Source organism: Calliphora vicina, chromosome 2, assembly GCF_958450345.1.
Source record: "Calliphora vicina chromosome 2, idCalVici1.1, whole genome shotgun sequence".
Lineage (NCBI taxonomy): Eukaryota > Metazoa > Arthropoda > Insecta > Diptera > Calliphoridae > Calliphora > Calliphora vicina.
The window spans coordinates 143,162,838-143,223,785 of record NC_088781.1 but is presented as its reverse complement, the minus strand read 5'-3'; the positions used below and the strand labels follow the sequence as shown (position 1 = coordinate 143,223,785).

Below are 60,948 nucleotides of genomic sequence, written 5' to 3'. Positions count from 1 at the left end.
TGTAGGGTATAATTATAAAAAAAGAAACTGTTGCGGGGATCTTGATTTGTTCCAAATATTATTTTATTCGATAATAGATTTCGGCGAAACTGTAGCATCTTGTTCGTTATATCTGTTTTGGTTCCAAAAGATACAACATTAAAAATATTTACACAACCATTGTCTGACTGGCTGTCCATGTAAACCTTGAGCGCAACGTACATGTAACAATTTTGAAGACATTTCGATAGGATTTGGTGCATGCGTTTTTTCCTGTCTTAACCTATTCAGACTTGTTCTCCCGTAATAGGTATTTTTTTGTCTACAATATTTTATTTTAATTTTGTGCATCTTTTCCAACAATAAATTACCAATTCAGTTCTTAATTTTTTTCAGTTTTTTTTTTATTTATTTATATAATTTTTTTTTATCAAATTTTATAATTGATAAATTAAATTGCATTTAAAGAAAAAAAAAATACATTAATATTTTAGTAAAGTTAAAAACAAATAAAAAATTAAACAATTTGTATTTTGTTTATATATGTAGTATAAATTACAATATAACATTTGTAGTTATTTATTTTTTTGAAAAGATGGAGGGCGGGAAGAAAAACGATATTGTAGCATTTATTTATTACACAGTAAAGTTCTAAATGCGACAAATAAGAAACATTTACATCTCAAAAATATTCGTACATAGTTTATTTTTTTAAACTAAGGTCGTCAGTCGCCTGTCGTTATAAAAAAAATTAAATTAAAATGTGATCGAGATAAATTTGAAAAAGTTAAAAATTTTAAAAAAGTTTTTTCTTGAGCTGTCGATGTTTTTTAGGTGCTTTATTATAAAATCCTTCTTCTAGATCTATTACATATTGTTCGTCGTCTGGATCTTCTTGAGCGACTACGTGACCGTTGGGTGTAACAACACCAGCATTTGTTATAGTAGTTGCGCGTGTAGTACTGGTAGTAATTTCATTTTGATTAACATTGGATTTGCAAACCGAGTGATTGGCTCGTTTCTTTGTTATTTATTAAATATGATGATGATGGATTGATTTTATATTATTATTTTCGAATGATTTCAAGAATTGAGTTTTAATGAATATAGAAGAAAAAATAAAAATAAGTTACTTTTGAAATAAATTACTTTTTTACTAAAGTAACAAGGAAAAAAAAATATTGTGTAAAATATTAACTTAATTATTTCATAGCTTATAAATTGTCTCCTATACATGAAATAATAAAAATAATAATATAAAAGGGAAGCAAGGGGAATAGTTGGGGGTGTGGGGACAAAGTGTTACTGAATACGGTCTTAGACTTTGGGGGCCCAACTCCTTAATCAGTTGTACATTTCAAGTAATTAATTATGTTTATTTTCCTAAAATAAACTTTAAGTTTTACCATGATTTTTGTTGTTTTATAAAACTAAATGATATAAATTGTTGTTTTTGTTTAAACGTTATTGTTATTGTTTTCTGTTCTTGTTGTTGTAGTTGTTGTAAATGTTGTGTCAAATAGTATCGCCGTATTAACTAATTGTTAAAATCTGGATCTTACAAACACTGCACTGGAATCATGTTCACTGTAGCCCAATCGTTTGGTGTGTTTGAAAACTTCATTTGTTATTGCGGTAACGGGCATCGATTGATCTAAGTTTTCTGCCATACTCAGAACTAGACGTAGATCCTTCTGCATATGACTCAGTGGTTGCTGTGGATTGAAGTCTCCTTTTGCCATTTCTGCAAATACACAATTCAAAAATATATAAAAATTATATTTAAAAAAAAAATAATTTTATTTCATACCTCTTCCTTTTGCAAGTAATAGATCTGATTTCATTGACGTCAGTTGGAATATGTCCAATATATCTTTAAGGGAAATTGAAAAACGATCAGCTATAACGAATGAAAAAAAAAAAAACAAAAAAATACATGTTTAGTAATTTGAACTAGACCTGTTGTTGTGCGTAACAATATTTGTGGAACTTACCCAATGCTAAGGCCTCAGATAAACCAACTAAACTAACGCCCAAGATGGTCTGTAGAATCAAATTAACTTTGCACGCATTGCCAACATCTGCTAAAGTGGGAGACGCGGAGTAGTGAAAACAAAATATACAAAGGCGTAGAAGAAAAACAAAAAAATGCAAATTAAGCAAAAAAGAAAAACAAAAGCCAGTTATACAAAAACAAAATGCAATTTAAAAATAATAGAAGAATAGATGCAAGCAGACAGATACAGTTAAATAGAAACAGAAAGGGGAGAGAAGAGAGACAACAAAAAAAGACGTTAAAATAAAACTTTTTTCAATTAAACCGACGACTAAGCGTGGTCCATAAACAAAGGCTTATCCTATTATAATAACATATTGCGCATAGGAATTAACCTTTGTTTCAAACCGACATCCCTGTGGGAATAAACAATAAACTTACCTCCCAAAAAGAACGTATTTTTGGCAATTGTTTTAAAGCAGGAATGACATTCTTCGAAAACTGTACGATCACCACCAGCTAAGATTATTAGCATGCCATCTTCAGCTTCTTGGCGTGTGCCATGTATTTGTACCTCTAAGTATCTTCCATTACTTTGAGTTATACCCTCAGCAATGTCCTGCGAGGTTTCAGGATCTATTGTAGTCATTTCAACATAAGCTTTATTGCACAAGTCAGCCACGCGCAGTACACCGCAATTTCCAAAGACCAGCTAAATAAAATGTAATAAATAAATGAATGTCATTAGGCTAATTGAAATATTCAAATTGCCAAAACTTACGTCTTTTGAGGCTTTGGGGTCTGACACACAACAAAATATTATGTCCGAAGCATCAACTACATCCATTGGCGTATCTTTCACTACAGCTCCCGCCTCCCTGAATGGTTCACATTTAGACATTGTGCGGTTCCACACTACCACCTTGTGCCCCTTGCAAATGAGATCTTTGACGATAGTAGAACCCATTATGCCCAGTCCGAGGAATCCGAATGTTAAATCTGAAGGTGCTATATCGCGTTCAGCCAGTGTCTGAGAACGTGTATTCATGTCGATGGCCTGTTGTTCGGGCACTTTGACGGTTGGGCGTTCCAACAAAGCGATTGAATTGTTGTTGCGACGCGGGGGACTTGAATATCCACCTCCTATGTGAGCCAGAGCATCTGTATTAATTTTACGTCTGGGTGTTGTACTGTCATTAAGAAATTCACTATCTTTGCGTTTACGTTTTGAACTGGCTGCTGCAACTGTGGCTGGCGTCTGTGCAGATCCGCGGCGTTTTGTGGCTGATTTCGAAGTTGTCGATTTGGCTTTTGTACTTGCAGCAGCTGTACTTTTAGCTTTTGGTGTACGCTTATTAGGAGTCTTTGCAGCAACCCCTCCCTCTTCGTCTTCCAGAGCCGAGGCCTCACCATTCTTGTCTACATTATTGGCATTTGTGTCAATGGTGATTTCCTCCTCCAGAGAGAAGCCATCTCGTATTTTATCAAAATCAGCTTCAGTGGGCAGTGACCTAATGCCAGTACTTTTACTAATGATGCCATCTATTTCGGTAGGATCATCAATGTGATTTTTTATATCTTCCATAGCTTGACGAAATGCTGCAGGTTTATTTAACTTCGATAACTGATCTTTCCATGGACCCTCGTATGGTTTGATATTATTAAATTCTATCCATGCACTGGAATACAAAACAATAATACACAAATTCTCAATTATATACATACAATATTTCAAATACATATCAAATATGTGTACTTACAAATTTCTTGAACCAAAAAAGAATACACATTTTGAATTGTTTTTGTGTGTATTATTCAGCAACTCTAGGGGTGGCTCAACGATCTGTAAAAAAAAAAGAAATTTAAAATTAGAAATATAATAAAGTTTAGATATAGTCAGTTACATGATACAACCAGAAGGTAGAATCACTAGGGAGAGAGTTTAAAATGCTATGCCTTGTTACGTCAAATAATAGAAAAATAAAAAACAGAAATCCAAAAATACGAATAATAACAAATGAAAATTGAGAAATATTTTGTTTATATTTGAAATACAGTTCAATATAATCGGAGTCATTGAAATGATGCATGCAAATCCGTGAGTGTTTCTTCAGCTCAACACCGCAGGCTGCACTCCATTCTTTAATTTTATTTTCAGGACATTTTATAAATCTTACGACATTTTGTTTAAATAAACATTTAAATTGAATTTAAAATATTTTTCAATTTAGTTAATTTTTGATATTTTTTTTCAATTCTACTTTTATTTTTTATTTTATATTAGTCTGACAATTCAAGGCATGTAGAATTGAGAACATATTTTGTAGTGATTCTACCTTTTATTGTTATATTATGGTCAGTTATATGTTTTATTGTTTGGGTAACTGAGATCTTTTTCAAATTAAATTTTTTTTAATTAATTACAAATTTTTGGAAATGAAAGTGTCAGTGCTACGCTAATATCGCAAATATTTGAACAATGTGATTTTTTAGTTAAATTTTTGTTAAAAAGTTGAAATGGAAATTGAAAGTGCTTGTGCTTTGTCAAACTGAATTTATTTTGAAAAAATAATAAATCGCAGTCGTGGAACATATCTGAGTTGAGGAACAACTCGCGCGTCATCGTCATTATCTCTTAAGGACGGTCAGGCCGATTTTTTGTTGTTTGGCTTTCGAGAGTTCTGCGTCTCACCTCGCATTGGTATTGATCTTATGCGTCGCATAACTGTTTTCACAGTTTTGAGTCGTTTATTTTAATCCACATGCGTTCGTTTTGTTATAACCTTGATTTGAGGTTATGAGAAGACACAGTTGATATACATATTTTGTGAAGAGAGACCTGGTGGAGGACCATTCAAACAAAACTCATTGGAGGAGAACCATTTAAACTCAATTGAAGAAACTCTGGTGGAGGACCACATAAAATTAATTTTTGATGAAAATCTGGTAGAGGACCATACAAAACTCATTAGTGAAGAATAACCTGGTGGAGCACCATTATACTAAAAACTCGAAATTTCATAGTACCTGCTTCTTATACGAAGGTATAAGTCGAGACAGGAAAACTGTGGAATATCTTGGCATATAACTTTAATAGTTTGCCATTTAATCTTAAAGTCAAAAAAAAAATTTTATTTTCAAAGAAAAAAAATTTTAAATCAAAAAACATGAATGAAAATGTGAATAAAAAGATTTCATATAATGAAATTTGGATAAAGCACTATTAAACGTTGTTCTTTTTCAAAAATAATTTAAATTTAACGGCCGTTTTTTAGTTAATATGCAAAAATAAAATTTGTTTATTTATTATTTGACAAATTCAATTTTGACAAAACCTATGCTCTTGTCAGCAAGAAATATTGTGTTTGTTATATTTGTTGTCGAAACGCTCTCACCTTACTTATTACATCATGTCTATGTCTATACTATTTCTCTACAGACAATTGCACTAGTTAAAATGTCGACAAACTTTCCTTTAAGCGTCAGTAGAAATACATTAGAGACAACAGTTCTAGTGCATTTTTGGTGACATTGTCGACGATCGAGTCAATAGTTTGGTTTTGTTTTATTATGCTGTGTAGTCAATAGGTATAGAAAGTAACTACCTAGTCAATAGTGATACAGTCTACTGGTCACTGGTAAATGTCAATAGAAGATTTCATTGGCTGGGGTACATATGGTAGTAGTGCTACTGACAATGTCGCTAGTACATCACTACAAATTTACTATTGGCATTCCCTGCAGGGAAGTTTATTTTATTTTTATTTTATTTAATTATTTAATTATTATTTTCAACAACCTAGCTTATTGGCCATAATCGGTTATAAATTTCTACTTAATAAAAATTTTTTACAAAAAATTTAATTAATGAATTTAATTAATAAAAATATAAATTATAAATATAAATAAAGCTTAACACAAATTGTACGAATTAAACAAAACTCCACTCAACTTCTAAAAATAATCAACTATTTATAGTGTTTTGATAGATGACATCAGCACATGTAACATGATAAAAAAAATCGTTCACCAGTGTTACAAAAACAATAATCCGATAAGCATATAACAGATACAATCACCCAAGGTGCATAAGCGGCAGTGCAGCCATATGTATGTATGAGAATAACGAGAACAAAATAGTATACATAGGTGTTAATGGAAGGGTCAAAAAGTGTACATTAGTCAATCACCCTTATCGTGGTTGGCGTAAACGTCCACGCACACGACTGTTTCGTACTAGATTAAAGATAAAATGAAAACTGTTTCTTTAATCCAGTACGAAACTGTCGTAGGCGTATGACGTTTACGCCAACCACGATAAGGGTGAATGTCATTCACAGAGATGCGAAAAAAAAATAGATAGAACAGTCCTGCAAGGGAAATTCAAGTCATCAAGGTAGCAAATATCCAAACAACTAGCCAATACTCAAACACTAATATTACAAGCAAGCTTAACAATAACTATGGCAAGTACAACAAGTCTAAAAGAAAAAAAAAACATTTACAAAGAAGCAACCTCCTATTCCAAAACAATGCCCACACACTGTCCGCAAATTCTCTTCCACGCGAATATATAAAATGGTGCATCTACAGATGTCTTTATACAATACGACACTCCATCAGGTCCAAGTCTCCTAAAATGTCACAACAACTCACAGCACAACCCTACAAATATTAACGATCATAATGTTGCCAATATAGTATCTTAAAATCTATAGAATTAGAACAGAAATTGATTGACACGAAAAACCAACAGTGCAGAAAAACATTAAGTTTCCAAAAAGCTATCAGAAATATTTACATTAAAAAAACCCACAAAAAAAAAAAAAAAACAATAAACAACCCAAATGTTAGAGAATCAATGATCTTTAATCAAATATCGAAACCAATCATATATCTTAACTACAGTAAATATCAAGAATAATAAGACTGAAATTACTGAAGGCTACCCTATCAGATAAGCAAATATGTTAGACAAGATCAGAAGCAAAGAAAAGAGTACATGTACAATAAACAAAGAACAAGTGCAATATTAAGATCTGTATGTTAAAAATAAGCTTGGGATAGAAAAAAAAAAATAATGACAATATCAACAATGCTAGCTCTAATGACTAAAGCAATTACCTCCCCATAATCATCCTGAGGTATAAAAAAGCATTAAAGAAATTAACATATAACAAATAATGGAACCTCCCTTAGTACAATAGATACATTATAAATGTTCAATGCCTTCATAAAAACAAAGAAAAAGCTTGTTGCATCGACAGCTCCACTCCCAACCCAATAACAGAGTCAATGCCAATAACGTGCAATTAACATTACATCCAATTAAAACAAATCCAACGGCAACCACTATTACATTACAATGGAAATTGTTACAGAATCATTCCAGTGAGAAAGAAAACTGTTAAAACAGTATCAACGATATTAAACCCACATCATATGCCCTTACCAAAACTATTAAACATCTTAGAAAGTTCGAACAGCAAAACAACCATGACAATGATACCCAAAGAATGTCATTCAACAATCCGATGAAATCAGACTACCATCTTAAAAGCAACTTAATCAACAGACACAAAAATGAAATAAAATTTCCAACAAAAGACAATATGTTAAATTATCACAGACTTTGAGAAAGTCATCAATAAAGTATAATCTCCTAATTTAGTAATAATGCTACATATAACAATTGGTCTTGACAAATCAGCGCACAAATTAATATATACCATCCAAACAGTAGAAAACACCATACATTAGCAATAGCCATTCTCCCAGTCACTCCGTGTTTAAAAATTTGGTCAACAGGAAACCACACAAAGATTCTAATTTTTACATGTAAACAAACGAACATTCAAAAGGCATTCAAGAAATATGCAATCACCAATCATTTAAAAATTATGAATAGTTATCATTAAGAATTGAAGCAAAAATTCCTAACGTTATGCAACATATAATTTCAATAACTGCTAGTTAAATTTAATAAAAAAGCGACACTGTATTCACAAACTTAATGCAGCAGGAGAAAAATATGCAGCTGCTACAATTTTCGTGGAAAAATTCAATGAATTCATATCAATGAAAAAACTCACCAATGAGATAATGGAGATTAAACAGTAATTTTTTGAAATTGTTTACCTGAGAGCAGTTTGCCTTAATGCTGAAAACGAATACAATAGAATTACTACATATGAATTCGATGAAAGCGGTAAAACTACAAAATTTGATTTCAAAATTTAAAATTTGTTCATTATATATTAATGCCCATAACGTAAACAATAAATAGAAAAAAATAAAATAAAAAAATAACACATTCTTATGTTAAAAACGATGTCAAATCTAAAAGACTAAATAAAATATGCGACATTCAAATAGAATCAATCAGTCTTAAAATGATTAAAAATAAAAAATCATCATAAGAATTCGTTGTTTTCTTAATATTTTGTTGCATATCAATTATTTCTAATAACAGCATCAAATCTTTTGGGGATTGAATTTAACAAACTTCCGCATGTAGATCGGGAAATTGCATACCATATTTCCTGAATTTTCTGCCAAAGTTCTTCCTTGTTTTTTAATTTTTCAGGTCCATAGGATTTAAGTCTGGTTATTGAGACGGCCATTCCATAACATGAATTTTGTTATATAAAAACAATTTTTGGGCAAGACCTGGACCAACGCAATACCAAGAAAAGCATCCCCATATAATAATATTCCCCCAACCATGTTTATACGTTTTTGGTTTTTGCCATTTTTTGGACGTAATACCCATGTCTTATCATCACTACCAATTAAATTAATGGTCGTTTCGTCCGTCCACATTTTGCCACTTTTTTATATTTTCTGGCCCACACCAATCCTAATGATTGCTCCTGGTTTTAAATGAAATATTGGTAGTGATTCTATTGTAATGTCCGTCACTGTATATATAGTCACCTAAAATGCAAAACAACTTATCCAAGATTAACGATTAACCAAGTTATAACCAAAATTGAAACTAAAGTATTATCAAGTACGTGATTTTCTTAAACAAAATAACGTATATACTTTGAGCAATTAATTAATAAATAGTTTTTACCTTATTTTAGGTCGTATCCTATTTTTTTAAATAAAAAAAACAAAAAATTTAAAAATGTATAATAAACTGCTTTTATCTATACATCTATCTATATATGTATATATAAATGAAATGGTCCATGTATGTAATGTCATCACGTGAGAACGGCTGGAGTGATTTGGCTGATTTTCTTTTATTCGATTCGAAATTTTCAGGAGATGGTTTGTAAAGAAAAAAAATTTAAAAATTCCGGGTAAAACTCGGAAATTCTTTTTTTTGTAACTCAGGTCAACTGTAATAAAAAAAGCTCCCTAAAGTATGCAGTACAAATTTCGATATTTTATTTGCAAATAAATAAGAACAGGCTGGTGTGAGTGGGTTGGAGAAACTTAAAGAATTAGTAAATGCTACCGGGCGAAGCCGGGGCGGTCAACTAGTATATATACATAGATGGGGGTAGTGCACTAATTTTGTTCATATTTGAGTTGAAAATTAGCAGCCTCACTAAACATTAGTGATAGTGAGTTAAACAATTTTGCACTCAAAATTAAATTAGTTGATTTAAAAAAATGCAATAATCAGTTTATTGCAACTTTTTTGTATGCACTAATTTGAGTGCAACTTCAAATTGTGCACTAAATTTTTAAGTTCAAAATGGTTTAAGGTTATTTCTGTGCACTAATTTAAAACTTAAGACTAATATTTCCTCCCACCCCAAAACGATCCACTAAGAGGGGATTTATGAAAAATCAAACGTGGGTAAATTCGGTAACCGTATATCTTCAAAACTAATAAAGATACTTAAAATTGCATGTTACACCATTTAAAAAATAAGCTGACAGGCGTGTTTCGTACTTTTTCGAAATTCGAAGTTTTTAGGGGAGAAAACGGTACTTTTTTTTCGGTAATTTTTTACCAAATTGGAGTATTTTTTTAAATTTCAAACTTGAGGTGTGTTCAAGAAGGAAAACGGAAGTATTGATCCGAGTGAGTGGGAATATACAAGAGGCAATTTTTTTGGTACTTTTTCTATATTCGAATAGTACTTTTTGAATTTTCTGGAATAATGGGCATAGAAATATGAAATTATGCTTATATGCTCCTAAGTGAATGAGAATTCAAGGTGATATTTCCTGTTACTTCTTCTTTATTCTAATGGTACTTTTTAGAATTTTCTATAATAATATAATTAGATATATGATATAAAGCATATCGATGGCTTAATATAAAAAAGGCGTAACTCGATTTTTTGTTACTTTACGAGAAGAAAAAAACTTAACAATATCCATACAATTTTAGATACAAAAAAAGTTTTAATGCAATTTTTAATAAGAAGAAACATCACTTTTATTTCTCATTTAAAATAAGTTTTTTTTTTTAATTTAATGAAGTTATTTATATAAACCTTTTTCATTGAAATTTTTGAAAAAAAAAAATTAGTTACGCCTTTTTTATATTAAGCCATCGATATATGGAACTGAGTGATTAAAAGTTTGAATTTTTTGGATGGTAGTTTTTTGTATTTTCACCAACGAACACAGAAACATGAAATAAATCTTATATTGACTCAATGGAGTGGAAATCCTGTGGGGCTTTATAGTACTTTTTCTTTATTCTAATAATCATTTTTGAATTTTTATAGCAATTGACCTAGAAACATGAAATTAAGCTTCATGGTCGTAGTGAGTGTAAATTCAAGGGGGACTTTTAAAATTAATAAAAATCAGATGGTATAGGACGATTAAATATTTTGAAAATTATGTACAAACGTTATTTACTAATCAAATAATTTAGTAATTTAAAATGTTTCATGCTACATAAGTAACACATTTTTTAATTGTATATTGATATACTTTTATTTTAATATCTAAATATATGCTAACGAAGTAGCGGGTAATATACTAGTAGAATATAAATACACCTAAATAAAGTCCTCTTTAGAATAAAGGCATCTTATTTTAACCGCAATTAGTTATTTCACTTATACTCATTCATATTGCTGAATTATGAATATAACATTTCTAAGGTATAATCTTGGAAAAAACATACATGTTATCGCTAGTAGAAATGTAAAATGAAAACAGCGAACAAATATTAAGTCTGTTTTGATATTTTTATTAAATTCAAATTTCCGATGCCTCCAAATAACTAACATATGTACATGATTGATACAGCAATATATCCGCTATAGTCCAACTTAGATTGCTATTTTATATCGAGAAAATCGGCCCACTACCGCGATTTTTTCATGTTTTTAAATTTTTTTTTCACAATTAAAATTTATTAAACAAATTTTTTCACCTGTTTCTATCTTTTTATGTTTAAAATATTCAATTAATAAATCGTCAGTATCAAAAATTATAAAAAATTTCTGAGAAATGTACGATAACAACTCAATATTGGGAGGAAGACATCGTAAAACTACTCCAAGACATGATAATTTAATAGTAAGAGTTTAAGAAATTCGAAATTAATTTTCAAAAAGTTAACACCAGGGCAAATGAGGCTCGGCTTTCTTGCTATTAATAAGCAAAAAAAATTTCTAAAAAAAATACTCCATTATGTTCGAATACAATGCCATTAGTTAAAGGTTTGATGTGTTGTATTGAAGAGAAGAAGAGTCTTCTAACGGATAAGTATAGAATATTATATGTCATTTAATTTCATTATAATTGTATTGATAACCGCAAATTATTTTTAATTGCTAAAAATATATGGAATAATCTACACGGAAATATCCAAGAATTTTTAAGAATAAAATTATTATAATAAAACATTGATAAATCATTATGATTCTTTTCGAGTTAGAGTAAAGAAGCAAAAACGATAAATATCTTTTTGTAAAAATTTCAATTATCTAAACAAAAAAATTATGCATTTTATTAAATGTACAATTTATGCAATAGTGATTCTTTCTACAGTTGCAACAGCTTATGGAAATGAAAACAATCATTTGTGTCTAGAACTCGTGAATGCTACAACAGAAGAAGTAAGTAGAGTGCAATGAACATTATTTCTTTGGATATTTTTGTTGCATCATGGAATTAATTGTATTCATTTCTATATCATAATAGGGACTTCCATACCAAATGAATATAACTTTCTGTTGTGAACAATATGTGCCAAATGAAAATGGAAAATGCATACCAGTATGTGAAACTCCTTGTAGATTCGGTTTCTGTAAAGCACCAAATGTTTGTGAGTGTAACAATGGCTACGAAATGAAAATGAATAAATGTGTGCCTATATGTAAAAATAAATGTATTAACGGCTACTGCAAGAGACCTGGCGTTTGCGGTTGTCCAACTAACTTTGAGTTGGATGCAAACAATTCTTCTTTGTGCATACCAATATGTGAGCCTAAATGTCCCAAATTTTCAAAATGTATAAAATCCATACCACCAAATCCAAATCGGTGCCAGTGCATAAGTGGATTTGCAAAGAATAAGAAATCGGAAACATGTGAACCAGTATGTACAAATAAATGTGTCAATGGATTCTGTAGTGCCCCGGAAACGTGTGGATGTAATAAAGGCTATGAATTGGACTACACAAATAAAACAAATTGTAAGCCAAAGTGTGAACCAATATGTTCTGCACATTCCTCCTGTGTAGCTCCTAATAAATGCAAATGCAACGCTGGCTACAGCCGTAATAAAATAACTGATAATTGCGACCCCATCTGCAGAGACAAAATTACAAACTCTAGATGTATTGCACCACCAAATACATGGACTTGCATTGACAAATATCAACATGATCGTAAGATTGACAAGTGTGTGTTGGAATCTTGCAATTGCAACAGTAATGGATATTGTTTGAATAACAAAGACGAATGCGAATGTTACGATGGATTTGAAAAAAATTCCACAGGACATTGTGAAGCGCACTGCAAACCGAATTGCAAAAATTCCATTTGCATAGCCAACAACGAATGTCAATGTTTGGACGGCTATCACAAAACGCCTGAAGCTCATATTTGCGAACCAAACGATTTATGTAATGGCAAACCGTGTGAAAATGGCGAATGTTTAATAACAGGAGATTGCAAATGCAAGTCAGGTTTCGTAAAATCGCTGTCTTACAATGGTCAACTACAGTGCGACAAAGTACAAACATTTATTGGAAAAGTAATGACTACGATATTAGGAGTACCACTGATATTAGCAACATGTATTCTAATTGTAGTATGTGTCATTGCTAAGAAAAAATCGTATAACGTGGAGGAGCAAGGTGAGAAAGCTACTACGGACAATAAAAACTGTCAGTATTTTTGATGTATATTTCATGATATATGTATACATATAATTATACCCTTCACCTTGATTGCAAAGGGTACATATTCCGTTTGTAATTTCTACATTTTTCATTTGAGACCCCATAAAGTATATACCTATATTCTGTAGTTGATATAGCCATGCTAGATTCCATTGCTATTTACACTGTATTTGATTATTGGTGACATACCATAACGCCATAGCCATAACCGTATATATATCGAGTATTGTAAAAAATGCTTATGTTATGGCTATGTTTACGGCTATGGCGATATGGTATGGCACGACTAATTGAACCTTAAAGTATACTTTGGTGAAGGGCATAAATAATTCAGCACAGACGAATATCGCACTCATATTTTTATTTTCTTCTTTTCAGAAATGATGTTAATTGGTAATCATTAAATACGAATCCAGTTTTATAAAAATAATATATTTTATTTTGAATAACTTTTATTTTATTTATTTATTATTTTTATACAAATTTCGAAATCATGTACTGAATATAATCGAAAAATAAAGTTAAAATGACAAATAATTTTGTTTTCTACACAACAAAATTGTTTTTATTCAATTTATAGTGAGTGGGTGTGTTTCACCAAAAGTTTTATGCACAAGTTTTTAACAGAAATGTGCCATAATGACATTTTTATAGATTTATAGAATTATTATTTTAATTACATGAATTAACAGATTTATTAAATCTGATCAACTTTAAATTCAAAATTGACTATCTTATGCAAACTTCTTTCTGCCCATCAAACAGAGCTTCAAATTTATTCATGTTCAGTTTAATTCACAAAAAACTTAATTCTGAATTAAAACCATTGCCAATAACCAATTTCTTTAGCTTCATTCAAGTGTTTTTATTTAAACAAAATTCATTCATTGTTGAATTAATTAATTCATAATAGTATTTCTTCAACCTTTGAATGATTAAATGTGTTAATTCAAATCTAATCCAAATTGATTGAAAATATTTAATTGATAAATATTTTCTAAAGCTAATTTGTAACAGATTTGAATTGAGGTAAGATTTATGAATCAATACAGCTATTTTATAAAGTTAATTGTAATGAATTAGAATTAAATACAAATTTAATAATGTAGCAAATTAAGTGATAAAGTAGATTTTTGATAGATACCTATGAGGTGAATCAAATTTTGCTAGCCTATAGGGGGCTACAGATATGACAACAGACTAGAAATATTTGAAAATCATAAACAAATAAATCAAGTTCGTTTTTTTTAATTCAATAAGGAATTAATTCTATAATCAATTCTTAATACTATGAATTCAATATGTTTGAGTATTAAGGAATGAACTAATTCGTAATGAATGCTTGTCCCGTGCATATGAAGCATATCAATTGTCTTTCAAATGCTTGGTTGTGTATCACATGTGATTCAGAAATTATATTGTTTAAGTCATGATACAATTATTGTAGAAGGTAGATTCACTAGGGAGAGTTTTCAATATTTACCCCTATAACGTCAAACTTTAATTTTGATTTTTTTCATATTTTTTAATATTTTCTTTTGTTTGACGTTACAAGAATTGTATAATTGAGAATATATTTTCTACTGAGTGTTATATTGTTGTGTCATTGTGTAAGTGAAATATTAAATTTTGGACGTACGGCATAAAAAAATGAGACTGGGTTAAGAATTAAATTTTTCGAAACATCGAAATACATTTTATGTAGTCCAACAAAAAAAAATAATTTTAAGTTTTTTTTTAGCTCAAACCGAATCTATACGTTCTTCTTATATCTTTTATATATTGATAAATACAATTTGTTACATAGATTTTACAAATTAAACTCATTCATTTATACCAAGTACCGTACGCAAAAGTACAGTCAATAATGAACCCAACAACAACAACGATATGTAGCGTGCGTGTGTTTGTGTGTATCGGAACGACACACGTCTACAACAACGCCACTATAACAATAATAATAATAGAAAAAAAAGCTAAACAATATTTTCAATAAAACTACTTACCATAGCAGGCCAAGGAGCAAAACCTTTCATTTTAGCCCTAGAATAAAGAAAGCAGATTGTTAAAAGTACTCTTCAATTTCATATAAATTACAAAATAATTAACAATTGTAGAGTAAAAACGCGCGGATTTTTTGTTCTTATTTGTAGATAGCAGCAGCGTCACTAGCGAAGCAAAGCAGAGGAAAACCAATTGTGAAAATACACAAAAGGAATTAGAAACATTTTGGTACAGATGTAAATCATCTGAACATAGTAAATATTTCGACAGTTATTTAGACATTTTAGTCAAAGATTAATTTTTCTTTTTGTTTAGATAAAACTTTAAATATTCACAAAAGTTCTGCCTCCAAATGTGAGGTTATGTTTAAGCGCCATTTTTTCTTCTTTATATTCTTCCAATAGCCACAAAAATCCGCTTGTTGTTTCTTGGTCAATATTCTTTGGTAGTCCCTTTATTATCTTTGATGAGGCTTACCATACTAAATCCTTTGGCTTGTAACATAGTATCTCCTGTGTTTCAGCGGCCGCAGTGGTACTTGTACCAGGCAGCGATTGTTTTTTAGCTTTCGACATTATGTTATCAATACGAAATTGGAATTTTATTTTGTTTGCCGTAATTTTTCCTCTTATTTGGTTAAACACTTTTAATTTTTTTAAGCACACTATACTATTTGGTTTTTAACGTCAATTTGTAAAAGTTGTGTTTAATTTAAACAATTTAATTTGTATTAAAAACGAAAAAATTAAAGAAAATTTTTCTTTGCTATATTCTGTAGTTTTTTTTTTCTTTTCTGATATTTTTCTGCTGCTGCCGTCAATGGTTTATAAGAAAAAACAAAAATGGCGTCTTGGGGGTAATAACGAGTATTTGTCAAATAATAACGAATAACGACATCACTACAACACAGAGTTGAATTTCAATTATAAACATAGTTGCAGTTTATAATGTATGGGATTGCCAGATAGAAATAAAGCAAAAAACCTAAATTTTATAAACAAAAAATAAAAAAAACAATGTTATATATGCTGTGTATTAATATAATTTATTGTATTTTTAGTTATAATTTATTAAGCTTGAGGCAGAATTTATAAAAGAAATTTATTTCCAATATTTATTTACAATTAGAATAAGCATGTTATGAAAAGCATAATAAATTTATTTAATTACAAAACAAATACATTTGCTCAATTTTTCTTGTAGGTTTGTAATTTCAACAAATACTCTGAATGCTTTAATAAATGATTTAATAATATATCCACAGTTAAATGATTCGTGCTTGGTCCACCATATTCAGCTGGTAGATATTCATAACCAACCATATTTCGCAGTTTATTAAAATTTTTTCCATCATGTGTAAAAATCTAAAATGAAATTTTTAAAAAAGTTTACTTTTTAAACTATTATAAAAATAATTTCAAATTCATGAAAGTACTGATTAGTTAAACTTGAATTAAATATCAACTCTGTTTATTTACGAATGAAATGGAAAAGAACCAAAAATAAATAAAAGAAAAAAACTTGTGGTGAAAAAAAAATTGCGGTAAAATAACGTTCTTTGATTAATAGGTAAAGTGTTTATAGTGTAAAAAGTAAAAGTTACAGTGTTGAAGTCATAAATTATTAAATTAATAACAAAAAGTGCCTTTAAGGACATGAAATAAAAGGAATTTTGTAAGTTTTTTTGATTGTTTTACAGTATACATATTGAACATACTGAAATAAAGCCTCTAACAAAGTTTAAATTTTCACGACTGTATCGCAATTTTTTTTAAATAACAAATAAAATTAATTTTATAGAAGTAATCTTCAAAAAGATATCCAATTCTACATATTAGCGAAATTTATATATGATAAAAAATCAGTATTTAAGTTCTCTTCTTAAAAATCTAAAGACTATCTGATTATTCCACATCTGACCTTTCTTCCATATATGTACATATAATCAAGATGACACGAAGCTTGATACCCTGGTGTTAAATTCTTTGTTCGACTTACGTGCTCTTTGAAATCTCGACTTAAAAATGGCATTATCATTGATGAGGCGGCATTCTTTAGAAACCCACTTTGAATGATATGAATGTATCTTTGAGAAAAGGGTAGAATTTTATTTTTCTCATTTATTAAACGGCCCAAACGTGGTGATAACATGGGTAAAAAATTCCGGGTAATTCTAAAAAAGTCAAAGTATTAAAAATTAAGAATAATTTATTACACCCTTATTCATAATCAATTTTTAAATATAAAAAAGCTTAATGAAATGAAAATTCAATTCAAAATTAGTTTTAAAAACCTTGCGATACCTACATGTTTGAAATGTTCTTACCCATTTATATCGAAAATAATTGTTATTCCATGTTCCTGCACTTGAGGTATCAACAGTAATGATTCAAAAACTAAATCATCCATTTCAATGAGATCCTGCATGTAGTTAGGATATTTGCTAAAGCAGTCAACTGTAAGGAAACTTATGTTTATTTAAAATGATGCTCATTGTAATTTCATTTAGTATCGGTATGTCCCATGATACAGTAATTGTAGAAAGTAGAATCACTAGGGAGTGTTTTCAATATTTATCCCTATAACATCAAACTTTTTTTTTTAGTATTTTCATATTTTTTCTTTTGTTTGACGTTACAAGAATTGTATAATTAAGAATTTATTTTCTACTGAGTGTACCTTATATTGTTGTGTAATGGGTATGTACTCCACTTTGATCATTAGTTAAGATTTTTCTGTATTATGGAAAACACACTCAAATCTGAACGTAACAAAGACTTTTCAATAAAATAAAAATCAAATAAAATAAAATAAATAAAATTTCTCACTTCCATTAATAAAAATTCGTCCTAACCTAACCAAAACTTTTAAATAAAATGTAAAATGTATTTCGCAGCAACTTTACATGACTGACTTTTATTGAATTCAATCTTGTATGTTAATCTAGAAAAGAACATTTTTTTGGGATGTAATTGGTTCCACTTTTAATAATGGCATAAATGCCTGTAGTTTTAAAAATATTTACATTTTAATAAAGGTTTTTGGTGAAATGTTATTTAACCTAATGGGTCTTCAAATTTTTTGACGGGGTCTTCAGACTTTTTTTTGGTACCATTTTAATTTTTTATAATTTTGAGAAATTTACGATTTTAGATTTTTTAAAAGTGACAAAATTAGACAAAGTATTAAGTATGTAGTCATATTTTGTGAAGCTGTAGAAATACATAAGCAAAAAGCCACACTACCTGGATTTTTTTTTACAAAAATTGTTTTCAATATTTTTGGCGAAAAATGAAATTATCTAAAATTTTAGTTATATTAACTAAGAAACTTTGTAAATGCCATTCTAACCTTGCGCTTAGTTAAATTTATACTAGGTATATTTTTAGAAAATATAACCTATGGATTTTTTTGTGTGTAAAAAGGGCTCGGTTATGTAAATCACCAATTTAACCAAAACAACCATGAACACAAAATTTTTTCGTCCGGCACTGGCTGGACTAATTAAATAATAATATTAGATATAAGATTTGAACCACTTATTGTTAGTTCATTAAATAATGAAGATACAATAAATAAATGATGAAAAAAAAATGTAAATGAAGAATTAAAAAAAGCTTTAAAAACCATCTAAAATTTCAAAATCTTTTAAAATTCGAAAAAAAAATTAATTTTAAAATCGCATAAAACGAGACCTGAGTGTATATCAATACCTTATTATGTATTCACTAGGGTATTCATTCGATTAATGATCGTTCGATTAATCGAATAATTTCTTACGAATAATTATTCGAACAATTTAAAAATGGCCATTTTCGAATAACGAATAATTCGAACAATTTTATGTAGAATAATCGAATAAAACGAATAAATGTTCATATATATATGAATTAATATTAATTAATAAATTTAAATATATATATTTAAATTTATTAAATTGCTTAAAATTTTTTATAATTTAAAATTTTAATAAATAATAATGACTCACAAGAATTGTATTGTTTCTGAAATTCGACAAATAACTAAAGACTTTGTCTTTACAGTGGGCTTTCGATCACTGTATATGAGTGTTCCGATAGCTCCTTCTATAAATATATAAATATTACTGCAAGAAGTTACAATTCTAAAAACAAATCTTTCAAAATTTTTAACTTAGGACTTGAACCAATGAAAATAAAAGGTACGGAATAAAATATTTGTTATTTAGCTGGCGAAATATTAGAAGAATCTCAATTAATAATCAAAATATTAACTTAGATTAAAGTGGAGTTGAATGTGATGGAGAATGTGATTTTGAAACGGCCGTCGAAAGTGGTATTGATGATGACATTTATAATGATTACATTGAAATAGATGAAGGCCATGATCTTAAAATATATTTATATAAGTGATGTTATTAACAGCGTACGTAAGTGTTGCAAAATCTATATAAATATATAAATGTCTTTGTAAGTTTGTTTGTTGGTTTGTTTATTTGTTTGAGCATCACGCCTAAACGGCTGAACCGATTTTATTGAAATAGAACGTAGATAGATCCTTACTGCGAAGCGTCAATAGGCTATATACTTTTTATTTTACTACGACAGGGGTAGCGAAGCGCACCGGGTCAAGCTAGTATTTAATAAATCTGATGATAAACAGAAATATTGCAAACAAACGTTTTGTTGCAAGAAAAGCATGGAGTTCGTCTTATACATGATTTTGAACATCGTTGAACATCTTTAAACATCTTTGTCTAACATGGTAATAAACTTTTTGCGTATTTGTAAATGCGTCAATCATGCACTGCCTGACTTCAAAATAACCAAGTTCTTAATACGTTTATATTGTATTTGAATTCAGGATCATGTGCAACTAGCTCAAATTTTGTAAAGTATAGCTCCAAACGGAAACTAAAGGGTTTGCTAGTCAATTGTTTTGTAGATTGTTCGGGAGTTAATCTGATCAGAATATTTTTGTTGAAAATTTAATAATGGACTTTGTTTTCGAATGTTTTTTACCATTATCAATACTTGAATTATTAACAACGTTATTTTTTGTTTTTCTTTAACAATAAAATATTAAAAACCGAAATCAAAACTTCGTTCTTTACTTTTTTTTAAAAAAATGAAATTATTCGATTAATTCGATTAATTTTAAACGTGTGATCGAATTATTCGAACAAGTTAAAATCTCTTATTCGAATTATTCGTTTTATTCGAACAAGAGAAAAATCGAATAATTCGAATACCCTAGTATTCACTTACCCGATTTAAAAATGACAATAGGTCTACCCATTTTATCAGGCAAGGGCATAAGAAATTTTGCTTTAATATCCAAAAATTCTTCACGAAAATATGCCACTGTGTGATGAGCCAACCATTTGGGATGGGCAGCCTTAAAATCATAATAACGTTTTACACTTGCATACGCCTTTTCAACATCCCAATTGCCATAGAATAAAAATTTTGACATGAAAATATCCTCATTTCCGACGCTCAAATCATTGCTGTCTTTTTAAAAAAATTAAAAGAAAAAATAATTAGCACATAATAATGACCTCACATCTCATCTTTTTAATACTTTCGATTTTTTCTCTTAAACATTGAATCTTCCGTTTTTGATCCAATGAGAATGTATATGTCATATCTAACATTGACATATTTTTATTTTTAGTTGGTTTGTGAGCGACTTGCTACTATAAATCCGTTAGTTTTTTTTTTAAAAGATACTCGTATTTATTCTTTAACGTTCTGGAATTAATATTGTCGCGTATAAGATTAACAAAATAAATAAAATGAACAAATAAATTAAAAATTTGCAACTGTCAGCCACCAAAGTTGTCATAACGTAGTTGTGTTTTTGTTTGCAGTGCTAAAATTGTTTATATGAATAAAGAATTTTAATGGCCTTTTTAACTGTGACAGGCCTATAGTAGTAACAATTATTGTATGTATTACAAATATACATACATATGTTAGATAGGTGCATTAGTGTAGTTCCAAATCTTATTTTATGCGCTACGTTTCGACATACTTAAAATTATGAAAGGGGACAAATGCAAAGCAATGTTTTACATGTTCAGACATTTTTAACCCTTTTATACCTATCTGGCAGACAGCAAAAATTTAACACTAAAAATTATTCAAAATGTTTGAGATTGTCATGAAATTTTATGATTTTTGTTTGTATTAAGTTTTTAATGCTTTATCGATATAAGACAATTTTTATATTTTTTTATTTAAACATGTGTTAATGAAACACATGGGTTAATTAATTTTTTTTTTAAATATAGTACCCTCTGAATGGAATATAAAGCCCAAATTATTTTTCAGAAACCTACTCTTATTTATGCAAAATCTATTCCATTCTATAGGCGTACAAATGTCATGGAATTGCACATATACGAAATGAATATCTAATGAAATTCATTACAAAGACCTTTCCAACGAAGCTAAAAAATTCGGAAAGGCAATGGGTCAAAATCGGCAACAATTTTTATCCAAAATTATTTTTCAACAAAAATAGTTTTTTTTGCATATAATTTGTTTTAGCTAAAAGGTTACGATTATATAAGATAATGGCCACCCTAATGTACAATTAACATACAAATGTAATTATTTTTTTAACTGCATTTTAATGAAAAATACTTGTTAAATTCGTTGGTGTCAATGTTGTTATTCCAACCTTTTATCACTAATGTCATAATATTTGTTTTCTTTGGATGAAACCATTATTAGTGTAAAAGGTTAAGTGCACATTAATTCGTTTTAGCCGAGATAATTAACAGATACCTATTATATTTAATTATAGTCACATACATACATACATATATGTATTGACAATATGTACTACTAAATTTGTGAACTCTTTAAAGTTTTTTTTTTTTTAATATTAGATTTTAGCAATGATTATAGATATTGGAAATATTTGAGAGTTAGAATTCTGATTTTGTTTTTCCAAAAGAATATTACTGTTAAATGTGAAATGTACTTGTATATTTAAAATACAGACATCTCGAATTTTTCATATCGTCACCTAAAATGCAAAATAACGTTACAACAAAAATGCCAAAATCAAATGTTTGATCGATAAAATAATAAAAAAAAGAAAATTATTAATTCGGAAATGTGTTTGTCATTATGTTTAAAGATAACCTACCTACCTTAAGTCTTTTGTTGTTGTAAGAGTAAGTAATTACATATCGTGTCTAAATTAACCTACGATTATAATAATAACATTTTAAATTTATACTTAAAATGTTGGAATTTTGTTGATAAATTCAATTTAAAATAATACCTGAAATCTTGATTGGTTTCAGTGCTTTTTTTGGTTGTAGAAATGTTCATTGCTAAGCCAAAATTATTTGCAAATAACTCTGTAGCAAAGAAGTATTTGTCAAAGAAAAAATATATTTTGCATTTTATTAAGCTTTACAACAGATTAAATAACTGGCACTTGCAATAGTTTATTCCTTAGCCGTTAGAATGTGCCTGCAACTGAATTGGTCGTCACTTTGGCTTTTAGCCATCGCGAAAGATTTGTAAATATTTTTAGTGATACACAAATTTGCTTAACAAAACGTAATTTTAATTACCCCAAGCCAACGAAGGTATTTAAATACCTGCCAATAATTTGAATAAAAGGTAAATCTAAAATGCGATATTGAATTTATGGCCTTTGAAATTGAAGCCAAACATTTTTTTAACATTTTTTTTTATAATTTCTATGAAATTTAATGTAAAATATTGATAAAATGTTGGCAACGAACAATGACATTTAAAACTTAATGAGTATTAGAGTGGTTAAACATAATTTTTTGGAGTCACATGAAGTTCGAACTATTTTCACGAAATTTTAACAATCTTCGAAATTTTAACATTAGAAATTGTTAAAAACTTAAAATTTTTGATGTCACATTATCAAAATGTACATTTTTGATATTGTCATAATGACTATATGAATACAGTTTTTTTTTTAATAATTCTTTTGCTATAATAGTTTGTAGTTTGATAATAAAATTTTGTAATATTTATCGCATTTGTTTTTGTTTCTTAAAATTTCATTAACTTTAATACATATTGTGTTCTTTTAATAAGTTTTTGTTTCTACACACGGAACCACCCCTTGATATAACAACTCTTTTAAACTTAATATTAAGTCACGTCTTTTTGTTTAATATCTTTCTTCCATAAAGTGTTTACAAAAGTTGAAATTGTGGGACACTTCATTTTCATTTCATCTAGTAATAGTACTATGTGTTTTTTTTAGTTGTTTTGTTTATTATTAGTTATGAAATTGTTTTTAGAGATACAAAGATCAAGCTATACAAGAATATAACTAAATAAATGAGAAAATTACCACTCATGAAGATTTAGTAGGTATTAATGATAGTTTAGAAATAAAAACCAACTAGATGTGATATTTTGGAAACTTACTAGAAAAGTTTTTACATAATTTGGTGAAAGAAATCAAACGTTAGTAAGACATAAATAATCATAAGATGTCAGTAGTATTTAGGGTATTCAATTATCAAACTACAAATCGATTAACCGTTAATCGGTTAACCGATTAATATTGGTTGGTGAACTGTTCCTTGTGTCGTTTATATCGATATATAGTTTTAAACACACAAATTTTATTTCTTAACTAGTGAACATTCTCATCTAGCAATAGTTTTTTGAAGTATATGTAGTTCGAAAACTGAAACTAAAAAAATTGGTAATGACTTTTTTCTAAACTGAAACTGAAGACATTACTGAAATGAGTCTTTTATCAGAACTTAACGAAACTGTTAAAGTATACAAAATCTAAAAAAAATCCAAAAAGGCTCCAATGGATGGAGGATTTTATATGATTGATTTATCATGCATTTTTTCAAGTCAAGTTTTATTAAAACTAAAACAAAAATTGTTTAAAATAAAAGCACTTAAATTACATACTTTTTTTATTTATTTCAGAAGATCTCCCTAAAAAACAAAAAAAACTCACATGTGCTCCTCTTGTCCTTTTTATTAATAAAATGCTTATATGTATAAGTATTAGGGTATTATTATTCGATTTTTCTCTTGTTGGAATAAAACGAATAATTCGATCACACTTTTAAAATTAATCGAATTATTCGAATAATTTAAATTTAATATTTTAAAAGTTTTTTTTAGTATTTTATTGTTACAGAAAAACAAGAAATAATGTTAAAGTTACCAATTCAAGTATTGGTAATGTTAAAAAACATTCGAAATTCATGTACAATATAAACGTATTAAAAACTTTTTTATGTCGTTCATTAATTCGGGGTTTAAAATGAGTAACTAATTCTTTAGTAAATGAATTATTCACTTTTTCTAAATTATTTATTAGAAATTATATTATGCCCTCAAGCATAGACAACTAGATAGGTGATAGGTAACTGAGAGCCAAAAACGTAAGTCTGTTGTCAAAAATCTAATTCATGAGAATGTATTGCATGTATTTTGTTATTGTATCAGCCATATGTGTGAAAAGAGAAAAATTTTTCCATATACATATATTACTCTCTCCTACCGTTCTAAGTGTTTATTCTATGCCCTCAAGCTCTATCAACGTATTAAGAACATTTTTATGTCGTTAATTGTTTAGTAAATGAATTATTCACTTTTTCTAAATTATTTATAACAAATTGTATTATACCTTCAAGCTCTATCAACGTTGCCGAATATTTGCTTAATCAAGTGATCTTAGGGAGCTACACAAATCTGTCCATAGTTTGAAATCATTGTCAGTGAACGTGGCTAATTTCTGTTTAGAAATCAATTCTAAAATCAGTAAGCCTTTTTTTTTTACTAAATAACAAATATTTTATTCCGTAGCTTTTATTTTTATTGGCTCAAGTCCTAAATTAAACATTTAAAAACAAAAGATTTGCAAATTTTTCCATACTTTATCTATTTTCATCGGGAACAATTTGTTATATTTTACATCAAGTGGCAGTGAGAGGCAGATAAGTGGATTTTTTTTTTGAAGTAAATAAACCTATTATTGATAGATGTGCAAAGTAGAACATAATCTTTTTTCTAAAGAAATATATATGGGCAATTCCATATCATCGTACGTGACATTTGTACTCCTATAGAGTGGAATAGATTTTGCAAAAATAAGAGTATCTGCAAAATAATTTGGTCTTTATGTTTCATTCAAAGGGGGGTACTATATTTGAAAATAATACAAAGTTCTTTCGAAACATTGTTGTCCAAAATATCGAGCGAAATAAGGGTATATCGTACTTGACATAAAACGTAAAGCATTTTGAAGTACATGCAGAAATATGCGAACATTTTCGATTCGTGAAAGCAATTATGTTTTCTTTTAATTTCTTACACTAAACAAAATATTTTTCCTTTACAATCCGTTATATTTCAATAAAAACAATCTTTGGATGATTTTATAATAAATAAAATTTAATATCGTACGTGACATACCGTACGTGACAGATTTTTCTCTTATAATAAAACAATATATATTCTGTAAATATATGTATACAAAAACTAAACAAATTAATGGAATATATGGAATATAATAACAAATAAACAGAGTCAAATTCGTTTCACACTATATGCTAATTGGCAGCTTAGTTTTAACCGAAATTTTAGCCTAAAACACGCCAATTAAATTAAAAAATTAAATATAGTCAGTTTGAACTATTATTTTTGCCAATAAAATGTTGTAATAAGCTCTAAATACTTACACATAGTAATATTTTAGTGTTTTCTCCTATTCAAATCATCTTGAAAAAAAGTTTCAAGGGTTTTTGGGTTTTCAGTCGTGGTAGTCATTCTCGTGGAATTGCCCATATGGATCTTAATCAATGAGAAAAGTGCAAACATCGATATTTCCAACACCTATATATACATTTTTTCATAACTGCCACAAAAGTACATGAATAGCCCATTAAATTAATACAATGGGTTATTTTATAAAGGTTTTATATATTTGGTTTAAAGTTGGAAAAAAATATAGCGGTTTCTGTTTTGTTGCAATATTATTCCGCATACATTATTTATATGTATATTTATAGAAGAAGCTATCGGACCACTCATCTACATTTTTCGAAAGACTCCCTTTATCTTTAGTTGTTTGTCGAATTTAAGAAACAATACAATTTTTGTAAGTCATAAATTTTAAGCAATTTAGTAAATTTAAATATATTTATATATTTATTCGATTATTCTATATATAAAATTGTTCGAATTATACGTTATTCGAAAATGGTAATTTTTAAATTGTTCGAATAATTATTCGTAAGAAATTATTCGATTAATCGAACGATCATTACTCGAATGAATACCCTAATAAGTACACAAAATTCGTGTTTTCCTATTCAATTTAAAATTAAAATGAAAATTATTCGGTTAATCGAATAATTTAAAATTAACCGATTATTAACCGAATAAATCTAAACCCCGATTAATTATTTGCTCGATTAACCGATTAAACCAGAAACCCGATTAATTGAATATCCTACTAGTGTTGATATAACATGACATATCAAGAAATTGGCATATTAAGGAATTGTATCAGAAAGTCGGGCGTTATTATCAGATTTTTATTGCTGGAACGGGGGAGAATTTGATTGTTCTAAATATTTTTTAATTATTTTAAAATAAAATTTTATTTAAATAAAACTTGACCTCATTTAATTTTTTATTTAAAAATTTGTTTACATTTCAATTATTTACACAAATTTTTTTTCAATTTACTAAAACTGTAAGTGTAAAATGTTCCCAATTTTCTTCATGATTACTCTACACATTTTTATCTTCAACAGCAAATAACTATGTATTACCGGTATATATATTCTTCAATTTTGTTTGTAACATTTACAACATATACTAATAGATTACTTTACTTATAGCCGATCCCATTTAATAAAAACAAATAAACTTCAAATATATATTTATTATTGAAAGCAGAGATTATAAGCTTTTAATATATATCGTCAGCTTTTTAGTATTGAGGAATACGACAAAGAAGTTTTACTTGAAAGTTTTCTCAAAGTAAATGTTTGGCATAAATCTTTAAAATTAATAGTTTTGAATTATTGTGACATACTGCAGCCTTCATATATATTTTAACTGTCCTCTTTCAGATTCTGAAATCCGTTTCTCGATATTTTGTATGCTTTTTGAGATATCAATCATAATCAAACATTAAACATGCTTTATTTACAATTTTAATGAATTTTGTTTGTGGGCTTGATGGGGATATGTACGATTCGTCTCTGCCCGATGTGAGAAACCAGCAACAGTTCCTTTTATGTAGCATTTTCTCCCTACACACATTACAAATATTGTGTAATGTTTTTGTCATGCTTTTTTTCGGCTGCTCTCTAGCACACAGTTTTAATTGTGTCACAATGATTAATAGTGGGAAAACTAGAAAACATTGCACACAAAAATTCCTAAAAGTTGAAAAAAGCTAAAAGAAAACCCAAAAAATAGAATAAAATAAAACAAGTAAGAGAGCTATATTCGACTGTGCCGAATCTTATATACCCTTCAAAATAAAAATTTTAAATATTTTTAGGTAAACAAAATTTATTATTTTTCTTTTGCAGTTTTTTTAATTTTTTGGAAACATTTTTTTTCGAATTGTTTAAATTTGAAATTTTTTTTTTTTAAATTTTTTTATTTGTTTTTTCAATTTTTTTTTTAATATTTAGCAAAAAAAAACTTTTGGTGAAAAAAAATCGGGTTAAAATTTTTTTTTTAATATATCCGATTTTGACCCATTGTAGGTCAAACTTACTATGGTTTTATATTCGTCATTGCAAATGTCTTTGAATTATCTATCATTAGATATCTATATTGTCTATATTAATGACTTGGTAATAGGTCAAAAATAGGTAAAAAATCGAGGTTGTCCTGGTTTTTTCCTCATATCTCAGCCATTTGTGGACCAATTTTGCTGATTATAAATAGCATACTTCTCGAAAGCATGTCTGACAGAATTTTTAAAAATTTGGATCCCAAAGATATCTGGGGTCTTCAGAAAATTGATTTCAACAGACAGAAAGACAGACGGACGTACATGGCTTACTCGACTCCGCTATCTATAAGGATCCAGCATATACATATATACTTTATTGGGTCGGAAATGAAAAATGTAGAAATTACAAACGGAATGACAAACTTATATATACCCTTCTCACGAAGTTGAAGGGTATAAAAAATAAATGTTTGCGAAAAGACACCAAATGTCAGCAAATTTGTAAGATAATGTTACGTACGCGTCTACATACATACAATAAAAGCAACAACAGGGGTAGAATATTGAGTTGTAGTTTAGTGGAATGAATGAAGGTTTCAATATAAAACAAATTTACAGAAATACGTATTATAAATATGCGAAGGCTACAGTTCTTTTCCCTATATAACATAATTTGAAATACTTTCAAATGGAAATATTGCATTTTTTTTTTTACTTTTCATTAATCTCATGCGACCCTTAAACATATTAACCCATTGTTTATCTGCATATGTATATGTAAATGAAAAAATCAAAGTTAAAAATATTGCAATCTTAAAAAATTATAAATCATTATACCGATAAAATAAATTTTACATTTTAACCATTCCGTTAATGAATTCATTATGAATTAATTAATCGGCTTAATTCCTTCGTACTTCAAATTTATTGAATTAGTTCCTTTGAAAAATCATTCTTTATAGAATTAATTCCTTATTGAATCATTCAAATTTTCGTGAATTCAAATCGTTTACAAAATAGCTTTAAAAATGTATTGAATCATTCAATTTTTATTCAATTCAAATCTATTTCAAAAAGGGTTTATGTAAGTAAATTTTTTTCAATTTAATTTTTTTTAAATTCAATTTGAATTAATGATTAAAATTTATGAATTAATTCAACGATGAATGAATTCTATTTAAATAAAAGCCTTTGCAAAGCAAAAAAAATATGTTGGCATGAATGAATTAATACTGAATTATGATTTCAGTGACCTACGCTCATATTGAATTAATTAATTTGAAACTCTTATATCGATACAATATTGATTGCGTATGCGAAAAATATTTAATTTTCCGTTTACACAAACAATTTTAAAACTTTAAAACAATTGGGGTCATGGGGTCATAATGTCCTAATAAATTATGATAGTTTAATCAAATTTTTCTTGTGTTTCAAACAAAAAAAGTTCTAAACTAATAAGACTATTTGAACTATGTTTATTGTTTTGTCATAAAATAATACTTTATTTTGTTGTTTAAAACTCAACAACAACTATTATAATATACTAGTTGACCGCCCCGGCTTCGCCCGGTAGCATTTACTAATGTTAGTTCTTCAAGTTTCTCCAACCCACATACACCCACATACTTTAGGGAGCTTCTTTTATTACAGTTGACTGTACTCAATAAAAAAAAAATTTCAGAGTTTTACCCGGAATTTTTTTTCTTTACAAACCATCTCCTGAAAATTTCGAATTGAATAAAGATTAGGACATTATGACAATATGACTAATAACAGACCGTGTGAATACCCCAAATATTTAAATTTATATGATACCAATATTTTAACGAAATTAATGATCGTTAAAGTGATTTTCGAAAGTTGGCCATTTTTATGGGCCGATCGACAAAAAATGTTTAAATGTGATATCCTTTAATATAAAACTTATTTGTGGAGGACATTTCTATTTCGGCTAGTTGAAATAATGATCGATTTCAACCAGTTTTTCAATAGGCTTCATGCTTGGGCCTAAACAAATTTATGTGATAACCTTCGCCTCTAGTTCAACGCTATGCCTCCTATACGATTATTGTGTTAGTAGTAAATTTCATATATTTTTTTTATATACATATTTCTTTTTTGATCCAATTTTTGTGAATCCAAAGAGATATGATCTTCCCCTTCGGTAAATTAAGCTCAGCTTTTTCCTAGCCGAATCTGTTATTCAGAACAATCTAAATTTTAATCGATGGATATATTTTAAGATTTCCATTATCTTAAAAAATTCAAATCATTTGTGGTGTTTATTCTCCTTTTGGGCTCTCGGTACGTTAGATTAATTAAAAATATTAATAATATGAATAACGAATTTATTTTTTAAAATGGGTTAATGGTTATTCTATTTCAGTGAATATAGATATGTATAGATAAAAGCGTGTGTGTTGATATGCACCCCAGCAGTTCTGGGTGACTATCCCGAATTAGTGATGTTACCAATCATTCAGTGCCACTACTAGTTACATAATTAGCTAAGTGACTAGTTATTGTAGCGTGTCCTAGACAGTTGGTCAATTGACCCAGTTACATTACATAGATACTGTCTAAAAGCTGTTCCAAAGTAGTAAAAGCATTGATTTCTCATACCGGTTACATAGCTACTTAACTGATTACTCGATTAGCTACATAACAAGTTATATTAACATGTACGTGACCCAAGTGCATGCTAATTTACCTCAAATAGTCAGTTTAACCCTCCGTTAGTCGCAACTGATCTGGTTGATAGAGGCAAACATTTTTAATTGTAATTTTTTTTAAACACCCTAAGTTTTAAGCTATTTTTTGATAAAAATATATTTTTACTGCAATTTTATTTTTATTATTCTATTAAACACTACGAATTTAATATTGTTTTTATGTTTTCGAAATAAAAGTGAAGAGATTATTTTCAAACGTGCCTTTCTTTTATTGATATCAATTTGATAACTTCTGGTGGGTAAAATAACTACTCTCCAAAGTGCAGCACAAAACAAACGTTTAAAGTGACTACACTCTAGATTACTTAGAGACACTGAAGTGGCAAATGTCTTCAGGCTAGATTACCTGGGATGTATAAAATAATCAGTTGACTTCTATCTGAACTACAAAGAGTACATACATGTCAAATGACCAAAAAATATATAAATTGGAGTCAGCAAAGTGATCAATGGGGGGATATATTGACTACTTGTAGAACTGCTGGGAACTTAAAATACTATAAACCAAAATGTAAAACTGAAATTGAACAAATTCCTTGACAAATTGGAATTTTTTTGTATAAACGTTTTTTTTTTGGCGTATTCTTGGCGTTGTTGCTGTTGTTATGGATGTTGGAGTGGCAAGCCAACAATAAAAAAAAAATAAAATAAAAAATTTTACTCATACAAAAAAACCCCAGCCATTTAAAAGATTTTTTTTTTGTTTTACTCAAGACTTTATTGCGTGAGTACGTTTGGGTGTTAGTGCTCGTAGTGTGTGGAAAAATTGAATAATGTTAGTTTACAACAAGTGCAATTTGTAAATTTTCCAATTTTTATATTTTTTTTCGTCTCTCCATTCTTACATTCAAGAGCCAAATCAAAACCAAGCTGGGAAAAATTGTGTTCTTTCCCCGTGCTTTACTATCCTCGCCCCCACAGAATTCATTGGTTTGTAACTAAAAAAAACTTTTGTTTTACTGATTTCTAGATTGTTTTTATATCCAACAATGAAAACTAGAGAAAGTGGTGGAACGAAATACTATTGTTTATGGGTAGAGGAGTAGGAGGAGGAGGTGGCATGTGGTTGTGTTCAATCTGTAATGTAAATTTTTTCGGGATTTTTAATATGAAAGTATGTACATACATATACAGTATACAAAGGGGTTTGTCCTGTGGTACACGATCAATTTTCTTATTTTTAATAGAAAAATAGGAGGGGTGTCTTAATTTATCGCAAATTGTATGGGGGTTGGAGTGTTACAAAAGTTTAGTTATTGTGGTAAATTTTGGAAAAATTGGTTTACTCACACACATATGTACGTACGTATATACATATATAGAAAATATTGATGACTTTTTCTTTTTATTCTTTGTGGTTATTGGATAAATTAATTTTCTAATTATTTCTTGACCTTGTGCCTTATCAGATAGTTAAAGTTTGGAGTAGCTGTGAAGAGTTTACAAAATTATAAACAACTTTCATAAAAAACACTGATATAATATGTACAGTGAGTGTCACTCAAAATCGTACAAGATATTTTTTTTTTTTAAATATTATGAAATTATACAGGCAATAATAGGTGATTATATAAAAAATTAAAGGTCATTTTATTAATTGAAACAAAAAATATGTATTTCAACAAAAAAGTTAACAAAACCTCAATTCCTTAAAAAAAAAAATTGATGAAAATTAAAGAACATCACAAAATTCATATTTCAATTAAATTCGTAAACTTATATTAAATTATAATTAAAACTTTAAAAATTTAAAAAAAATTTTAATATTAAATAATCCTAATACTTTGTAGCGTATCCTTTGCTATTTTTAGTGTCTGTACGATTTTAAATGAAGCGTTGATATTCTGGGTACTGACAGTGTTATCCAATTTTTGTATTTGTAGATAAAGGGCAATTAAAATTATACCATATTTTCTGATAGATAATAGCACACACAATATAAAAATAGCATTTTATAATATTTCCAAAACCTCAACTTTCTAAAACTAAGGAATAAAATTTAACTATGATGGTGTACGATACATTCACTGTATATGTTTCTCATGAAACAAATACATATTAAATTGGAATTAAGAAAATATAATGCAAATCTTTAAATAGGTGTTTTTTTATTTCATGATAAAATGGCTATAACATTGTAAATAACAGAGTTTTCCACTATTTATATTATACTTTTGACCATTGGAAGTAGGGGTATATCATGATCCACTAATAAACAAATTTCACGGCTTCCATATAAGGACTAAAAAAGGAACGAAAAAAAATATAGAAATTTTAAATGAAAAATGATTTTACTCAGTGTAGGGTATTATATACATACATATGTACATATACGACAATACTTTCCTACTTGTTTAATTCTGCAATGGAATTCTCATGTATTTTCCATTAATTTTGTTCTTTGATTTTCTATTTCTATGTAAACATCGTGATTTTATAAAAAAAATAATATTTTGTGACATTGACAACTTCTTTTGAAGCCATCGTAATGTGAAACTCGTAAAATAATAATCAGCTAATTTTAATTACAATTTTTTATTCTGTATAAATATATAAAAAAACCTTCACCTTCGTGTGAAAGGTATATATAGGTTTGTCATTCCGTTCGTAATTTCCACAATATAATTTTCCGACCCTATAAAGTATATATATTCTGGATCATTATAGATAGCGGAGTCGATTAAGTCATGTCCGTCTGTCTGTCCGTCTATTTGTTGAAATCAATTTTCTGAAGACCCCCAGATATCTGCGGTATCCAAATCTTCAATAATTCTATCTATCTTTGACATATGTCTGGATTACTAAGTCATTAATATAGACAATATGGATATCTAATGATAGATATTTCAAAGACCTTTGCAACGACGGAATCGGAAAAAATATTTTTTAAACCTAATTTTTTTTTCATCTATCTAATGATAGATATTTCAAAGACCTTTGCAACGACGGAATCGGAAAAAATATTTTTTAAACCTAATTTTTTTTTCACCAAAAAAAAAAAATTTAAAAACAAAAAAAATTTTTAAATTTAAAATAGTTGTAAAAAAAATTTTCCAAAAAATTAAAAAAAACTATGGAAAAAAAAAAATTTTGTTTACCTAAAAATATTTCAAATTTGTATTTTGAAGTACTTGTACTTATGTACTTGTTTTGTATTACTTATGTTATTATTTTGTTGTAATTATGTATGTACTTATTAGTAAATAAATATTAAACAATACTAAATTTCTATTAAATAAATATGTAAAAAGTTTCAAAGAAGCTGAGGCAAAATTTAATAACCAGGATAATGAAAGTAAATTACTTGCATATTTAGTTTTGGTTGAAACTTATTTTGTGTGTGTGCTTTAGTCAAAATTAAACCATTGCCCAATTCACAACTGGTGTTGTAGCGTTGTATCGTTGTATGTCGTAATTTTTTTTATTAATGTTTTGTTTTTGTTTCGAAAAATTTGTTTGAAAAATATTTACGACATACAACGATACAACGCTACAACACCAGTTGTGAATTGGGCACATGTTTTATATTTATAATTACATGATAACAACGGCGAAATTGTATTACAGTTAACCCATGTAGTTTACAAAATCAGCCACAACTTTCAAATGAATTTGAAAATGAAATTGTGAAAGTTTTATATAAAATTCGTAAATAAATTTTATCTATCTTTAGTTGCTAACGGAATGGGAGTGGGTACTTATAGCTTTGCGTGGTCCTTAACGTGTTAATACTGTTACCATGTTTATTCCAAGTGACGGCGTATTTGCCAGCTAATTTATGTATGCATCTAGATTATTTCAGCGTCGAAACAATTTCCTGTTGAAAGTGCATATTCAAATATGTATTGAGAGCTGACATAACATGCATGCAACATTTTGTGTAACAAAAGAACAACAACAATTTCATTTTAATAAATTAGCGTGAATATTAGTAGCTAAAGGAAAGCACATAATTAATTTTGCTTTGTGTTTCTCAAAAATATTTTTTGAAGTTTTCTTCAAAAACCAGTTAAATTAAATTTACCAACTAAGTTAACCTTTTTGCAAAGTATGTACATATTTCCATAAAATTTCTAAAACAATCAACTAATTTATTATGTGTAATAATTTAATAATAATAATAAAAAATACATACATATATTGTATGTACTTTGTACATTCTATGCGATATGTATGTATTGTAGGTACATACCACTACTGCAGTCATTATTTTGTTGAGGTCTGAAAATTTTTATAACAATAAATAAACTTTTATTATTTATACATATTTTAAACGCACTATCAATTTGTAAGTGGTTTTTTGAAATTAAGCCAACTTTAATGAGAATAAAATTTAAATCATTGTTATTTTTGAGTATGTATCTTTCTATCTATGTATCTATATATCTATGTATTATGTATGATTGCGCATTTGTACAAATGTGTAGCTTTCTTCCATTACCATAAGTTGTTTTCCTGGCAATTTTCAGTCGACCGCTTATTTCTCATTTCGTATTTTTTTTATCTATTGCTGTCATTTTTAATATGACACCAAATGTTATTAACTGCCATTTTTTATGCAGTTTTATTTTCTCTTTAGACTTTACGATTGCGTTACAAATACTTACATAAATACATAGTACATACATATGTACATACCGTGTATGTTGGTTGTCATTGTAAGCCTTGGCGTTTACTTCCGTTTTGGCCATCTTGCTTTTCTATGTGTGTGTGTATGTTGTATGCAAGTACCCACTAAATATTTTGTGCTTGCACAAGTTGCCGATTTTGTATTCGATGGTTGACTACAAATCGTAACTCTTTGTCTGGGGTAATTCGTAAATGTTTTCAGACTTGTCGGACAGGGGCCAAATCACCGCATTCGAAATCGATTACTTTGTCATCGAAAAGTAGTTAACGTGGATCACGACAGTCGTTATCGAAGCGTATTTACTCGAAGTTGTACTCGATTGGTAATATCTTATCGAAAACAAACACTGCCGCTTTGTGTTAAAACTAAACAAATCAACCAAAACGATGAAGTAATATAATAAATAAATAACAAGTAAGAGAGCTACATATATTCGGCTGTGCCGAATCTTATATACCCTTCACCAAATTATAATTCAAAATAAAAATTTTAAATATTTTTAGGTAAACAAAATTTATTTTTTTTCAGTTTTTTAATTTTTTGGAAAAAAAAATTTTCGATTTATTTTTTTTTTTAAATTGAAAAATTTTTTTTTGTTTTTTTCGAAAAAAACTTTTGGTGAAAAAAAAATCGCGTTAAAAAATATTTTTTTAATATATCCGATTTTGACCCATTGTAGGTCCAACTTACTATGGTTTTATATACGTCATTGCAAAGGTCTTTGAAATATCTATCATTAGATATCCTTACTATCTATATTAATGACCTAGTAAACCAGATATAGGTCAAAAATAGGTCAAAAATCGAGGTTGTCCTGATTTTTTCCTCATATCTCAGCCATTTGTGGACAAAAATCGAGGTTGTCCTGATTTTTTCCTCATATCTCAGCCATTTGTGGACCGATTTTGCTGATTTTCAATAGCAAACTTCTCGAAAGTATGTCTGACAGAATTATTGATGATTTGGATCCCGAAGAAATCTGGAGTCTTCAGAAAATTGATTTCAACAGTCAGACAGACAGACGGACATGTCTTAATCGACTCCGCTATCTATAAGGATCCAGAATATATACACTTTATAGGGTCGGAAATGAAAAATGTAGAAATTACAAACGGAATGACAAACTTATATATACCCTTCTCACGAAGGTGAAGGGTATAAAAATATACGTATTTTTCTGATATTTTCTCAAAATTAGTGTAAAGAATATATCGATGCCTTAATATAAAAAGGCCCTAACTCTTTTTTTTTGTAAGTCCAGATTTTCGTTTATTTCGATAAATGGTCCGATCATATATCATAATTAGGCAAAATAATATCGACTTAAAAAAACACGAGTTAGGGCCTTTTTACATATTACATAGTACATATTTTATTTAAAATTTTGTTTTCCTTTTTTGTTTTGTTTTTCTTATTGTCATATGCTTCAGCAATGTAGTAGGTGATTTGACGGCAGAATTCTGTATGATTTGTGATCTTAATTTCGGTAACGTGAAATAACCCCTAACAAAAATGAATTAATCCCCAATCTTAAAAAGTAAAACAACTCCCAAAGGGTAACAATAATTAGTCCCAAAAATATGAAATAACTACCAACAAAAGTTAAAAATTCCTGAATCCACAATGTATTTATTCAATCTTACAAAAGCGGTTAAGGTTTTCCCCTCGGGCGTGTATAAAAACCGGCTTCGCTCAGTAAATATTTCTTGCATTCTTGCTCTGTGCTAAAAAAAGTGGTTACGCTCTTTATACCCTTCACCTTCGTGAGTGTCTGTCTGTCCGTCTGTCTGTTGAAATCAATTTTTCGAAGCCCCCAAATAACTTACATACACGTTTCATACATCAATATCTCCGGAATTCTTCCAGCTCGGTTGCTATTTAAAATCGAGAAAATCGGTCCACAAATGGCTGAGATATAAGAAAAACCCAGGACAACCTCGATTTTTGGCCTATTTATGACCTATATCTGGATTACTAAGAGCTAGTTTCTGGGATAAAGATAATCTTCATTCTTCGTTTAAACCTAAATTAAATAAAAGTTTGAAAAACCAAAAAAAAATTTAAAAAACAAAAAAAAAAATTTAAACTTTTTTAAAACTTATACATTTTTTGTTAATTAAAAAATATATATTTGAAAAAAATCGGGACAGTTATTAAAGTTATAGTAATATTTTTTGTAGCTCTCTTCTAGTAGATTCCAATACAAATATTTCAAATCGGATCGAGAACAAAAATTTAGCATCATTATTTACTTGTAATATACCCGAGACACCCCAATTTGGGGTCTTGAGTATCCGCTCCACCTTAGTGTTGAAAGTCCAAATTTAAAAATTGAGCAACTCAGCAACCCTCTATAGTCTTTGGAAATTTTATTAAAATCGGATTATCGGTTTAGAAGTTACAGATTTATTTGCACTTTTGTTTTTTCATTTCCCCCACTATGACCCAAAAGCTCGGTTTTAGGTTCTCGCACAACCACGATATGAGATTTTTTAACCATCCTCGGGTGAAGTTTATTGTTTTAATCTTTTCTGCCTTTCTTTCATTTCGAAAAAGCAAGGTTTGCTGATAAAATAAAGAATACAAAATGTTCTCTCAGAGAATGTGCAGATTTGTCAGATAATTTTCTTAATATATTCAAGAAATGTCTGAAAAACAAACTGCAGACTATTCTGTCCAGTGGCTTAATTTTCTGAAATTTTTTTTCGGAAATTAGTTCGGAAAATTCAAGAGAATGTGCAGATTTGTCAGATAATTTTCTTAATATATTCAAGAAAATGTGCAGAAATATCTGAAAAACAGATAAATTTTTTTGGAAATTAGTTCGGAAAATTCCAATATCAGATACATCGGCAAATAATGTTTACTGGGTAGAATGAGTGTCTGTGATAAATATAGATGATATAGGATACAAACATGTGTTAAAATGACCATATTTGAATCAGTTATGTTATATGTGTTATGTTATATGTATGTATGTATATATGTATTTATTTATATATGTATGTATGTGTGTGTGTTGAAGTCAGTTTCCACATGCACTAAAAAGTACTTATCATTTGAGGCAGGTTATGTCTGTCTATGAAGTGGAAAAGCAATGAAATTAATATGGTTATAGTATTTGGTGGTCATTTGTGACAGATGGTGTAAGTTTATATGATCACAAAGACAAATTTATGAGATGCTGTAAAAGTCAATTGCATAGTGTTTTTCGTCGGTCGTGGGGGAAAGATTTAATTTTAACGAGATTTATTTTTCTTGTCTAATATGTGGCTTTTTTTTTTCTTAGGATTTAGTATTTTAAAATAATATTTAAAGAACATTGCTTTTATGATAACAAAAATTATATGTACAAGGAAATAGTTTTCGTTTCATTTCACAAACTAACGCGGAAATCTCTCAAATGATTTACAACGAAGTTTTATAAAAATTCAAAAAATTATTCGATATTTCTCTTCGAATAATTAACATTTTTTTTTAAAAAAGTAAAGAATGAAGTTTTGATGTAGGTTTTTTAATATTTTATTGTTAAAGAAAAACAAAAAATAACGTTAAAGTTAACCATTTAAGTATTGATAATGTTAAAAAACATTCGAAAACAAAGTCTATCATTAAATTTTCATCAGAAATATTCTGATCAGATTCCCTCCCGAACAATCTACAAAACAATTGACTAGCAAACTCTTTAGTTTCTGTTTTGGAGCTATGCCTTAAAAAACTAAAATTAGTTGGACATGATCCTGAATTCAAGTACAATATAAACGTATTTAGAACTTTTTTATGTCGTTCATTAATTCGGGTTATAAAATGAGTAACTAATTCTTCACTTTTTCTAAATTATTTGTAACAAATTGTATTAGTTATATCCTCAATTAACGTTGCCGTATCTTTGCTTAATCAAGTGGTCTTAGGGAATTACACAAATCTGTTCAAAGTTTGATATCATTGTCAGTGAACGTGGCTAATTTGAATTCAGACAGTTCATGATTAACGCATTTATAAATACGTAAAAACTTTATTAACATGTTAGACAAAGAGGTCCAACGATGTTGTTTAATATCATGTATAAGACGAATGAATACCCTAATGTATACACTGGGCTAGGGTGTACCTTATTTTGCAGTTTTTGGATTTACGAGGCACCCAACGTCTAAAATTTATTTCCGTCATTTAAAAATCACATGCTGAAAATTTGTCCAAAAACGAATAACGTATAGCGGTTGCACATTATATTTGAATTTTAAATTAAATTTATATTTTATTATGAATAAAACAAGTTTCGTATGAAATTTTTTAAAACCTTTAAGCATAGAAAAACATAGAGCGGAAACTAGAAAAAACTCAAACAAAAAATTTACTCAAAATAATCACACATACGAGAGTTGTTTTTGTTTTCACATATTTTTTTCTACTAATACATTCTCACCACTTAGGTTTCTGACAACTGAGTTAGGTCTTTGACAGGAGAGTTTCCGCTCTATGTCTATTCTCTATGCCTTTAAGTATCTAAAGTTCATACGATTGTATCAATAAAAATAATACTCTCCTCACTATAGTGATGTAGGGTATAATAAACTCTACTTTATTTATTTTTTTTATTAAAACTAATTAGTTGGAAATTTAATAGAACTTATTATGAACACGAATATGTTTTTTTTCGTTTGTTTAAATGTTAACAACTTATTAAAATTTTGAACTGTTTTTCTGAGCTCAGCATGAAATAATTGTTGATGCTTTTGTTATAATTGTATTTCAATAAGAAACCCAGCAGTTTTAAAAGTAGACAATGTATCCCTAATAGACAGTAATTTTCACTAATGTCTGATTTCTTGGCTGACTCCAATTTGTGTATTTTTGGGTCGTTTAACACACATGTGATTTTTGTAGTGCAAATAGAAGTCAACTTGTTACTTTACTCATCCCAGGTAATCTAAAGTGAAGTCAATTGTCACTTTAGTGCCTCTAAGTAATCAAGGGTGAAGTTAATTTTAGTCTATTGCCACTAAGTGTCCTTTTGTAATGCGAAGTTTACACTTTTTAATTTATGTAGGGTCAATTGAACCTCTGCTTGGGACACGCACATTTTAAAATAACTAGTCACTTAGCTAGTTATGTAACTAGTGGTGCCCCTAAATGATAGGTTAAATTACTAGTTCGGGACAGTCACTCACATACCAACAACTACTACTGTCACCATGTTGTCCGTGGGAGTGCTAGCCGACTTGTCACTTACCTAGCCACAAGGATCTCCATCAGGTTAATTCACATTTACATAAAATAAACTTATCACAAGCAGCGATAATTAATTATCATATACTATACCAATTCTATGTAAGCCTATCAATGCCATGATCACAATGCAATCTAATAAATCTGTATTATCTAAACCAGGCGCGGATCCAGAAATTCCCAAAACCGAAAAAAATGTAAAATAAATTCTTTATTCCCTCCCAAATGGTTGACCTGGATAGGTGCCCGATCTAAACTACTGGCACGATAGCAACATAATGTTAGTAGTAATCTTAGAGGACGAACATAAGCTTTCAGAAAATTCAGTTTGTGAGGGTGAAATACATGATGAGATACTAGTAATTTTAAAATCGATATAAACTAATTCTGGCAATGGTTTTTAAAAAATTCTTAGTTTATCATTAAGTTAAAAAATTACACATTGAGTTTTTCAAATTTCTTTGCAAATTTTAATAAACATATTTATATTGAAATTGATCGGGAATTTAATTGTTACCCGCTCAAAATCATGAACAATGGAGCAGCTTTTGTATAAATAGTAAATTTTTCAGCAATATACCCAAAAATTATACTAAAATTTATTTTTGCAACATTATATTTCAAAACATAATAATCTTTTTAAATTTCGAAAATGATTACGATACCTTTGACGGGCATTTTTTAGAAATTGAGATTTTGAAACGGTACTACTGAACTCCAAACAAAAAAGTATTGGTATTTGGTATTAGTTGTACTAAATATTTGGGTATTCGATTCAATCGATTAACCGTTAATCGGTTAACCGATTAATTTTGGACGGTTAACTGTTCGAATAATTTGAAATTGCCGATTTTCAAATAACAAATAAACCGATTAATTTGTTTCGATTAACCGATTATCGAAATTCCTTTTTTTTGCACTTTAAAAAATTGGTTTGTATTTATTTTTCCGTTTCAATTCAAATACAAATTTCAAATTAAAATTAGATATTTTTGGAACATCCAATATACATGATTAGTGAGTATGTATAACAACTAACATATTTAATTTACATGTATTTGAAACTTTGTTTGGATTTACGTGTATAGACGAAACTTTTTTTTGAATTGAGTCTTTTATCATAACTAAACGAAAATATTAAATTAATCAAAATCTAAAACAATTCAAAAAGGAATATTCTTTATCATGCTTTTGATTTCTCCAACATATACAATCAGCGAGAGATTTTTTTTCCAAGAAAAGTTTTATTAAATCTAAAGAAAAAAATCGTTTAAATTATATTCTTTTTATAAAAGATTATTTCAGAAGATCTCTCTAAAACCCTAAAAACACACACATCAATCATTAGCTGTAACAACGTCATAATTTAAAAAAAAGTCGTTTCGAGAAAAACATCTTTGAATGTTTTATGACATTTTACTATTAAATAAATTTTCAACAAATCATGCGATTTCAGAAATATAAATAGTAGATGTTAATATCTTTCTAATCTGTATTTAACCCAAATTTCTACTTATCAAATATACGAAAAAACATTTTGATTTTGATGTTTACAACAAAAAAACACTCACACAAAAAATAATTGACTTTTTTGAAAACTGATAAAACTATATGAAATATTATAGAACAGCACATATTTTGTATTACTCAGTTCATAAAACACGGATTTTGAGTTATGACGTTGTTGCAGCAAATAGGCGATATGTTTACAAAAATGATCTCAAATACCTTATATGGTTGTTTTTTATGTTTTTGTACACAAAATTCGTTTTTGTATTTTCAATTTAAAATTAAAATAGAAATTATTCGGTTAATCGAATAATTTTTAATTAACCGATTATTAACCGAATAAATCTAAACCTCGATTAATTATTTGGTCAATTTTCACAAATTATTTACAGATCCACAATAATAATTTTTTTTTGTCTTTAACCGTCTGGAATTCATGAAATTATGACAATATTAAGCTGTAAATATAAATCAAGGATTGAATTATCGCATAAGCTATCGTATAGAAAAATGATTTCGATATCGAAATTATAATAAAATGTATTAAATTTCTTGCTCGATAAGAAAATTACGATCAATTTAAATCGATATTAATATTCAATTTAAATTCTGCCCCAGGATATATCCTGTTACTAGTGTATAGACAAAAAAGTGTGTGGTGTATTGCCACATATAAAAATAGCGGGTAGTTAGTTAGTGGCGAAACTCGTATTATTATTATTATTAAATCTAAACAAAACAATAACATGAAGAACTATAAACTTGAGTTTAACATTGTGTGTAAAGTTTATTTTCGTGTTCGCCTATTTTTTGTTTGTTTTTTTAATTTAAAGTTTGTTAAAACGAAGTGTAGTGTATTGTTTTCAATGGGAATTTTCATGGTTAAGTGTGTAAATTTATATAGAACTATTATAATTGTTGTTGTTGTTGGTATTGCTTAAGCATATTGTTGGTATTGGCAATGGCGATGATGTTGCTGGTGCTGTTGTTTTATATTTTATTATTCCATTATCTTTGAGAGAAGTTTCAAAACTAGGAATAAAATGCTTTAGGCTTTAAATGCTTTCGTTAGTATCTGGTGTAGTTTACCCTCTGTGGTATGAAAATAGTTTGTGGCGAGGTTTTGGACATGTTTTCCAACAAATATTGTGATATTCGTTGAGGAGAAGGGAAATGCGAAAGAGAGAGTGGTTGAAATAGGGACTCGACAAAACTGGCAAACACGCATACAATTTTAAAATTAATTTTACGGTCGAGGTTTCTCTTGTTAAAAGATTATTAAATATTTTATTATGAACGGATATTTAAATACCAAAAATAAACAATGTATTTATGTGTGTGTGTGTGTGTGTACGAATATTAGTATGTATGTTCTTTGAGGTTTTATTTAAAATGTTAAAATTTTTGGAAATGCTAAACATGAAAATATGCTAGTAATACGTACGAGTAGACATTAAAAAAAACAAATATTTTAAATTTTATTGTTGAAATTATGGTATTGTGTACCACAACCGGAGTTGTTTGTTTTTTGCTTTCGAATGAAACTGTTTTTAGCAGCAACCACAAATAAAACAGAAATGAATTCATAAGTGTTTAAATTGCTAAAACTATGTATGGCACGTAGTTATGTATGTATGAGTATTGCAAAGACCCTTATTGATTATGTTTTGGAATTTTCTTTTTTGGAATGTAATTTACTTTTAAATATTTTTAAAACAAAACACAAAATTATGATTTTCGCCCAAATCAAGCCCCTCAAATTATTCTATCTATTAATAATCGAATTGGTATATAATTATTATTTTTTTTTTGTAAAATTGCAGTGCCCATCTTACATTATTGTTTGCTCATTATGAACAACACGTGGCAATATAAACCAACAAAGTGCATTATTTGTTCCAAGGATATTACCGAAGAACAGGATTATGTTGAACTTTTTGTTTGTGATCATATATATCATGTGGAATGTATTGATCATTATTTCGAAGAATACAGAGAGTGTCCACGCTGTAATATAATAAATTTTATTAATAACACTTTTATATTTTAAATCAAAAGTAACAATAAATTTATTTTGAGTTTTAGAATTTTCTTGTTTTCTTTAATTACTGACCATTTATACAATATTACCATTAATACAATATTTATTCATGAATTAAAAATGTATCTTATGTTTGTATACGAAATATACATATATACATATATATTACATATATTATTTTTTTTTTTAAATATTTATATTTTTTGAAGTTTGTATGTATGTTTTTGTAAGAAACAAAATGTTTGCAAGCAAACAAAAATGTCCTTGTTTCAGTTTTTAATTAAATTCATAATTTATTGAAATTTCAAAAATGTTATATTCAATTAAAATTATTTAATTATCTTTTTATGCAAAGTAATGACAATGAATTAATTTCCTATTAACTGTTCTTCAAATTAAAAAGAGTTTCAGAATTTTCTTTTTTTTCTAATATTCTAAATTCTACCTTGTATTCTTGTACTATTATTATTACTAATGAATTCAAAATGTGTCTTATTGTATTTTTATTTTGAAGTATGTATGTATGTTTTTTGTAAGAAATAAAATGTTTATAATCAAACAAAAATGTCCTTGTTTCAGTTGTTAATTAAATTCATAATTTATTGAAATTTATTATAGTTTTATTAGGCGAATTTATTATTGTTCAGGCGATATTAGCCTTATGGGTGTGGATTGTTTCTGGATTATTCACATAACATTGGTCCCCACAAGCAAAATTCTAAATGTGTCAAAACGCAGCTGCCTATTACCGAACTTATTGCTCGCTGTTGACCGAAATGGTTTGGATTAAATTTTATCCTTAACATTTTATAGATATCGGAGTCGATATAGCCTTTTCCGTCTTTATGTTGAAATCAACTTTGCGTAGCCCCAAATAACTTATATATCGTCCCTTCAATAAAACAATAAGCATATACACCATTATTTTTTTTATTTATTGCATAATAATCTAAATAACTGATTCTATATTGGGTAAAAATTTTGTGAAATTCTACTTCCACAAAGTGGGTCAAAAGATCAATTAAAATATTAAATATTAATGCTTGTGTTCGATTTGTGAATTTGAAAGAAGCGGTTTGAAATGGGTAAAAATAGTTAAAAAGATGAGTGATCACAGATCGAGCTCCTTTCCATGAGTAAACGCTTATTGACCAAATTATTAGCGAATTTAGATATTTTGAGTTTTTATATAAAAAAATCGATTTTTGTTCAGAAATATGAGTGATCACAGATCGAGCACCTTTTCTTGATTAAACGCTTATTGGCCAAGTTATTAGGAAATTTAGATATTTTAAGTTTTTATATAAATAAATCGATTTTTGTTCAGAAATATGAATGATCGAGCTCTTTTTCTTGTTTAAACGCTTATTGGCCAAGTTATTAGGGAATTTAGATATTTTGAGTTTTTATATAAAAAATCGATTTTTATTCAGAAATAAGAGTGATCACAGATCGAGCTGCTTTTCTTGTTTAAACGCTTATTGGCCAAGTTATTAGCAAATTTAGATATTTTGAGTTTTTATATAAAAAAATCGATTTTTGCTCAGAAATATGAGTGATCACAGATCGAGCTGCTTTTCTTGATTAAACGCTTATTGGCCAAGTTATTAGGGAATTTAGATATTTTGAGTTTTTATATAAAAAAATCGATTTTTGTTCAGAAATATGAGTGATCACAGATCGAGCTGCTTTTCTTGTTTAAACGCTTATTGGCCAAGTTATTAGGAAATTTAGATATTTTGAGTTTTTATATAAAAAAATCGATTTTTGTTCAGAAATATGAGTGATCACGGATCGAGCTCTTTTTCTTGATTAAACGCTTATTGGCCAAGTTATTAGCAAATTTAGATATTTTGAGTTTTTATATAAAAAAAATCGATTTTTTTTCAGAAATATGAATGATCGAGCTGCTTTTCTTGTTTAAACGCTTATTGGCCAAGTTATTAGCGAATTTAGATATTTTGAGTTTTTTTTATAAAAAAATCGATTTTTGTTCAGAAATATGAGTGATCACAGATCGAGCACCTTTTCTTGATTAAACGCTTATTGGCCAAGTTATTAGCGAATTTAGATATTTTGAGTTTTTATATAAAAAAATCGATTTTTGTTCAGAAATATGAGTGATCACAGATCGAGCTGCTTTTCTTGATTAAACGCTTATTGGCCAAGTTATTAGCGAATTTAGATATTTTGAGTTTTTATATAAAAAAATCGATTTATGTTCAGAAATATGAGTGATCACAGATCGAGCACCTTTTCTTGATTAAACGCTTATTGGCCAAGTTATTAGGGAATTTAGATATTTTGAGTTTTTATATAAAAAATCGATTTTTATTCAGAAATAAGAGTGATCACAGATCGAGCTGCTTTTCTTGTTTAAACGCTTATTGGCCAAGTTATTAGCAAATTTAGATATTTTGAGTTTTTATATAAAAAAATCGATTTTTGCTCAGAAATATGAGTGATCACAGATCGAGCTGCTTTTCTTGATTAAACGCTTATTGGCCAAGTTATTAGGGAATTTAGATATTTTGAGTTTTTATATAAAAAAATCGATTTTTGTTCAGAAATATGAGTGATCACAGATCGAGCTGCTTTTCTTGTTTAAACGCTTATTGGCCAAGTTATTAGGAAATTTAGATATTTTGAGTTTTTATATAAAAAAATCGATTTTTGTTCAGAAATATGAGTGATCACGGATCGAGCTCTTTTTCTTGATTAAACGCTTATTGGCCAAGTTATTAGCAAATTTAGATATTTTGAGTTTTTATATAAAAAAAATCGATTTTTTTTCAGAAATATGAATGATCGAGCTGCTTTTCTTGTTTAAACGCTTATTGGCCAAGTTATTAGCGAATTTAGATATTTTGAGTTTTTTTTATAAAAAAATCGATTTTTGTTCAGAAATATGAGTGATCACAGATGGAGCACCTTTTCTTGATTAAACGCTTATTGGCCAAGTTATTAGCGAATTTAGATATTTTGAGTTTTTTTTATAAAAAAATCGATTTTTGTTCAGAAATATGAGTGATCACAGATCGAGCTGCTTTTCTTGATTAAACGCTTATTGGCCAAGTTATTAGCAAATTTAGATATTTTGAGTTTTTATATAAAAAAATCGATTTTTGTTCAGAAATATGAGTGATCACGGATCGAGCTCTTTTTCTTGATTAAACGCTTATTGGCCAAGTTATTAGGAAATTTAGATATTTTGAGTTTTTATATAAAAAAATCGATTTTTGTTCAGAAATATGAGTGATCACAGATCGAGCTGCTTTTCTTGATTAAATGCTTATTGGCCAAGTTATTAGCGAATTTAGATATTTTGAGTTTTAATATAAAAAATCGATTTTTGTTCAGAAATATGAGTGATCACGGATCGAGCTGCTTTTCTTGTTTAAACGCTTATTGGCCAAGTTATTAGCAAATTTTGGTATTTTGAGTTTTTATATAAAAAAATCGATTTTTGTTCAGAAATATGAGTGATCACAGATCGAGCACCTTTTCTTGATTAAACGCTTATTGGACAAGTTATTAGCGAATTTAGATATTTTGAGTTTTAATATAAAAAATCGATTTTTGTTCAGAAATATGAATGATCACAGATCGAGTTGCTTTTCTTGATAAACGCTTATTGGCCAAGTTATTAGCGAATTTAGATATTTTAAGTTTTTATATAAAAAAATAGATTTTTTGTTCAGAAATATGAGTGATCACAGATCGAGCTACTTTTCTTGATTAAACGCTTATTGGCCAAGTTATTAGCGAATTTAGATATTTTGAGTTTTTATATAAAAAAAAATCGATTTTTGTTCAGAAATATGAGTGATCACGGATCGAGCTGCTTTTCTTGTTTAAACGCTTATTGGCCAAGTTATTAGCAAAGTTAGATATTTTGAGTTTTCATATAAACTCATATTCAGAAATATGAGTGATCACGGATCGAGCTGCTTTTCTTGATTAAACGCTTATTGGCCAAGTTATTAGCGAATTTAGATATTTTGAGTTTTTATATAAAAAAAAATCGATTGTTCAGAATATGAGTGATCACAAATCGAGCTGCTTTTCTTGTTTAAACGCTTATTGGCCAAGTTATTAGGAAATTTAGATATTTTGAGTTTTTATATAAAAAAATCGATTTTTGTTCAGAAATATGAGTGATCACGGATCGAGCTCTTTTTCTTGATTAAACGCTTATTGGCCAAGTTATTAGCAAATTTAGATATTTTGAGTTTTTATATAAAAAAAATCGATTTTTTTTCAGAAATATGAATGATCGAGCTGCTTTTCTTGTTTAAACGCTTATTGGCCAAGTTATTAGCGAATTTAGATATTTTGAGTTTTTTTTATAAAAAAATCGATTTTTGTTCAGAAATATGAGTGATCACAGATCGAGCACCTTTTCTTGATTAAACGCTTATTGGCCAAGTTATTAGCGAATTTAGATATTTTGAGTTTTTATATAAAAAAATCGATTTTTGTTCAGAAATATGAGTGATCACAGATCGAGCTGCTTTTCTTGATTAAACGCTTATTGGCCAAGTTATTAGCAAATTTAGATATTTTGAGTTTTTATATAAAAAAATCGATTTTTGTTCAGAAATATGAGTGATCACAGATCGAGCTGCTTTTCTTGTTTAAACGCTTATTGGCCAAGTTATTAGCGAATTTAGATATTTTGAGTTTTTTTTATAAAAAAATCGATTTTTGTTCAGAAATATGAGTGATCACAGATGGAGCACCTTTTCTTGATTAAACGCTTATTGGCCAAGTTATTAGCGAATTTAGATATTTTGAGTTTTTTTTATAAAAAAATCGATTTTTGTTCAGAAATATGAGTGATCACAGATCGAGCTGCTTTTCTTGATTAAACGCTTATTGGCCAAGTTATTAGCAAATTTAGATATTTTGAGTTTTTATATAAAAAAATCGATTTTTGTTCAGAAATATGAGTGATCACGGATCGAGCTCTTTTTCTTGATTAAACGCTTATTGGCCAAGTTATTAGGAAATTTAGATATTTTGAGTTTTTATATAAAAAAATCGATTTTTGTTCAGAAATATGAGTGATCACAGATCGAGCTGCTTTTCTTGATTAAATGCTTATTGGCCAAGTTATTAGCGAATTTAGATATTTTGAGTTTTAATATAAAAAATCGATTTTTGTTCAGAAATATGAGTGATCACGGATCGAGCTGCTTTTCTTGTTTAAACGCTTATTGGCCAAGTTATTAGCAAATTTTGGTATTTTGAGTTTTTATATAAAAAAAATCGATTTTTGTTCAGAAATATGAGTGATCACAGATCGAGCACCTTTTCTTGATTAAACGCTTATTGGACAAGTTATTAGCGAATTTAGATATTTTGAGTTTTAATATAAAAAATCGATTTTTGTTCAGAAATATGAATGATCACAGATCGAGTTGCTTTTCTTGATAAACGCTTATTGGCCAAGTTATTAGCGAATTTAGATATTTTAAGTTTTTATATAAAAAAATAGATTTTTTGTTCAGAAATATGAGTGATCACAGATCGAGCTGCTTTTCTTGATTAAACGCTTATTAGCCAAGTTATTAGCGAATTTAGATATTTTGAGTTTTTATATAAAAAAAAATCGATTTTTGTTCAGAAATATGAGTGATCACGGATCGAGCTGCTTTTCTTGTTTAAACGCTTATTGGCCAAGTTATTAGCAAAGTTAGATATTTTGAGTTTTCATATAAACTCATATTCAGAAATATGAGTGATCACGGATCGAGCTGCTTTTCTTGATTAAACGCTTATTGGCCAAGTTATTAGCGAATTTAGATATTTTGAGTTTTTATATAAAAAAAAATCGATTTTTGTTCAGAAATATGAGTGATCGCAAATCGAGCTGCTTTTCTTGTTTAAACGCTTATTGGCCAAGTTATTAGCAAATTTAGATATTTTGAGTTTTTATATAAAAAAATCGATTTTTGTTCAGAAATATGAGTGATCACAGATCGAGCTGCTTTTCTTGTTTAAACGCTTATTGGCCAAGTTATTAGCAAATTTAGATATTTTGAGTTTTTATATAAAAAAATCAATTTTTGTTCAGAAATATGAGTGATCACGGATCGAGCTCTTTTTCTTGATTAAACGCTTATTGGCCAACTTATTAGCGAATTTAGATATTTTGAGTTTTTATATAAAAAAATCGATTTTTGTTCAGAAATATGAGTGATCACAGATCGAGCTCCTTTTCTTGATTAAACGCTTATTGGCCAAGTTATTAGCGAATTTAGATATTTTGAGTTTTTATATAAAAAAAAATCGGTTTTTGTTCAGAAATATGAGTGATCACAGATCGAGCTGCTTTTCTTGTTTAAACGCTTATTGGCCAAGTTATTAGCAAAGTTAGATATTTTGAGTTTTTATATAAACTCATATTCAGAAATATGAGTGATCACAGATCGAGCTGCTTTTCTTGTTTAAACGCTTATTGGCCAAGTTATTAGCAAATTTAGATATTTTGAGTTTTTATATAAAAAAATCAATTTTTGTTCAGAAATATGAGTGATCACGGATCGAGCTCTTTTTCTTGATTAAACGCTTATTGGCCAACTTATTAGCGAATTTAGATATTTTGAGTTTTTATATAAAAAAATCGATTTTTGTTCAGAAATATGAGTGATCACAGATCGAGCTCCTTTTCTTGATTAAACGCTTATTGGCCAAGTTATTAGCGAATTTAGATATTTTGAGTTTTTATATAAAAAAAAAATCGGTTTTTGTTCAGAAATATGAGTGATCACAGATCGAGCTGCTTTTCTTGTTTAAACGCTTATTGGCCAAGTTATTAGGAAATTTAGATATTTTGAGTTTTTATATAAAAAAATCGATTTTTGTTCAGGAATATGTGTGATCACCAGGGAAACCAAAATATGCAAATGAATGTTTTTTCTGGTGAGTTTAATGAGCACATGGATAAGATATTTACACGTTTCAGAAATATTTAAGAATTTTATCATCGATTTGTTAGTGCATATTTTTGCATATTTTATCCTTAAATGCATATTTTTGCATATATTTGTTTTAAGGCCTTTTCATAGCTATAGTTTTTATGTTGTATTTTTTTTTTGTTATACATACTTGTTTTAGTTGATGTTATTTTTGTTTATTTTATGTTACTTTACCTTTTTAGAAATTAATTGTATTGATTTTTTTTTTAATTAAAGAAATATGAGTGATCACAGATCGAGCTGATTTTCTTGATTAAACGCTTATTTGGCAAGTTATTAGCAAATTTAGATATTTTGAGTTTTTATAGAAAAAAATCGATTTTTGTTCAGAAATATGAGTGATCACAGATCGAGCACCTTTTCTTGATTAAACGCTTATTGGCCAAGTTATTAGCAAATTTAGATATTTTGAGTTTTTATATAAAAAAAATCGATTTTTGTTCAGAAATATGAGTGATCACAGATCGAGCACCTTTTTTTGATTAAACGCTTATTGGCCAAGTTATTAGGGAATTTAGATATTTTGAGTTTTTATATAAAAAATCGATTTTTATTCAGAAATATGAGTGATCACAGATCGAGCACCTTTTCTTGATTAAACGCTTATTGGCCAAGTTATTAGGGAATTTAGATATTTTGAGTTTTTATATAAAAAATCGATTTTTATTCAGAAATATGAGTGATCACAGATCGAGCTGCTTTTCTTGATTAAACGCTTATTGGTCAAGTTATTAGCGAATTTAGATATTTTGAGTTTTCACAGATCGAGCTGATCACAGATCGAGCTGCTTTTCTTGTTTAAACGGTTATTGGCCAAGTTATTAGGAAATTTAGATATTTTGAGTTTTTATATAAATAAATCGATATTTTTTCAGAAATATGAATGATCACAGATCGATCTCTTTTTCTTGATTAAACGCTTATTGGCCAAGTTATTAGCAAATTTAGATATTTTGAGATTTTATATAAAAAAATCGATTTTTGTTTAGAAATATTTTGAGTTTTTATATAAAAAAATCGATTTTTGTTCAGAAATATGAGTGATCACGGATCGAGCTGCTTTTCTTGATTAAACGCTTATTGGCCAAGTTATTAGCGAATTTAGATATTTTGAGTTTTTATATAAAAAAATCGATTTTTTTTCAGAAATATGAGTGATCACAGATCGAGCTCCTTTTCTTGATTAAACGCTTATTGGCCAAGTTATTAGCAAATTTAGATATTTTGAGTTTTTATATAAAAAAATCGATTTTTGTTCAGAAATATGAGTGATCACAGATCGAGCTCCTTTTCTTGATTAAACGTTTATTGGCCAAGTCATTAGCGATTTTAGATATTTTGAGTTTTTAAATAAAAAAAAAAATTAAAAAAAAAAACAGCCAAATCGTCTAGGCGTTCTTCGATTTTAGATACATAGTCTATCGAAAAAAAGTGGGCGTTGTAAATTTTTCTTATGAATTTAAAAAAAAATTAGCCAAATAGGTGCAGCCTTTTTCCGATTTTAGTGGGTATAAAAGTGGGCGTGGTCAATTTTTCATTCCGTAAAAACCTAAGTTGGACTATGACCAACATTTAAAATGAAAATTGTCTAAATCGGTCCGCCGTTCTCAACTTATGCGATTACCAACGAACGACATTTGATTTTTATTTATATAGATAGACATGGATATAAGAAAATAGTAAGTCGGAACTACAATGGGTCAAAATCGGCATACATTTTTTTTCACAAAAAAAATTTTTTTTTTTTAATTTTGTATTTTAAAGTATAATTTGTGGAATTCGGCACAGTCGAATATAGCTCTCTTACTTGTATTTATTTCATTTTGTTATAATTTGTTAAGGTTAATGTGTTATTATTACATAAAAGTTAAGTTTGGCCTGTAAGACACCTACTACGACGGGGGGACCATGAGTATTGTCCACGAGCAAGCCAGTCTCAGAACACTTTTGCACAAACGGGCGTACAAGCTCTCACTCTGGAAATAAGTTTGCAATATTTCCCAAAGTTGTTCAAGCGTAAATCGACTAATTTTGGTCCGCGGAGATATCAATATGTCGAATAGAAAAAAAGCTGATTTAAAAAGATACCCTGTATATAAATTAATATTAGAATTTCCACGCATTAAGCTTTTAGAATGTTAAGTGTCATCTTGTGGCCCCAATTGCCCAGAAACATCATGTAATCAGCTTCTTAAAATTGAGTACCCACAGAAATCCTCGTATAAAATCTAATGGAAAAATATATTTAGCACACTTTATTACATCAATTTTTCAATGAACAGCTATTATTCTGTTTTTATATTTTTACAACTTGATTAAAAAACCACAATAATAAAATTCCATTTATAGCCGGGACATTTAAATAAACCCTCAATCTATTTAACCCTTTTACACTTTTATTAAAAAACGAACCAAAACCGAAATAAAGAAACAAGAAATGTCATGTGAGAAAAAGCAAAAAAAGGAAAAAAAGTTTTAAATAACATAATTTTTTACAATGTTTCAGCTGGATACAAAAGCAAAAAAAAAAAATAAAAAAATATAACGCACACATACATTACACACAACATACAAACGAAAGAGTTTGGTTATAAAACACATAAAATACAAATGTTTCCTATAAACCAAATGGTGGAAAGGGTGGGAAAATGATGGGAATCTATTATTGAGTAGAATTCCAACAGTGTTTTAATATACACGAGTTTTTTATTTTGTTATTTTTGCTGTTGAGAGTGTAAAAAATTGGAAGCAAAATAAGAAATGATGGTTGAAACACCACATTGACCATTTGTGACCATTGTTATGAGTAGATTAAACAAATTGGTTTTTATTTTTCATTTTTATTTCTTATTCTTTTTCTATTTTTTGTTCTGGTAAAACTAAAAAATCCACAATAAAATTACTCAATTTTATTTAAAACATTCTATTATGTGTATTTTTTTATATTTTTGTTGTTACGATATTGACCCTTTTTTAAAACATTTTACTTCATTAGAGTTTGAATATTTTCTTTACATTTTATGGTTTATTTTCTATACGAAAGTGTTAATAATGTTAAAAAGGGTGAACATTTGTTTTTTTTTATTACATTTATCCAATATGACATTTGATTAGTTGTTATATGTATTTGTTTATTCAAAAAAAGGAAATCAAATCAAACTATTGCCGACCAAAATAAATTTTGAGTAAGAGAACACAGAAGAGGGTGTCGTATAATTAATATTAATTGTTGAGATTTGTAAAAGTAATAATGGTAATAAATAGCATACTGTAAAGTGTTTGTTTGTAAATGTATTAATTAATGTAATTTGTAAATTATTGGATGATTTAATTACAAATTAAAAAAAACACTAATATTTTTGAAATTTAACATTCTAAATATTTATGAAAACTTTATGAGAGTAAAAATAATATCCACGATTTGAAATTTCAATTACTAACTACAATATATCAATTGTTAAAACAACTAATAACAACAAATTAAACATATGTACATATGACTTGCCACTTGGATATCATTCGAATAAAAATTATTCGAATCGAGAAAAAAATATTTTTTTTTATTCGAATGAATGAAAAATTATTCGTATTGTACGGGCAATTCTTTGAAAGTTTGAGAAGGTCGTGCTCTATTCCTGGTGCACTGACAGACACACATTAACCCAAAATTGTTTAATATGGGTTTTAAAAGATGTCTCATTAATCTTTTAAAAAGAACACTAACTAATTATTTATTTACATACAGTGGTCGACATAAGTATACGTACGACCACAATTTTTGCCAAGTAGTCGCCCAAAAAACATCGTAGAGATGTAATCTTCAAAAATATAACGTGCGCAGAACTGGAAAATTTAGTTGCTTCGATGCCCAGACGCTTGTAGATGCCCGTGGTGGCCCAACGAAATATTGAATTTAATGAAAATTCGTATTCGCTGATGAGCTGATATGTACGTTAGAGACAATCAGTTGTATTGAAAAATTAGTTTGTTAAAATTTTGAAGAGTGCCGAGTGGAATATTGTGACACTAGGCCTAAAAGTTAAGTACTGAAAATTTGAGCCAAATCGGGCAACGATTTCTGGACGCGCATCGAGGTCAAAGTTCAGATCTATGCAAAATTTTACTATTTATATGGAATAAATAGGTGAAACTCGTTAAATTTCTGCATTGTTTTCTATAAATATGTAGTTGATAAATTTTGTTTTTCTTTTAGATATTATTAACAAAAACAATACTTATAACCAGGGCAACTAAAAATATGCTCTAAAAAAGTGTTTTATGCGCATAAAATATGCACTTAAAAACGAAAAATATGTTCTTAAAATATAAAAAATAGTTGGTTATTGTTTGATTTCAATGTTTTATTAGTTAGTAATTAGTTGCATAATATTGTAGGGAGAGTATATCAAGAATTTTTCGAAATGTTTCTATTCTACATAAAGCTTTAAAATCTACTTTTTTTATCATTTGAATTATGTTTCGAAATCACTATAGAGAGCGTTTCTAATTGTTTGGTAAAAAATTGCAGTGGATTTTGGAGCATTCATTATATATGAAGATTAACATCTGAATTTGACTTTCAAAATTTAAACAGAATTATCAAAAAGCCTTACAATAGTGAAATGATTTGTTTTCTTTAAAACTGCGGAAAAATAAAAAAAACTTTTTTGCATTTTTATTACTGGAACTCAAAATACCGTGACATTTCTTATGTTTCTTCCTTTCTCATCAATTGATTGTTTTTTAATGATTTCCTAATATCTTTGTTACAATTTGTGTAAATCTATCAACGATGCCAAAATTCTTATAATTGTCTGAAACGGATAAATAACTAACTCATATGTTTATACGGACAGACTCGGACAGAGACTGACTGAGTTACAGATCGATAAGTTCACGGACATAACTGAAAACGATTTTTTCAGAATAACTTCTGAATTTGAGGGTGTTTTGGAAATTTGTTGACACAATTTCTAATGTACTCAGCAAGCCCTATAACCTACGCTAGGTCGTTTTCCAAGTTTTTTTCCATCGTAGCACCGTGTTATTATTCCGATCAATTTTGTTTTAGCTTCTTCAGATTCCGTTTGATTTTGTTAATTCCCAAAAGATACAGCCCAATTATGAATAAAAAATTCCGCGAGAGTTCGTTCTCCGGGAGTTTTTCCCCATTGAATTTGAATAGGAAAAATGAGAAAAGGGAAAAATCTCCCTGGGAATTTTTATTCATAACTGGTCTGATAATAATTCTGTTTTCCGATTTTAATTTGACAACGTTTTTTATACTAAAATAAAAGTCAAGTATGGTAAAAAAATGTTTAAAAAAAATTCTAAAACAAACAGCAAATATCAATGAAAGGAAAAAACTTGTAAGTTTCAAAGCACATTTTTACCAAACATTAAGTTTGTACTCTCACAGGTTCCTTTTGATATGGTCTACCGAAATGTTAAGATATTGGATGACAAGCATACGAAAAATGCAATTTGTAGCAAAAGAGAACAATTACTCTTGTTTAAACAAATCAAATTCAACTTCTCTTCTAGTTGTACTTTCTCCACATAACAGGTTTTACACAGCTCCTTTCGAAAAGAAATTCGTTCGAATTTGTATTCGAATCGAATTACATAACCCCCTGCTGTTATATACACCAAAAAAAATAATAAATACCCTGTCTTTAAATACTGACTGATATTGTTAACAATTGACAGCTTAAAAATATGTTTAAAATTGAAACCATTATTTTGGGGGACCAACAATGTTCAATTACCAAACACACGTGTAATCGTATGTATGTGCATATTAGGGTAACTCCCAAATAGTTGCCATTGTTTGCGAAATAAATATTGTTACGTTTTAACCTTTTCAAAACGTTTGTTTATTTCCTTTAAATAAACCGGATACTTTTGATTGCAAATAAAAGCCGTTTAGTAGTTTGAAAATTGTAACAACTCTTTATTTATTTAAAATGTACAACAGAATTAAATAGTCACTCAGTGTTTTTTATACACGTTTATAAATTCGCAGAAATAAAGACACACTTTATAATGTACACGAATTCACTTGAAAAACACAGCACACTTTAAGGCACTCAGTTGATGTTTATTTCAATAGCGTCTCTGATAAACTCACTAACGACTGCAACCTCTGCCACTATATATAACACTGCCATCTGCTCTCTAGATTTCTCTTTAACTGACTAGAGGTTTCTAATACATACGCCATCTGTGGTGTACTTTCTACAATGTTCTTTAACTGAATATTCGAATTCGAATATACGGTCGCCGCAAACAGCGTTGCCAACTTACGATCAATGGTCAACTGAAAGCTTTTATTCAATGTTAATAATAATATGTTACAGTTTGCTATTACAGCACTGTTATTTGACAGCATTAGGCTACTTTTTAATTCGCCGTTAAAATCGTTATATTTGAATTCAAGTACAATTTCGTAACAATATAAAAGTTTTTTTTTTCATATGAGGATAACAATATTTTTAATTGTTTAGTACTTATACGTGATTAAAATGTATCTTTTAAAATTTGTTAAAATAGAAAAAAATAAATGTTTATAAAAAAATTCTACCAAATTTACGTTGGTCTGGATTGAGAATTTTATTTATTCATCAAATTTTGCATTTTCATATGATAACAAAATTGCAAATTGTTCCTTTACAACAAATATCAGAATAATCAATCCTTTTATCCAGCTCAACAATCTTCAACACTAGAACAAACATTAAGGGATCTTGAGTTTATTAAACTTTCAAAAAATTTAACAAACGCAACGACCCTAGTGTATTTATACTTGCAAACGTTAAAGTAACCTTAAAAAGTGACATATCGATATGAACGTCCCTCAAACTGAAAGTAGAAAATACACGTATATATTGACAGCTTTTAAAAATGAAACCTTGTGTAAGGTGTTTTTTTTTTTTTTTAATTTAATTTAAAAAAGTACTTTTTTTGTACTACACAAATTGGATGTTTTGTATTTTGGACGTTACACTTCTTTTTTAACTTTTATCATTTTTAAATGCATATGTATAAAAATAATAAAAAGAAATACAACATATGTATGTATATCAATCAAACTTAGATTTTATATGTAAAATCGAAACTACTAATTGAAATCGTCCTGAAAGCAGAATCGAAATAATACTGAAAACAGAACCAAATACATTATTGACTTCAGCCATTTCAAATGATTGTTTCCTGTTTATTCTTAAGATACAAACATTTTTAATTGTCTTATTTAAATACAAACATGTGAATTAAATCTCATTAAGCAGAATGTAACTAAAAGTTTTAAACTGATGGCATTACCAACCAAGCAGTATTCACATGGTGGTTTTTGTTATTGTTGCTGCAATAGTTTTGTTTTAATACAACTCACCAACTCAAAAGACAATTACAAGCAAGTCAAAGTACAATACAAAATGGTTAGAAGGGATAAGTTAAGAATATAGAACAGAACTGTCTTGTGAAATTGCACAAGAAATTGTATAAAAGCAAAAACAAATAAATTTCTATTATCAAAGTAATGTCAAATGCACGTTAAATCTAAAATACCCACATACACACACCAGCCACTACATTTACACACATCCATACATACATACATACATATCTATGTATGTATATGTATATCTAACATATGTATGTATGAATGAGAACAAAAAACATACTTTTAAACGTGTCCATATCGAAGTAAAACCATTACTCTCAAACGCAATACAATACAAGGCAATCCTAAAAGTCCTTTCGACATCTAAGGGATAACATGCACGGAATCTGAAGAACCTAAAATCGATCGGAGTAAAACCTACCATTCCGAACAAAATGTGTGACATGTCTGTATATAACATATATAAAATTCAGGGGATCACGAGATAATGAAGATTTAGTACAAATTTCCTATTATTTTGAGCAATAATTAAAAAACTAAAAATATTTATTTGGGCATATATTTATAGCAACGGACTTCAATTTTCCAAATATATCACTCAAATCATTTTTCCGAACGAATAATTACAATCAATTCCTCAAGGAAGGATATTTTGAAATATAAAATAAATATAAATATGTATGTCTGTAAAAAATATCAAGTGCTACAATAAAATCTTCATAGAAAATATTGTATTATTTTGAATGTCTATATTGATTCCACTATGCGCCAATTGGTAGGAGTCAATCATCGGCGGGGGTTCTGTCCACTGGGAAAAGTTGGGTAAATAATGGTACTTTTTTGGATATCTTAAAAAATTCCCTATTCAAATAAAATTTTCTAAACATGTGAAATAAATCTAATCTTCTAGAGAAAATTGTTTTTCTATCATGGAATAAACACGATGGGTGGGGAAAATTGCTATCGTGATATTCCCATGAACTTTTCATTCAAAATAGATGATTTTGTAAGACGCCTTTCACACTAGGCAATTTAGTTGCGCAAGTCTCTTGCCCAACAATAAAACAGCATGCAAAATTTTCTTCTCCTTAACCCGACATTACCTCTGCCATCTACAAACACAAGAGACTTGCGCAACTAAATTGCCTAGTGTGAAAGGCGTCTTACGAACAAAATCATCTATTTTGAATGAAAAGTTCATGGGAATATCACGATAGCAATTTTCCCAGCTGTTTATTTTTACATGGGGAATTTTTTCACGTGAACAAAATTGATGTACAAGAAATGGGAAATGAGAACATATTTCTTGTGAAATCGTATGATAACCATAATCCGAGAACAATACAATATGGTGAACACACCATAAAAATGTTTAAAATATGATTGCTACAATCATGTGAATGATAACTTAAACATATGGTTACTGCAATCGTACAAATTTTGAAATGGTAATAAGGACTGAGATCGAAAAAAATCCTAACATACATATATGTATTTTGGCCATTCTCACCTTCCAGTTTGGTGAACATTAGTAAAAGAATCATCCTGAAAAAAATTTTAGGTTAATGGGTTGGGGTTAAGACATGCCTCAAGCCCTCTGAAGTTTTGAGATGCATTTATAAGGAGATAAAATTAATTTTTTTCAGTGTTTGTAAAAATTTTGCCATTAAAAAGTGAATTTTGCCATTTATTTTAAAATAATAGAAATGTGTACGTAATTGTCATTCTAATGAGATATAAAAAACAGAAATTGGTCAAAAAATTTTAAAGTTGTTAAAAATTCGTCAGGCCATTAACGTGTCTCAGGCAACTAGAACGAGAAATGTAAGAAATGTAGTCGGCATTGAGCTTAACAACTTTAGGACATTTAGATGGTCAAAATGCATGAAGAAAGCAGGGGTCAAGGGTTTGTAATTTCTACATTTTTCGTTTGAGACCCAAGTTTTTTATTCACCAAAAATAGTGTTTTATATTTATCTTAAAGTATACTTTGGTGAATGGTGTAGAATATACGGTACAGCACTCTTACTTGTTACTTATATTTTCTTATCTATATATATAAAAATTAAATGGTCCATGTATGTAATGCCATCACGTGAGAACGGCTGCAGCGATTTGGCTGATTTTTTTTATTCGATTCGAAATTTTCAGATATGCAAAACAGCATACAACTGAATAAAATCTTTGCTTTGTTTACGCTCTTTGTTGTGAGTTTTGTACACGAGCCCCTGAGGGCTCGAGAGAAACAGAGAACAATGGCTTCCAATTATAAGTTAAAAATGTGCATGAGTGAAATGATTGTTATGTCGAAATTTATATTTTACTAGTTGTTAGTTCTTCAAGTTTCTATAACCCACATACACCTGCCTGTTATATATA

The 60,948-nt window shown here is 28.4% G+C and overlaps 3 protein-coding genes across 4 annotated transcripts; 1 reads left to right on the top strand and 2 right to left on the bottom strand.

Annotated features, from left to right (window-relative positions):
- Positions 1-358: 358 nt before the first annotated feature.
- On the bottom strand, positions 359-16,146 carry Ndf (Nucleosome-destabilizing factor). Of its 2 annotated transcripts, none has more exons than XM_065502360.1 (8): positions 15,792-16,146; positions 15,317-15,353; positions 3,736-3,818; positions 2,757-3,654; positions 2,417-2,687; positions 1,974-2,063; positions 1,790-1,879; positions 359-1,723 (listed from the first exon to the last, which is right to left on the bottom strand). In XM_065502360.1, exons 1-8 carry the CDS (start codon positions 15,887-15,889, stop codon positions 1,524-1,526), a joined length of 1,767 nt encoding a protein of 588 aa, XP_065358432.1. In that variant the 5' UTR covers positions 15,890-16,146; the 3' UTR covers positions 359-1,523. The 2 variants fall into 2 exon arrangements, with proteins under 2 accessions (XP_065358432.1, XP_065358433.1); XM_065502361.1 differs by having other exon boundaries at positions 1,974-2,060.
- Positions 11,843-13,869, top strand: LOC135951126 (epidermal growth factor-like protein 6). Its single transcript, XM_065500710.1, has 3 exons — positions 11,843-12,021; positions 12,107-13,265; positions 13,689-13,869. Exons 1-3 carry the CDS (start codon positions 11,905-11,907, stop codon positions 13,712-13,714), a joined length of 1,302 nt encoding a protein of 433 aa, XP_065356782.1. The 5' UTR covers positions 11,843-11,904; the 3' UTR covers positions 13,715-13,869.
- Positions 16,147-16,372: 226 nt separating the features above from the next.
- LOC135951734 (retinaldehyde-binding protein 1) lies at positions 16,373-21,032 on the bottom strand. The gene is made up of 5 exons (XM_065501436.1): positions 20,877-21,032; positions 20,561-20,806; positions 17,641-17,770; positions 17,313-17,487; positions 16,373-16,678 (listed from the first exon to the last, which is right to left on the bottom strand). Exons 1-5 carry the CDS (start codon positions 20,953-20,955, stop codon positions 16,502-16,504), a joined length of 807 nt encoding a protein of 268 aa, XP_065357508.1. The 5' UTR covers positions 20,956-21,032; the 3' UTR covers positions 16,373-16,501.
- Between the last annotated feature and the right edge of the window lie 39,916 nt (positions 21,033-60,948).

What these genes read in the sequence shown, in the direction of transcription:
- LOC135951126 (XM_065500710.1), top strand. Translation starts at nt 11,905, where the DNA reads ATGCATTTTATTAAATGTACAATTTATGCAATAGTGATTCTTTCTACA. An exon ending in TGAATGCTACAACAGAAGAA is followed by an intron (nt 12,022 to 12,106) that starts GTAAGTAGAGTG and finishes ATATCATAATAG; the next exon opens with GGACTTCCATACCAAATGAA. An exon ending in GTATAACGTGGAGGAGCAAG is followed by an intron (nt 13,266 to 13,688) that starts GTGAGAAAGCTA and finishes TCTTCTTTTCAG; the next exon opens with AAATGATGTTAATTGGTAAT.
- Ndf (XM_065502360.1), bottom strand. Translation starts at nt 15,889, where the DNA reads ATGTCGAAAGCTAAAAAACAATCGCTGCCTGGTACAAGTACCACTGCG. An exon ending in TTTTTTGGTTCAAGAAATTT is followed by an intron (nt 3,655 to 3,735) that starts GTAAGTACACAT and finishes TTTGTATTCCAG; the next exon opens with TGCATGGATAGAATTTAATA. An exon ending in ATCTGAGGCCTTAGCATTGG is followed by an intron (nt 1,880 to 1,973) that starts GTAAGTTCCACA and finishes CATTCGTTATAG; the next exon opens with CTGATCGTTTTTCAATTTCC.
- LOC135951734 (XM_065501436.1), bottom strand. Translation starts at nt 20,955, where the DNA reads ATGTCAATGTTAGATATGACATATACATTCTCATTGGATCAAAAACGG. An exon ending in TTTAAGAGAAAAAATCGAAA is followed by an intron (nt 20,807 to 20,876) that starts GTATTAAAAAGA and finishes TTTTTTAAAAAG; the next exon opens with ACAGCAATGATTTGAGCGTC. An exon ending in ATTATTTTCGATATAAATGG is followed by an intron (nt 17,488 to 17,640) that starts GTAAGAACATTT and finishes TGACTTTTTTAG; the next exon opens with AATTACCCGGAATTTTTTAC.